We start from the raw sequence: 72,089 nt of genomic DNA, 5'->3' as shown, positions 1-72,089 counted from the left end.
GACGTGAGAGGAATCGGCGTCGGGGAAGAGGTGCGGGGACGCTCGGGTTCGGCGACAAAAACAAACGAAAAGAAATAAAGAAATAAAAAGGAAAAAGATATATATATAAATATAATCTTTTCCTCGCTTAAATCGGGTAGCCTAAACAGGCTTTTCCGGACCCCGTTTTTATCCCCGTTAACTCGTCCCTACGAGCTCCGAAAAATTCTCGAAAAATTTCCAAAAATTTCGGAAAATTCCCTTATTAATATTCGCCTATTTTCCGGTATTTTACAGTAACTGCCTTTTTAATTGAAGATTCATTGGATGATGAAGAAGGTTCGAGATCATAGATCATTCTCGGCAAGCAACGACGTGCTTTTATTCGGAGAAATCTTTTGGAGGGTCACATACGTCTCTTTAATGACTACTTTCCTGATGCATCGATATATCCTCCTAATATATTCAGGAGGAGGTTTCAGATGAATTGTGACATCTTTCTTCGAATTCAACAATGTGGAGAATCATGAACCTACTTCGTTCAAAGAAGAAATACTGCTGGAACTCTTGGACTTTCTTCTTTACAAAAGGTAACTGCCACAATAAGGATCCTTGCTTATGGAGTTGGAGCTAATTTCATGGATAAGTATGTAAGAATTGGAGAAACCACAACAATAAAGAGCATGAAACATTTTGTCAAAGCAGTAATCTCGATCTTTGGATATGAGTACTTGCAGTCTCCAAATAGCAATGACATTGCTAGATTGCTAGCAGTCGGTGAGAAACGGAGATTTCCAGGTATGTTGGGGAGCATTGAATGCATATATGCACCGAAAATGGAAGAATTGTCCGACTACATGGAGAGGTATGTATACTAGTCATGCACATGAGCCAACAATTATTTTAGAAGCAGTGGCGTCTTATGATCTTTGGATATAACATCCATCTTTTGGTTTACCTGGGTCACATAATGATATCAAAGTGGTAGAAATATCTAATATATTTCCAGAACTTGTTGAAGGTCGTGCTCCTAAAGTTAACTATTCAATCAATGGCCACGATTATACTATGGGATACTATCTTGCAGATGGAATCTATCCTTCATGGTCTACATGTAAGATACCGTAAAAATTAAATAATAAATATTATTGGATGAAAAATCTTATTGGATTTTTTGAGAATTTTTAGAAATTTTTCGGGATTTAAACGGAGTCTGTATGATCCGTTTTGAGGAGATGGATTCGGGATACGGTGGAGGGTTGTTTGGGATATCCATTTAAATGAGAGTTGATTAAGGATTAAACTTAGGGTTTAAATAAATTAAACCTAAGCTTTATTTTATTTTATTTCCCTTTTCCCTCTTATTTCCCCCGATTCTTTTTCTTCCCCAAATTGTGCCGAGACCACCTTTCCCCGATCTCCTCTCCCGGCTTTATCGCGCGACTTCCTCTTCCCCGACGCCGACGACCTCTTCGTGCCACCGCCCCCTCCTTCCTCTCCCCCTCGAGGTGTGGATCCCTCCTCCTCTATTGAGCCTTTTAGCGAGTTTTCTGGTTGTCCTCAGCTCTTAGCGTTCTCCACCGCGATCGCAGTCTCGCCGAGTCACCTGAGGAAGAGTTGTCGAATATCGAAGGGTACCGGCCATCTCCGGCTGAGAGGGCGTTCTGGTGGCTGTCTTCTATGAGCGATCGTCTCTTCGGCCGGTTGTTGCGCGCAATCGAAGGGATCCGGTTCTAGGGCACAGCGAGGGCCCTGATTCGCGTCGTCTCCAGCCGGTTGATCTCCTCGTTCATCCTCTTCGATCTGTTTACTGGAGAGTGGTCCGTATCCATCCACCAGTTGGATCGAAGCGGGTGACACCACCTGGAAGAGTTTAATCGAGGTAGGCTTCATTTCGAAACATACAGCTTCAAGATCTTGTTTGATTGATCTTCTTGGTGATGTTCTTTCTGTTCTGGAATAGAGGAAGCATTGGACCAGTATGGGGTGGATCTTCCTTGTTGTCGATCACTGCCAATTCCATTTCTTGGAGTTGTGGAGGTCTTGGCTGAAGAGTTAGGGATATGTTGAGGTGAGTTCGTGCTGTGAATTAGGGTTTTAACAAATCCTTTGCTATATGATTGGATTTATGGATTAATTCTTGGATGAATTGGTTGTGGGTATTCTTTGTAGCTTTTTGGCAGTGAGTTGTAGGGTTACTGAGCTGTTGGAATTGCTGCCATACTTCAAGGTCAGTGCTCTTCTAGTGTGGTACTTTGGGTATTCTATTAGTATGATGCTAAATTAGGTTTTCTAAGGAATCTAGGGTTTTATGCTTGCTTAGATTATAAGTGGTGAGTAGATGTATTGATTTAACTCATATTGATATTAGATTATGGATTTTTGGATTGGATGAGTTATGGGTTGGATAATTGAAACATGTTAACAAGAAGAGTTAACTAATTGAATTGGATTAATTCATGAGGAGTTTTGATTGGATTAATTGATGGTTGTGGATTATGTTTAGTTTGGAAGGAGTTGGATTAAGGATGGATTTAATATCGTATTGGATTTGGATCACTAGGTGGAGTTAAACATGATCATTATTGGTATGTGTTGGATTGATTGAGGATTGTTTGGAGGATTAATTAGAGATCAGATTTAGTTGGAGTGATCCTAGTTGGGTTCGGGATTTTATTTAGCTATTTAATCATATGAATTTAGCTAAATGAAATATATGTATTGATTTATGCAGGACTTTGATATGGGATGTTCATTTCGATATGGGCGGTTCTATTGATACGAGATATATCAAGGCGGGTATTTCTTCCTTTGCCTCTATGTATTTTCTTTGAGCTTAGTGCATGGTTGTTGTTTGACGGATTAGGTTGCTTTACCTTATATTGTGTTCGTTTGTTGTTTTCCCTGCTTGATACTTTGCTTGAGCTTAGAGATGATCTAGTTTTATCATATACAGTCTCAACTTTTGATATCTACTCTGCTGGGATTACGCGTGTAGAGTATGTATAGTAGGGATTGTCGAGTTGTTGGATTTTACCATGCTGATTTATGCATATAATGTGGATTGTATGTAGCTTGGTATGTGTTTTAGGAGTCATCATATTGACCCTACATTTGCATGTTCTATGTACACACGTGTTTGGTTATGTACTTTTGGAGGAGTTGTGTTGATTGTATGTTTGTGGTTTATACACGTGTCTGAGGTGTTTATTATTGGAGGATACATGTTGATTGTACTTACGTTCTGTGCATATGTGTCCAGTGGGATTATTGGGGATTTTTGGTTGATTATACGTGTGTAGTTGTGTATATGTGTTTGGTGGGATGTGCGGATTTACCATGACGATTATATTCATGTTGTGGAGTGCTTATGTGGAGTTAGAGTTTGCATGGATGATGACGGTGTCTGTATCATGATTATATATATATCATGTTCATCATTCATTGCATACTGACGACTATCGTCTCCTTTGTAGTTGAGAGGGTTGTCAGTTTTTATAGCTGTCCACTCTACCACTGATGGAGAGTGGTAGCTGGGAGTGGAGCTATGTCCTGTCGCGCTTACTCAGCTGCTCAGTATTTTTACTCTGTCAGCCTCGATCACTCTGGTGTAGTGAGTCTTGAGGGTACAGTAGTCAGAGGGCTTGAGTTGTGAGTGGTCAGGGACCCTTAGCTATGTAGTTAGATAACTACATAGTGTACTGTCGCCTCAGTCGCTTTATAGCGGTTACGTGCGTGAGGTTTGTACGGTTTGTCACGGACCCAAGCCTCTCGGCCATACAGGGGTCGTGGTGTCTGGAGAGGTGGCGGGGGTGACCATGGAGCATGCATACACATTTGCATATGATGCGCGGTGCATCGGTGGATATATATTTGCATACATGCCTAGTAGATACTAGTTGCATGTGATTGTGATTTGTTGCATTTGATTGAGATATGGTTGTTGCATTTAGTTGCCATGCTGCATACATGTCATTTATTTTACATGTATATGCAGTCGTATCTATATTGCACAGGTGTCACGAGTATATCTGTTGCAGATATGGTGAGTTTACTGACCATTGTACCAGGTGTTGATTCCAGATTGGGTATGTATCTGCCATTATGTCAGTTGTGGTTTGTACAGTTTATGTCAGGTTATTATGTCAGGTATGTTCAGATGCATTGATTATGATAGTATGATCATGTTCTTATTCCCTACTGAGACTGTATACTTTTGATCTCCATGCTTTATTTGTAGACCGTGCACTGTCTTTACTATTACCCGCTGAGTTACCTATACTCACCACCGCATGTATAGATTTATGTTTTCAGGTAGCCTGTAGATGGTTGGTGTCGCTCGGAGTATCCTGTCTGTCGGGTCCTACGTCACATCCGAAGATCGTGATTGTTTTCTTTTGTGTATTCTTTTCTTATTTTTGGCATTGTATTTGTGTATAGCCATGTGGCTATCCTATGGTTTTGGTGTTGTATTTGTGTTTAAGCCGTGCCGGCATGCATTGTATTTATTTGGTTTGTGTGGGCTTTCCTTTGTTTTTCCGGTGTGTTTTAGTACAGCCGTGTGAGCTGTTTTATATATAACTACGTGGTTGTGATTGTTTCATTCCAGCCGAGTGGGCTGTTATTATAACTGCGTGGTTGTGTATATAAATATTCCAGTCGCATGTGGCTGATGTATATTTTGTTTGTAGTGATGCTTCATATTGTCACCGGTATAGGGGAGATGCTGTCGGATTTTTGTGTGGCAAGGACTCCTTTGGGGGCGTGACACTACATTTGTCAAAACCATGCCAACACCACAAGGTCGTAAAAGGCAATTGTTTGCATCAGCTCAAGAATCTATTAGGAAAGATGTCGAGCGAGCATTTGGAGTTCTACAAACACACTTTGCAATTGTTCGTGGACCAGCAAGATATTTTTGTCAATCTGTACTAAAAGATATTATGTTGGTCTCCATAATATTACACAACATGATCGTTGAGGATGAAAGAGATTCTTACCTTAGAGCACATGACTTTGATTATGACCAAAAAGATGATACAAACCTAGAACCAATTTCCCGTTATCCCACTTCTCAATTTATGGATTTTCTTCAATGCCATCTTGCATTAGAAACAAAGAAACTCATTCACAACTATAATTTGACCTTAATGAACATCAATGGATGCTACGAGGTGAAGAGTGAATCAATATCAACCAAAATATGTGTTTTTATGTTACATTATATTTACAATGTTATTGCATTTGAATTTAAGTTGGTTTTGATGTCATGTTGTAGATGAAGTAGCATATTTACAAACCATAATAAAATTTCAATTGTTGTTCCAAAAAACAGAATACAGTAGCATATTTACAACATAATACCAAAAGTATAAAATCTGATATATCAATTCTTCCTATTTTGAAGAATTTGTAATAGTCGTTTCATAATGTACTCTTGTTGCACTTCATCCAATCCACTAATATCCATCAACATATTCTTTTCATTTTTCTTCTTCCTCAGCCATCGTGATCAAATGGTCTTTCTGCTTCACCTTTTCTTTTTCAATTTATATTTTCAGCTTCGTCTTCTCCTTTTCAATTTCTACCAACATATCTATTTTGGCCATCTTTTCATCGAGGAGTTGCTTCTTGTCATTGGTTATTCGCTCAACCACTACTTCAAGTTGTTTTGATTTTTCTTCTTTGTGAAATTTTTTCTTCTCTTGATCTTTTTGAGCCTTCCTGCCTTGTGGTCTCTCCCAATGAGAGGACATTGAAGACAAGTCTTCATCTCCCAAATTTATAGTGTGTGGGGTAGAAGGAGAAGTAGAAGTGACTTTTCTTTTTTTTCCCTTGACTTCTTCTTTCTGCAATATCCATTTTGGTTGATATCTTAATATTTCCTAACAATGCTCAAATGTGAATTCATTGTTTTCATTCTCTTTGTAGCTAGCTTTGGCCAACTTAATATGTAAAGAGTACAAATTTATCATGATCAAAAGTGTTTGCATATCAAAGAAAATAACTTGAACAAAAAAATCTAAAAAGTGCTTGCATATCAAACAAAATAACTTGAACCAAAAAAATGTGTACCTTATCATTCTCACTATGACCACTTTGATGCAAATTTTCAACCTGAGCCAAGCAAGCACAAAACTTATTGACTGAACGTTGGATAGTGCTCCAACGATTTGTTAGTGAGTGAACGGTTCGTTCTTGAAAATTAGGCTTGCATTCATGGTAGTATTGGTGTACCCTACTCCAAAATATAATGGATTTTTTATCGTTCCCAACAATTGTATCTAAGCGTGTACTAAGTCAGCCACTAACTAATATTTTGTCTTCTTCATGAGTGAAATTCTCACCACGTTGAGTTTTTTTACTAGTGCCTTCGGTGGTAGTTTGAGGAGTCGGAATAGCCATCACGAAAGGTTTGGATCTCTAACTTATAAAAGTTGAGTAAAGATTCCATCACCACTTTGAGGATCCATAGTGCTAAAAAATTAAACAATTTGTCATATAATCAACATGTATAGATACCAGTCAGAGAAATAGTGAAAAAATTTATAGTAGATAGTGATCTCGATTCCCTTCTTAAGTTAAACTTTCCATGCAGAAAAATCATTTAGTTCCTTACACTCATTGCATAAGACATTACTGATGAAAATACCATTGTTTCAAAGAATCGGTGCCATGAGCAGCATACTAGATCTCACACACACCTAACTGTTGGTGCAACCTTAGGTCAAGGTTGACCTGACGCGAGTTGACCTGACTCGAGTTGTGTTTTGATGTTTGACGATGTTTGACGAGAAGAGAGTTGTATTCTTGATGTTTGACAAGAATAGGTGTTTGGGAGATTGTAGGTGCAACCTTAGGTCAAGGTTGACCTGGTTGACCTGATTCGGGAAAAGTCCAAGCAGGGAGCTTGGCACGGGAAAAGTCCGAGTATGGAGACTTGGCACGGAAAAGTCCAAGTATGGAGACTTGGCACTGGAAAAGTCCAAGTATGGAGACTTGGCACGGGAAAAGTCCAAACAGGGAGTTTGGCGCAGGGAAAAGTCCTGGTGAGTGAAGCCAGGCAGTCGGGAAATCCTGGTGAGTGAAGCCAGGTGAAAATCCGAGTGAGTGAAGCTAGGTGAAGGTGAAAGTCCTGGTGAGTGAAGCCAGACATTCGGGAAAGTCCTGGTGAGTGAAGCCAGGCATTCGGGAAAGTCCTGGTGAGTGAAGCCAGGCAAGGGAAAGTCCTGGTGAGTGAAGCCAGGTAGATTGGAAATCCTGGTGAGTGAAGCCAGGTGAAAACCCTAGTGAGTGAAGCTAGGTGAAAGTCCTGGTGAGTTAAGCCGGGCAAGGGAAAATCCAGATGGATCAAGGGTGATCGGACATCTGGTGTTGGGAAGTCCAAGTAGATCAAGGGAGTGATCGGATACTTGGCACGAAGAGGAAAGTCCAAGTGGGTCAAAGGGATTGACCGGACACTTGGTGGGGAGTCTTAGCAGGTCAAGGGAGTGACCGGATGCTAAGCATGATGTACCAATAGGTCAAGGTTGACCGGATATTGGTTTGGAAGGTTTGGGACTTGGTTTGGGCAAAACCAAGCTCGATCGGTCACCGGATCGATCCGGATACCTATGTATTTGATCGGTCTGGCGACCGATCGGATAACAAGAAGGCACGCATCGATTACGTGAGCTTCGATCGGTGCGGGGACCGATCGGGAGCTCGATCGGCCCGCAAGACCGATCATGCGATATCGATCGATGCCGCCGACCGATCGTGACGATCTTGAGGAGTGCGAGGAACCGCACTCAATAAGCCCCGATCGGTCGCCATCAGGACAGCCTGATCGGTCCCCACGACCGATCGAGCACGATCGATGGCTAGCGGTTTGGGAGAAAGCGCCGATCGATCGTGACCGATCGGGCACACTCGATCGACGACCGGTTCGAACCGACGGTTCGACGGTTCGAAACCGTCAAGTTCCAGGCAGGTCGACCCTTAACCGCCCAAGACGGTTACGGTTCATGGTTCAGAACCGCGGTTCACGTTCGGTTCACGGTTCGTCACGGTTTGTCACGGTTCAAGATTATTATGTTAAAAAAATTAAAAATTAAACATTACAAATTACAAATTAAAATTTATTGGAAAAAATGATTTGCACTTATTTAAGTTGCCTACGTATCCCCTTAAGGGAATCAAAGCCAACTTCGTTCTTTTACATTTTTATTCTTTTACATTTTCACTCACTTCCATTTTCTATTCCTGTCGTATTCGTTCCTTCAGTATCAAAATATTCAACTTCGTCATCTGAAAGTTGCATTCCTTGGATTCTTTTCTCCGCTCTGGTCCAATCGTCCAGTAATGCTAATATGTTGCCACCGGCACTGAACGTCTGCTCCACAGCAACAGTTGACACTGGACAAGCTAAAATTTCTTTTGCGATCACGGAGAGAACGGGAAAGCTTTGAGCCTTCTGTGACCACCACTTTAAGATATCGAAGTTTTCGCTATCTGCTTCATTAAAATCAAAAGAAGTCGTAAAATAATTCTCAAGTTCTGTGTGGAACTTGAGGAACCCCGTGGACGTTTTGACAGTTCTTTTAATATGAGTTGTGCTTTTGTAAGTTTTAAATTACTACTAGTAGTTTGTTGAATTTCAGAAATATTAATTTGTGTTCCATATTTTGCATAATATTGATTATAAATATCATATAAATAAATTCTAACATTATATATAATATTAACTGGATCAGGGGAAGAAGAATCTTTAATTGGAATTAAAGCGTCATAATATAAAGTTAACATTTCTTGTAAAACTTCTAATTTAAATCTAGGATCTAAAGCAAATGCAATTAAATAAATTTCAGAATTAAATAAAAATATTTTTCCCATTTAGTTTTCATAGCTAAGATGCAAGGAGATAAAGATTCATTATTAATATGTTCATTTAAAACTAATACTATATTAGAAAAATTTTCTAAAACTAATTGAGTAGTGGGATAATAAACACCAGAAAGTTGTTCGGTTGCATCATTAAATACTTTTAAAATTTCACAAATACTACTACAAATATTCCATTGTTGTGAAAATAAATATATATTAGTATTAGTGTTTTGTGCAAAAAATGAACATAATAATTCTTTATATTGAAATGAATCTTGTAATAATTGGTATGTTGAATTCCAACGTGTTGGTACATCACGTGGAAATTTTTTAGGTCTCATTCCATTAATTTTACAAAACCTACCCCATTGTTTCATTATAGATGGATGAGACCATAAATAAGAAATTGCAATTCTAATTGGTTTAATATAACTTTCTAAAATTTTAAACCATCTTGAACACATAAATTTAAAACATGGCATACACAACGAATATGAAAAATAAACCTCCAATAATAGGTTGACAAACAAATTTTAGATCATCTATACAAGCGGTATTAGAACTAGCATTATCTAATGATATTGAAAATATTTTATGAGTTAAACCATATTCTTCTAAAATTAAACATAATAATTGTGCGATATTATGAGCATTATGTGATTCATCAAAAACTCTATAAGCTAATAATCTTTTTTGGAGGTTCCAAGAGTTATCGATCCAATGGCAAGTCACACTCATATACGAATGTGTTTGCCAATGATCACTCCAAATATCGGAACATAAAGAAACTTTATTATCTAATTTACTAAATTCATCAATTAAATTCTTTTTTCCTTGTTTTACTAATTTTTTAATTGTACGAGTAAGTGTAGTCCTAGGAACATGTTTAGCACATGGATTAAGAGATTCTTTACAAAAATCTTCAAATGTGCATTTAGATCCAAAACTAAAAGAAAGATGTTCTACGGAAACAAATTTAGCTAATGATTCTCTTAATTTATTATCCGAATATAAAAATAAACCGGAATCGGTACTACCGCTAGTTGAAGAAAATCTTGATAATTGTGTTTGAGAACGGTCGAGTCCATATTCCGTCGGGTGCTTCGTTTCTACATGTCGTTTCAACGACCCATAGCCGCCGCCCTTGGAATTTGTAGGAAGCATTGCAGTGCTTACATTTTGCACGCATTTCTCCGACGGAAGAGTGACCTTCAAAATGTTTAGTAAAAATAGAAGATTTTAGAGGAGGAAGTTCCCGAACCTTAGAAGTAATTGCATCGTTACTTCCTTGTGTGTCGGGTGTCGGATTCGGAAGATGCTCGATCTCATCATCGGTGGATTGAATGTTGGGGTCCTCCTCCCGCGGATTCATTATTTGCTTTCCCTTCCGAGCTCGAGATGATGCACCTCCGCGGCCTCCTTCCATTGTAATTGAAAGAAACGAAAGATGTAGAGAATACGAAAATGAGATTAAGAGTAGAGAAGATGTGTGTGAAAATGATGAAATAAGCTCTCTATTTATAGAGTTTTGATAGTAACGGACACTAAATCATAGCCATTGATCAAAAAGCGGTCAAATGATCCTAACCGTTGAAAAAATACCTAAAAACCCTCTCACCCTCCCCCAACGTTCCAACTATGAACACCGTTAACCGGTTCAAGCCGTTAAAAAAAAAAAATCTGAACCGCGGTTAACCGGCGGTTCGGCTTTACATCAATGAACCGGGCAAGCGGCAACTTGCGGGCTTCGTGAACCGGGTCAGGGCAACCGTTGACCGATTCTGCCACGGCGGTCGGGCGGACCCGACGGTCGGGTCTACTCTGATCGATGCGTGGACCGATCAGGCCTGCTGCGCAGCGGCTATATTCCTCGTGTTTTCTTCACGGTATAAAAGAAGCTACGAGGCCGTTCTGCAACCGCTTCCTCCTAGAACTTGTTCTTGTGCTCTAGAGCTTCGCTCTTACATGCTATCAGAGCTCCTCGCAGCTGAAGCTTCGCGTGAGCTTCTCATTGGATTCTCATCAGCTGCTGCTGCTTCATCACTCCAGTCAACAAGAAAGGCAAGCAAGTGTTTTCATATTGTCTTTTGCTTTCTTGTATCTGTTGTACTCCTATCTTGCTTATGCAAGAAACATTGTGGCGAGGTTTCTCCACCCAGAAGGAGTATATTGTATTAGCCGGTTCTCCGGGGACTCATCCACCGATGGATTGGTAGGCTTCGTCCACCTTACGGACACGCCGAGGAGTAAGAGTTCATCTCCGAACCTCGTTACATCCATCGAGTTTGAGGTTTGATCTTCTCACCGTTTCCTTTCTACTATTTTATTTCCGCTGCGCTAACACGTTTTGTAGAAAGAAACGACGATTTGGGGTCGGCTATTCACACCCCCTCTCTAGCCTCCGTACGAAGGATCCTAACAAGTGGTATCAGAGCAAGGTTGCTCTTCGTCGGATTAACACCCGGAGGAGCACAAGCTAGAGAATGGATCGACTCGGAGAAGACATCACGTTTCCACCCTTCTACGAGTGCTGCGACTTCGCGTATTGGAAGGTAAGAATGAGGTATTTTCTTATGACTAACCTTGAAAATTGGAGTTGTGTTCAATTAGGTTTCAAGCCTCCGATGGACAAGAAAGGAGAAACCCTAGAGAAGAAGGAGTGGACCAAGGAGCAAATCCACCAATCAACCATCAATGATGAGGTAACGAAATCATTAAATTTTCTTTACCTAATGATATTTTGTGTAAGATAGGAGGATACAATAATGCCAAGGAGTTGTGGAACAACTTGGCCAAACTCCATGAGGAGAGCCCCACTTCAAGCCATGAAGAGGAGCCTAGTGAGCCAAGTAGCTCACATCGTGGAGGTGAGGAATTAGAAGTTGAGGGCTACTCAACATCTAAAGAAGAAGAGGAGGTGAGTTCTTCTTCAAGATCGGAGCACGAAGAAGAAGCTTCTACCTCCGGGAGGGATGAAGAAGAGAGCATCCATCCATCCTCAACCCTAGGTAACTCAAACACTTTAAGTTCAAGTAAATTACATATAATGTGTTTTGAGTGTAGGGAATTTGGACATTACAAGAGTAAATGTCCAAAGAAGACTAAGAAGACTCCACCGGCGCCAAAGATCAAGGAAGTCGGAGTCCCAAAACGCAAGGGCAAGGAGCACGTGGTGTGCTTCCAATGCAAGCAACGGGGACACTATAGGAGTCAATGTCCAAGGGGGAGGCAATCTCACAAGGACAAAAGACCAAGCATGTGTAAAGGGGGAGCAAAGGCAAACCCTAAGGTATCCTCTAAGGTTCATTCTTGCACTTCTAATAAGATACATGCTAGTAGTCTTATTGCAATTGTCAAGAATGATAAGCATGATAATCTTAGGAATCAATATATGTGCTTAGGTGCTAAACATCTTAGCCTAGATAAGAACAATACTAGGAAGGCCAACCCTAGGATTAACTCATCTAAGGCTAAGGAGAACCTAGGTAGAAACCCCAAGACAACTAGACATATGCCTAGGAACACCTCAAGAAAGAATGATAAATTAAAACTTGAGGTTTTAGAGAAAGAAAATCAAGTCTTGAGGTCAAGACTTAACACTCTAGAAAAGGCCCTAAAGAATTTAGAGAAGTCAACTCTAGGGTCTAAGGGTCAAATCTCAAAGCCCAAGGACAAGAAAGGTTTGGGTCACAAACCTAAGTCCCAAATGGTCAAGCCCACCTATCATAATGTTCCATTCGACTATGGAACAAAACCTAGGGCTAGGAAGAACAACACCAAGGTCACAAGGGGAGTCACCCCTAGAGTTGATCTTGATGAGTCCCAAATGATCAAGGCTTTAAAGCCTAAGAGGGTCATTAGGAGGGTTGCTAGGGAAGTCATCCCTAGTGAATATTTAGTGAACCCAATGAGCTCAAATAGGTATTGGGTTCCTAGGAGCGTGATTTCATCACGCTAGATGAGTTAGGGTGTGCCAACCTTACTTGAATAGGTAGTTAACCTAATCATGGCAAAAGGTGGCACTTTAGGAAGTTTCAAGGTGCAATCAAGCCTTGAAAATGAAATTGAAAAATATTCCTAAGGTGATTAGGATGTGCCAATCATATTTGAAGAGTTGTCTAGAGTCAATTTAATTGGCACATAGTGATCTAAACATCCTTGATATATGATCTTAGATCTATTACACTTAGGAATATAGAACCTATGGCAAGATGATCAAAATTATCAAAAATGGCAACTAAGGCTAGTTTTAGGTATTTTCTATACCTTTATGTGCTATTTGCCATATATTGTTTGCCATATACCATGTCATGACATCATATTTATTTTATGATCATTTAAAATGTCATGATAATGCTTAGGTTAGTTTAAATGTCATGCTTTATTTAAGTTTCACACTTTATGCCATGACATCATGACATTGGCACATGTTTTTACTTATGAAATCATTATATGTCATGTCATCATCTTGTGCATTAATGATCAATGAAATTGATTTAAGGACTAAGACACAATTTGATATGGAGATCAAATTGATGTTTAGAAAATGCATGAGAATCTAGCCTAAGATAACCTAAACCCATATCTCACATCAAAATTAACTTAGATGTGTTTGATACACCTTAGATGTGTGTGAGATATTAGGATTATGAGTTAGGATCAAGGTGCATAGTTCTTGTACCTAGATGAGACTAATTCAAGAAGGAGGATCATAGGGAAAGCTTATGTACAAGTCATGTACATTTAGCCCTAAGATTGTGGTCCTAAATTAAAAAGTTAAAAATCATTTCAAAAGTGATATGAAAAACCTTGATGAAGCCATTCTAGTGATAGCATTCATCATTGAACATTGTGATACAAAGTTTACTTAACTTTGAACTATTTCAAAGTCTTTTGAACTTTGTATCAAGATTGAAAAATGGAATTTATTTTCATCTAAAACTATTTTTCCATGATAGTATATGGTATGAGGAATGTATCCTCAAAATTTTACGATTTTTGGAATTTTCTATAATTTTCTGTGAATTTCTGAATTTCTCCCGGGGAGAAAAATTAGAAATCTCTGATTTCAGAGGCTGGATCGGTCACCGGACCGATCCAGAGAAGTCCTGATCGGTCTGGTGACCGATCAGTGACGATCCAGAAAGCGAGGATCGATCGGTTCCTGATCGGTCTGGGGACCGATCAGTGCCTGCCGAATTTCTGATTTTCAGCAGGTGTCTGAAATTTCAGTTTTGGGGAGTTGAGTTTCGGATTTCTAAAGGTTTGAAACTCTCCAAGATAATGTTGGTGCAATGGTCAAGGGGGAGTTGACCTTTAGGGGGAGTCTTACCTAATTGTCAAGGGGGAGTTGACTTTTAGGGGGAGTTTTTACTTCTTAAGACTTTTGAGGATTAGTGATAAGGAATTGTCACTAAGTTGAGTGTTGAGTTTAGTATCAAGGGGGAAATTAAGGGTTTCAATGAAAGGTATGGGACTTTCATTGGGAAGAAACTCTTGACCTTGATTCCCTCTTTTTGATGTGTGTCAAAAAGGGGGAGAGATGTCCCAAGGGGGAGAATGGGAGAATGTTTTGGAAAGCCTACTGTAGGTTATCGGGTTAACTTAACTTGATTTTGGATTTTGTCAAACATCAAAAAGGGGGAGATTGTTGGTGCAACCTTAGGTCAAGGTTGACCTGGTTGACCTGACGCGAGTTGACCTGACTCGAGTTGTGTTTTGATGTTTGACGATGTTTGACGAGAAGAGAGTTGTATTCTTGATGTTTGACAAGAATAGGTGTTTGAGAGATTGTAGGTGCAACCTTAGGTTAAGGTTGACCTGATTCGGGAAAAGTCCAAGCAGGGAGCTTGGCACGGGAAAAGTCCAAGTATGGAGACTTGGCACGGAAAAGTCCAAGTATGGAGACTTGGCACGGAAAAGTCCAAGTATGGAGACTTGGCACTGGAAAAGTCCAAGTATGGAGACTTGGCACGGGAAAAGTCCAAACAGGGAGTTTGGCGCAGGGAAAAGTCCTGGTGAGTGAAGCCAGGCAGTCGGGAAATCCTGGTGAGTGAAGTCAGGTGAAAATCCGAGTGAGTGAAGCTAGGTGAAGGTGAAAGTCCTGGTGAGTGAAGCCAGGCATTCGGGAAAGTCCTGGTGAGTGAAGCCAGGCAAGGGAAAGTCCTGGTGAGTGAAGCCAGGCAGATTGGAAATCCTGGTGAGTGAAGCCAGGTGAAAACCCTAGTGAGTGAAGCTAGGTGAATGTTCTGGTGAGTTAAGCCGGGCAAGGGAAAATCCAGATGGATCAAGGGTGATCGGACATCTGGTGTTGGGAAGTCCAAGTAGATCAAGGGAGTGATCGGATACTTGGCACGAAGAGGAAAGTCCAAGTGGGTCAAAGGGATTGACCGGACACTTGGTGGGGAGTCTTAGCAGGTCAAGGGAGTGACCGGATGCTAAGCATGATGTACCAATAGGTCAAGGTTGACCGGATATTGGTTTGGAAGGTTTGGGACTTGGTTTGGGCAAAAACCAAGCTCTGGATCGGTCACCAGACCGATCTAGTGATACGCTTGTGTATTTGATCGGTCTGCTGACCGATCAGATAACAAACAGAAGGCACGCATCGATTCTGTGAGCTTACTGATCGGTCTGGGGACCGATCAGCATGGAGCCTGATCGGTCTGCAAGACCGATCAGGCGATATCCTGATCGATCTGCCGACCGATCAGGTGACGATCTTGAGGAGTGCGAGGAACCGCACTCAATAAGCCCTGATCGGTCAGCAGACCGATCAGGCCATACCCTGATTGGTCCCCACGACCGATCAGAGCACGATCAGTAGCTAGCGGAGTTCGGGAGAAAGCGCTGATCGATCTGTGGACCGATCAGGCACACTCCTGATCGATCTGTGGACCGATCAGGCACACTCCTGATCGATCTGTGGACCGATCAGGGCACTAGCCGTTGCGACGCAACGACTATATTCCTTCGTGTTTTTCTTCACAGGTATAAAAGAAGCTACAGGGCTTCGTTGCTGCTACTGCTTCCTCTTTAGAACTTCTGTTATTGTGCTCTAGAGCTTCTGCTCTTACCTGCTATCAGAGCTTTGCTGAGCTTCTCGCAGCTGAAGCTTCGCGTGAGCTTCTCGACTGGATTCTCGTCAGCTGCTGCTGGTGTGAAGCTGCTGCTTCATCACTCCAGTCAACAAGAAAGGCAAGCAAGTGTTTTCATATTGTCTTTTGCTTTCTTGTATCTGTTGTACTCCTATCTTGCTTGTGCAAGAAACATTGTGGCGAGGTTTCTCCACCCAGAAGGAGTATATTGTATTAGCCGGTTCTCCGGGGACTCATCCACCGACGGATTGGTAGGCTTCGTCCACCTTACGGACACGCCGAGGAGTAGGAGTTCATCTCCGAACCTCGTTACATCCATCGAGTTTGACGTTTGATCTTCTCACCGTTTCCTTTCTACTATTTTATTTCCGCTGCGCTAACACGTTTTGTAGAAAGAAACGACGATTTGGGGTCGGCTATTCACACCCCCTCTCTAGCCTCCGTACGAAGGATCCTAACACTAACCCTTTGCTTGATTCCCATGATTTATAGTTAAGCCAACTCTCCATTACAAAATTAAACATATAAACATGGGAACAAGCAGATGAAAAAAAGAAGTTAAAATCACTAAAATGAAATGAACATATATAAATGCAGATGCGCAACAAATATTAATCATTGTCATTAAACGACTTCAATTCATTTATAAACCAAGGCAATCAAGTCATCTCACAAAAACCTATTAAAAATCGTAATCAACCAACTTTATAATCACACAACCAAAACTCTCCATAAATACCTCACAACAGTAACATGCACGGCTCTTCTCCAAGAAGAAAATAAAGCATGAAAAAAATGACTGAAAATGGCAAAAGAACCCCTTGAGTCAATAAACTATACAAAAAAAATTTTTAAAAAAAAACCTTCCCAAAATCTTCACATCATACAAAAATAACAATGAAGCAACCAAAAATAAAATTGCAAGATAAATACAAAAAAATAAAATAAGATTGTGAGAAAACTTACAAGTTCCCAATCAATGATCTAGTGATCCCAAACTGAGAGTGTGAAATCTGCCGATAAATGCCCCAAAAATCCTAGGGAGAGAAAATAAAAACTTAGAATGCTCTTCCATGGATGTCTGTCGATCTGTAAAATCTAGATAAATAAAGTGTGAGAGGTTTTAAAAAATGAGGGTTGAGAGAAGAAGAAACAGACGTTGAGAGAAGAGGAAACGACAAACCTTTTAGCAGAGAAGAAGAAATGACAAACCTGAGCGAGAAGAAGAAACAGATGTTGAGAGAAGAAACTACAAATCTTTGAGCAAAGAAGAAACAATGGCAAACCTGAGTGAGAAGAAGAAACTAGCGTTGAGCGAGGAAGAAACGACGAACCTTTAAGCGGAGAAAAAGAAAGGATGAGAATAATATTTTAATGTTTAGGTAGCGTTTTCATTCGCTAAATTTAGGGAGATACTGCTAATAAAATTTATCCCTAAATTTATCCTCAAAGAGTTAGCTTTCTATTTGCAATTGTATGGGTGGTTAGGGGCATTATTTATAGTATCATGATCCCACGTAAAATTGATTAGGGTCGAATTGGATCAATACTTAAAATTGAATCATAGAATTGTACGATCCTATTACAAATTCTTAAAAATTAATTTAGTATTTGATAAGAAAATCAAATTGATCTAGACTAAATAAATTAAATATTTTATTAAAATTCTCTTTAGAATAATTTACATTAAATTAATAATATTAATATTAATGAGAATAATAAGTTATACTATATTAATGATATTAAATCAAATTTTATATGATAATAATAAATTTTAAAGCAAATTAATGATATTTTTATAATTTTTAAAATTTAATATATATATATATATATAATAATAGGATAATTTATTAGGATTTAAGAAAAATAATTTAAATTAGGTTAGAATTGATTGAATTAATTAATTAAGTATTTATTAAAAACTTAATGTTTTTTTTACTCATGGGGAATCGTCACATCAGCGGCTCCCTAGAGTCGGTGGTAAATATAGGTACACAGCTGAAAGTACATAGTCGGAATGCTAACTCCAGATAATGATACTCCGAGGATCGAACCCTGGATCTTTCAATTATGAAAAATTATGTACCCCCAATTATGCTACGCTCTTGAGACTTAATATTTTTTACTCATGTGACATGACCTAATTGATATCCAGATCCTTATTGACACACAGACCTAAGTTTATTCTACAAGAAAGAAAAATTAACCATTCTCGATGGCTCCTGTGCGAATCTAAGGGCATCTCCAATCCATCACCAAAACATCAAATTTGGTGTCAATTTGACACCATATTGCTCCAATCCATACACCAAAACTCATCCCAAATATGGTGATGTGAATAGTGCAACACCATATTTGGTGTTGCACTATTCACATCACCATATTTGGTGATGGAGAGATTTTTTTATTTTTATTTTTATTATATTATTATAAAATCAAATGTAATTAATTAATAACTATTATTTTATTTTTCTTTATTTATAGTATAATTAAATGTAATTATTATTTATTATAAATTTAAATTAAGTGCATTTAATAGAATATTTAAATTTTATTATGTATATTTGTAAATATTTAATTTATTAAAATTATTATTTTAATTTTATTTAATATATTTTAATTATAATTACATTTATAAATTATCACTAATTTCATAAACATAATACAATAAAATATTAAAAAAATTTATATGCATAAATATACAATACATTACTCATTACATTGACATACAAATATTAAGAAGTATTAATTTTAAATATAATAATTATCATATAAAAAAAATTAATAAGAATTATAGAATATTCTAAAGAATATTTCTTTTTGGTGTGATATGATGATGATGGGTTGGAGTTGAAATAGTGTTTGGTGTTGAAATAGCACCATTTTAGTGTGAAAATTGTATCAAATTTGGTGATGTGCATTGGAGATGGTCTAACTGAATACTCTGTTCAACATCAATCATTGGAAAACTCCAAGGGCGATAAGTCTAAAGCTGGGGCCGATGGTTTAGCTGGATGCCATTGAACTCTGTTCAACTCCAAGGAAAATGAGTGTAAAGTCTAGCTGGATACCATTAAGCTCTGTTCAACTTCAACTCTGCAAGGACAATAATTGTAAAGCTGGGGCCATCGATGACATACCATTCAGCTCTGTTCAACTTCAATCATAGGAAAACTCCAAGAGTAAAAATTAATGATCTTGACGTCCATGTTAGAACACAGATCTAACATTTATTCAACAACTGCAAAGACAGATTAACTGGTCTTCTTGGTTCTTCACATCTATCAGGATATCACATCTCTCAGGATAGCATTCCAGCTCTGTTCAGCTTACATCTATCTATCAGGATAGCATTCCAGCTCTGTTCAGCTTCAACTAGGTAATTAAACCATCTTTCTTCTTGATTTATTATTCTATGGCAAAACAGATGTGATATATTACTCTTTGTTGCTTTTTTTTTTTATTTCTATTACAGATTAATTTGCTTCTGAGATCTCTGGTATACTATATGCTTTTGTTTCTATTACATATTTGTTTGTGAGATCCCAGCTACTATGTGCTTTTTAATAGACGAAAGATTATTATGAATACCATTCAGCTCTGTTCAACTTCAATCATAGGAAAACTCCAAGAGTAAAAATTAGTGATCTTGACGTCCATGTTGGAACACAGATCTAGCATTCATTCAACAACTGCAAAGACAGATTAACCGGTCTTCTTGGTTCTTCACATCTATCAGGATATCACGTCTATCAGGATAGCATTCCAGCTCTGTTCAGCTTCAACAAGGTAATTAAACCATCTTTCTTCTTGATTTATTATTCTATGGCAAAACATATGTGATGATATATTCCTCTTTGTTTTTTTTGTTTCTATTACAGATTAATTTGCTTCTAAGATCTCATGTATACTATATGCTTTTGTTGCTATTACAGATTTGTTTGTGAGATCCCAGCTACTATGTGTTTTTTAATAGACAAAAGATGATTATGAATACTGTCATCTAATTTATCTAAAATCGTTGGGCAGTAACAGCAGCTATGGACGTAGTCTCGCCAATACTGGATCGTGCTCGTGCAAAAGTCATCGATAAATTAATTGATAAAGTCAGTACGTATGTGCAAGATCAGTACTACTGGAAAGCTAACTTGCAAGAAGAATTGCAAAATCTCAAACGCTTACTTCCTCAGATCCAAGCAGTTGTTGGCTATGCTGAAGATAAATTAACTATGTATGAATCTCATAATCCAGCATTAATCAAGTGGTTGTGGCAGTTCAGGGATGACATCGACGAGGCTGAGGAAGTGCTGGATGAGTTGGAATATCGTGAACTGGAGAAGAAATCTGATGGTGACAAAAGTAGGCTTTCTACAATTATTGACCCTTATTTTAGAGCTGCAAAAAGATTTCTGAAAAGTGATGATGATGTTCTGGAGAGATTAAGGACATGCGTAGAGAACTTGAAAACATCTGCTTCATATGTTGAGACATTTCGGGCATTGGTGACGCCAACAAGTGGCATCGGCACTGGACAAATGCAGCAGGAGCAGGAGAGTCTAACATTGTCTAATCAGAGTAGGATCACCTCTTCTTTGCCTGGATTATCATTCAAAGGACGTGAGGAGGAAAAAGGGAAAATCATTCAGTATTTGCTGGGAGAAGAATCTGAAATTCAGACCAGTCAAAATGTGCATTGCCTTCCTTTGGTAGCGATGGGTGGTATGGGCAAGACTGCGCTCGCTCAACAAGTCTTTGATCATTTTGAAAAGGAGAAGAAGGGACACTTCAACGTCAAAATCTGGGTATGTGACTCCTTACCTAATCTCAATGCATCAAATCTTATGAAGAAAATTCTGGAGTATTCAACTGGACAATCTGAATCTGGGCCATCTGAACTAATGCCAGTGAAGCTCAAGGATAAGTTACATTCTAAAAGATTTTTACTTGTCCTGGATGATGCTTGGGATGACAAAAATCATACAGAGTGGGAGAAATTATGTATTCCATTGCTACATGGCCAAAAAGGTAGTTGGATACTATTAACAACTAGATTAGAATCAGTCGCAAAGATGGTCTCAAAGATAATCAAAGGGGGCACAATGAAGCCAATGACATTGCAGGGCTTACCAAAGGATGAATGTCGTTCACTGCTCTACGAGCATGCATTTGTCGATCAAGACCCAAATGGATTCCCACTACTTAAAAAAATTGGTGAAGAAATAGTGGAGAAATTGCATGGCGTGCCTCTTCTAGCAAAGTCAATTGGAGGAGCGTTGAACAATAAACTGGAAGCAGATCATTGGACGAGCATTTCGAGAAGTGAATTATGGAAAATGCCACAAGATTTAAACAACTATGAATTCATTCCGGCTCTAACACTTAGTTACAAGATGCTTCCACCGCGCTTGAAGCAGTGCTTTTCCTATTGCAGCATATTTCCTCAAGATTACACATTCAAAAAGCAAAAGTTAGTGTGCATATGGGTGGCAGCAGGCCTAATTTACTCAGATGGATCAGAGGAGGGTTCAGATGAGGACATAGCTAACTATTGCTTTGATATGTTGTGCAACAAATCTTTCTTTGATGTTCATACAAACAATTGGAGTGCATTTCACCAGGACATTGCACCTTATGCTTTAGAAGTCATCTTTTACACCATGCATGATATGTTGAACGGTCTTTCTCGCCATGTCTCGCGCTATGAATGTTGTCGAATTGTGCATGACACTCCCAGTTACATTTGTGATTATAATGCCATCCGACATATATCTATATCTATTACCAGTATAGATGCTCAACTCGGTGATCTAGCTAACATGGTGTGCAAATTCAAAAACTTGCGAACTCTTCGGATAGAACAATATTATGGAGATTCTCAAAAATTGGATGATTTTATTCGAGATGCTTGTAAATCACCGAGGAGAATTCGAGTATTGACTATTAGGCCTTATAAGTATTTTGAAAGCATCAGTGACTTTGTAAAACTACGATTTCTTGAAATTACAGCTCTACCACCATCAGTATCAATCTCTAAGTTCTACTTCTTACAAGTTCTAACTGGATACCGTGGCATTCTGGCAAAAGACACAAGCAAGTTGAGAAACTTAAGACATCTATATGGAGTACCGGAGAATGCACTTTTCTCAGTGGCTGAAGTAGGAAAGTTAACATGCCTCCAAGAATTATGTTTCACTGTGGGCATAGAACCCGGATATAGAATTGATGAGTTGATGAATATGGATAATCTCCGCCAATTATCTATTGCAAAACTTTCTAATGTGCACCGTCTTGAAGAGGCCAATAACGTCGACTTGGTCAGTAAAAGTCATCTCACAAGCTTGGAATTGAATTGGTATAAGCCAGACTTGGATGAAGCAAGTAGTAATCTTGGCCATGATCAGCAGGAGGTTCTGGCGGCTCTACAACCCCCTCCCACAATTAGAAAACTCATCATTAGAGAGTATAAAGGTGGTAGGCCTGCACCGTGGATGAATACTCAATCTCTTTCTCGGCTTGAATCTCTTGAATTATATAATTGTACAAATTTGGAAGAGCTGCCCCCTCTATGGAAGTTGCCCTGCCTTAAGTTTATAAAATTGAGTGACATGAAAGTTATAAGAAGTTTGGGTTGTCACTCCTCAGATATGATGGACAAACAATTTTCGGTTTTAGAGAAACTTGAGTTTCGGGATCTTCCCCTCTTGGAGGAATGGAATGGTGCGGATGACTATCAATGGTTCCCTCGTCTCAAAAGGTTTGAAATTGAAAAGTGTCCCAAACTAAAAAAAATTCCGGACCTTCCGTTGTCTATAGAGAATCTTTGCATGAAAAAATTGGGGTTAGAAGCTCTTCCACGGTTCTACAAGTGTTCTAATGGTTCTAGGACATTTGAAGGATTTCAACAATTGATGTCCCTCGAGTTCCTTGAAATGGATGACTATTCTGAGATTGTAGATATTGGATCAATTGGTGAAGAGGATGGTAATTTCCTTCCGTCGGAACTGAAAAAACTCAAACTTAAAATTCTTAACAAACACGAAGATTTGGCAAGTTATCTACGAGGTCTTACTTTGCTCACTGAATTGTCATTAAGTCGTTTACAGGGCATGACATCACTTCCGTTAACAAATGAGCTGGAACATCTCACTACACTTCGAAGCTTGTATATTTGTGATTGTGAAGACTTGACTTCACCTGGAGGCGTATATATTATAAAATCTCTTAAACATCTATATATGTATAATTGTCCAAAATTCCTCACTGCTGAGGTTGAGTCACAGCAACTTTTAAAAGACAAGACAAGGAAGCATGCGGCATCATCTTCCTCAATTTTTGACCACTCTACGAGTAATAAAGCTGCTAGCACCCTTCCATCCTCACTTGAATCCCTAACATTTTCAACGTCTAAGATTTCACAAGAGTCGTTGGGTTGCTGCCTTCAAGGGCTTACCTCCCTCAAAAGTTTGGATATATCAAAGTGCAATCATTTGGTGTCTCTTCCCAACAGAGATTATCTGCATAATTTGACAGCGTTGCAGACATTGTGGATTGCTAATTGTAAAGAATTATGTAAATTGGAGTCATTGACGGCACTTATCTCCCTCAGAGAATTGTACATTTACAACTGCCCCAAATTACACACTACAACATTGTCCACTGTACAAAATCCTGCAGCAACAACAGAACAAAGTGCAACAAAGATAAAGAAGGGAACATTACTTTCACTTGAAAAAATTCAGATTGACAACATCTTCTATCTACCCATTTTGCCGATCCCAGAAAAGCTAAAGACCCTTTATATCAAAAAGGAAATCACTTGTTTTCCTTCTGAGATAGAGGAGTGGTTGTTGCAATGTCAGGAGTCTCTAGAAAATTTATGCTTGGAAAAGATGCCTCATCTGCAATCTTTACCCGTAATTTTAGAGAGTTTTTCATCACTCAAGTTTCTTAGTATATCTTCTGCTCCAGAACTCAAGTCACTACCCAGGATGCCTGCCTCACTGGAGCAACTGACGATTCATGGATGCAGTGCAAAACTTGAGAAGCGTTGCCAAAAGAACATCGGTCCGGACTGGCCTAACATCGAGCACATCCCTCACATTAAGATTACAGCGGTCAAAGAGGACAAGGCCAAGGTGCGTTAATGCTAACAAGGAATATCACCACTTTGTTCATACTGCATTTTGTGTTTGCTTATTGAATCACCTCATTAACACTTACCATGCCATGGACTAATTTTTCTCAAATTGCTCGTCTCCATTTTATTCTCTGAGCTATTTAATAATCTTTATTTATGTTGCTTATTTTGTGTTCTACACGTTTCACCTCAAGCTCGAGTCAATTGCAACTGTGTCGGTAGTAAGCTTTGGAGTTCCACATGATGATAAAAAGACCAATCTCTGTGTTTTAAGTTTTTATTTTCATTCATTTTGAAAATAAACTCACCTTGGGTGTTGTATTTTCGACACTTTTAAAACACAATTGATTTACTTGATGTATTCATTAGAAGGGCCACACTTCTTCTAAAACCCATCTGAGTTCCAAAGAGATTGATGCTTCTGTTAAAGTTGCAAAAGAATTACTGAAATTTGATGGTGTTCTTGGGAAATTAAGGGCATGTGTGAACAATTTGAATACCACTGCTTCAGATGTTATTAAATTTTAAGAAATAAGATCATTCCGAGCATATTTATCTATTTCAGCTTTATATTATTTGTTTTCATGGCAAATTAATCTTCTTGTCCATTTTCGAACTCTTGAAGTTTTTGCAGGATGTCTTATTCTCTTGAAAAGAACAACACCATATGCACCATCATTCCTAGAGGTAATATATATCTTCTCATGCTGATTAAGCAAAAACATTTCAATTGCTAATCTTTCTTGACTCTCTCTATCAGATCCACATTCAATAGTGAGCAAATATGGCTACCAAGAACTAGCCGACGATCGAACTTTTCTTCCACTCGTGTCACCGAGCCTACAAGCATTGTAGCTTGTGATGAAATATATGAACAAAGACTGTATCTTAAGCGCATCAACAGCTTCCTCAAGCTTTCTCCCCACTCCTCAAGTTGAGAAACTTAATAACTCCAATTTGTTTGTCTAAGTAGTAATTGGAGTTGATCTATAAGAATTTCCAATATTTGACCATAGGAGCTGTTATATTTTTTGTTGAACAATTGTGTGGTTGAACATTCATCTTGTGTGGTTGAACATTTTTCTATTTCGAACTTTATATTATTTGTTTTCATGGTAAATTAATTTTCTTGTGCATATTCTGGAACTCTTGAAATCTTTGCAGAGTGACATATAGTCCTGAAAATACCATCAATCCCAGAAGTAATATACATCTTTTCATGCTGATTAAGCCAAATCATTCAATTACTAATCTTTCTTGATCGCCTCTATCAGATTCTTATTCAATAGTGAGCAGATTTTGCTGCTAAGAATTAGGATCAAACTTTCTTCCATTCTTATCTGTGAACCTACAAGCTAATAATGTTAGCTTCTGGTTAAATATATGAACAGAGACTATATATGAAGTGCATCTGCATCTTCTTCAATTTCTCTCCTCCTCTCCTCGTGTTGATAAACTTAATCACTTCGGTTGATTTATCTTATTACTAATTCGAACAAATCTATAAGGATTTCCAACAATGTATTTGCTCTTACAAACTTTTAAATTAACATTCAACTTGTGATGATCATTGAAATGATACATGTATATGCTTTTATTTGATTACTTGTACTTTATCCACATTCACGAGCTATTCAACTGCACTAACAATTTCTATCGATTTTTAGCATTTTTTATGTCTTTTATCATGCTCAAGTTAGGATTTAATGTTAAGTTTTTCAATAGCATTTTAACATCTCAGTCGAAATAAGGAATGGAGAGCATCGTTGGATCTTTGAAACTTCAGAAATCCACAGGACCTCAAATGAATTTCGATCGAAATTCACTGATGGACCTAAACTGGTCTAATTGGACTCATTTTAGGTCATGTGATTTTTGAGGTTGCAAGGAATCCAACGATTTTCTCCATTGCTTATTTAGGATTCTCCGGATGTGTTAAAATACTATTGAAAAATCAGCATTAAATCTCAACTTGGATATGATATGATTCCATATCAAACTCACGTTAGACCTGATATGAAATTAAATCGGAGTGTTGATGTGATTTGCTCTCCCCCAGCGTCTCCTTCAACCCGTCCCTAGATCAACACGGAGAAAATAAATCATGGGCGGCTACTAGCCATTAGTACAGGTGGCTAAGATATGGGAAAAGACATGCTCGGATGCTTCGAGTTTTGACCCCAAGACTTTATATGTCAACACTTATGTCTCAATCATCGCATCACCCTGAGGGGACAGTACCACAATAATTATGTATGCATGCATGCATAAAAGAGAGAGGAAAAAGAAAAAAAAAAGAGGAAATAGAAGAGAATAGAGTAAAGAGAAGAGAAAGAGAATGAGAAAGGGTAGAGAAAAGAGAATGAAATAGTCAGATTTGATAGAAGAATTACCAAAGTATAGTATACGTTTTGTTCAATTTGAAAACATGCATGTATTCTTTGATAAATTGCCGTATTTTTATTGAGTAGTATAAATAGTCGTTGTCATACTTACCCCGCTGGGCACAACGCACACTTCAAAGGATGAACCAACTTAATAGAGTGCAAAGTAAGGTGTATGAAGCTACTCTATTTAGACTTGAAAATATACTTCTACATCTACTGGTGCCGAGAAAACAAATGTTGCTATGCTTTCCATTTCACGGTAACTTGGCTTAAATATGAAGGATGGGATCTTAGACAGCAGCAAGTTCAAGATTGTTTATGTTGCCCTGGTGAAAGTTTTGGTTGCCAACGGCCCAATTAAAATTATTGACCCTATTGAATATTGTCTTTCTACAAATTTTATTCACGTCCAAATATATTTATCGCATTAACATTTCCAACCAGCTGTATTCGGAGGTAGTTGGGCTAGCGCCAAGTCTTCGGGGCTAAGGGTAAGGTATTATAGTAGAATATTCAGATTGTTACATAGGTATTCATAGTTCGATCCTCAGCTATAGTGTATTTATAAAAAAAATTTCTCTAAATAGGGAGCGCAACCAAAAGATGCTGAACTTCTAGACTGTCTGATGCGTGTGCTTTCCGATTTACCCTGGTGGTTGGTAGAAAACTTCTGTGAGACTAGGCCGATCACCCCAAAACTAGTCAATGAGACTAATTAGATTTATTATTTTTTTTTAGTTGAGCTAGCATCAAGCCCCTAGGATATAGCCAAACAATCACCATAAAGTAGATTTATAGAATTAAATAAGGATCGATTCTTAACTAAATCCACATAAAGATTTTTTTTTTATGTGATGGCTTGTTTCGATTTTCTGATTTATTTCCTCGTATCATGATATGAGATATGGAAAAGAATTGAGATCTTTTACTAAATAGTTACACTAACGCTGACCCTAGATGACGATTATTGCATTTTCCTTCTACAAATTATATTTGCATCTAAATGCAATATCAATTATTTTGAATAATTTGGTTCGGCTTTAATTTTTAAATTGTAATTTAGTTAAATTGAATAAATCGATTTTATGCCAACAGGCTACATGACCGTGTCATGTTGAGACAATGTCCGACCGTGTCACGTTGAAACAAGGTCGTATCACATGGAGACAAGGTTGGGTCGCATGATTAGCCATATAAAATTCAGCTAATTCGGTTAGTAATGGAAACAAGAGTCACTCTAAGAGTACATTCAACTCGTAGGGTCGATCCAAATTGCAAGGTCATACGATCCTACTATCCATATCATGATTTTACACATCATGATGACACCGTATAAAATCTTTTAATGTTGTCATGAAGGAATTTAGTGGAGATCAAAAACCTTGCACACTAGCAGACATCATGGATAAAGATAAAACTTTGGAGGAAAGTAGAGCTGATCTGGTAAGTGAATTATAAAATGCTGATCTGGTAAGTGAATTACAAAATGCTTTAGTATCAATGGATTACCCTTTTTATGTTCAACATTTGTTTGCTAATTGTGCTGCTCTTCCTTCTTATTCTATTTAAAACCAAATAAATGTTGAAAATTTTATGTGTATTCATGCTCAATTATCACATCTTGAGGTTTGTTTTATTATCGACATTACTGTTGGAATTAGCATGATCAGTTTGTTTAGTGTGATAAAAGAATATGTGACACAAGCGTAAACACATTAAAACTAATCAATTGAATTTGTAAAAGGATATGTGAATGATTATGTGATACTTTTAACATGACAAAAGTGCAAATAACAAACCAGATTTTTATCTGAAAATACCAAAACATCTCTTGCTTCAACCAGAAGTCCCCTGTGACAACATAAGTACATAGGCACTTTTCATCATCCTGTTTCAAAACTCAGTCCATCGTCGTCATCGGCTCCGACGTGCAACACATGAATCGCGCCTTCCGGACAGTACTCACTATCTCTGTCTCCACGACCTCCAGCATCTCGACTACCTCGGTGAAGGAAGGGCGCACGTCGGGGTTTGCATCCCAGCAGCGTGTCATTATTGCCCCGAGAGCGGGAAGGCAATCGTGTGGTACGACTGGACGAACACCCTTGTTCACGACGGCGAAAGCAGCTTGTACTGCCGTCATGTTATGGAAAGGGAGCATACCGGTTATGAGCTCCCATAATACAATGCCAAAGCTATAAACATCGACTTTATGATCGTATGGTCTGTGCTGGATCATTTCTCTGCAAGCCAAAAGGAAGATATTAGAAGCTACAACAGCAGACAAGAATCCAGTATGGTCTGTGCTGGATCATTTCTCTGCAAGCCAAAAGGAAGATATTAGAAGCTACAACAGCAGACAAGAATCCAAAAAGGTCAGACGGAATAGCGCCATTTCATAGTTCATGGATCAGTATCACCTCTCGATATAGTTCATAGTTCAAAGAAATGGAATTCCATTTCTCGTCTCTTTAGTATATAATACTTTCAAACCAAAGATTGCAACGAAAACAAAACACAAACTCTTTTTCAAAGGAATACATATCCATTCCATTTTGTGAAAATAGTTATTATATTTCTTGCCAAATCTACTCTACGAACTAAATGCACTATCATGTAAGAAAAACTACATCATGTTTTTATGTTTCAGTTCTTTGTATGTGGTGCAATAGCAAGTACTATTTGAATCTCTAATAGCTAAGAAGAAATCTTAAGATCCTCTTAACATCGTACACTCAAAAGAAGGGGCAATGATTTTCCGATGCCCAAACAGGAGAAAATGTTCACAGTTCATCTTAGGCAATGCATATATGCATTCCTAAAACATTGCTATGTGTAGAGGATATATGACTAAATATGAACCTTTCTTTAACAATCAACGAGCCATCTCCTTGCAATGGATGCCAGTAATCTAAAATATTTGAAATCTGCTGCAGAGGAATACAACTCTAAACCCTAAAAGTATACTTTACACAATAACAGAGATCAAAGTTCTTACTATGGTCTTTTCTAATAGAAATGCTTCTCCAAGTAGGTTCAGACAAGATTGACATGAGCAGATTGTGTATTCTTGGATTTGAATTTTTCAATTGCCATATGATGGTCAAAGGTAATGAAACACTATTTCTTCAAAGATAGACAAGAAACAACACGTTTGCTTCAACCAATTGTGCGTAGCAAAACTCGATAGATCAACCGCAAATTAGAGATTAACATCATTCCACCTGAGGCTGTCTAGGGTTTGCAGAATAATTGATAAATAAAAACTATTGCAATTGCAATCATTGGCTAACATTTATTGAAAATATACATAGTGCAAAGTTTTCCCATAAGAAGCATCTTGATCATAAGAACTTGCTCTTGCAAACATATTACCCATATGGTATATACTAAAATGGCATGTTGAGCGTTTTATTAATAACAACAGCTAGGTATCCAGTCTATCAGTCAAGAAATAAAGTTATAACCAGAATGATCAGAAGTTACGAAATTATTCTAGTCGATTTCGGGCAACTAGACAATAAGAAATATTTGACCAACTTCAGAGATGAAACAAGTAGATGCCATACTAGAGTTTGGCAGGATATCTCGTAAAATGTATGAGGAAAGAGAACAATTACTAGATTTAATATGAAGAATTTTACTTTAGCTCAAACCACAAACAAAAAAAATAAAAACTAAAATCACAATCGAATAAAAAAAATGTAAACCTCACCGCACAATTGATAGGTCAGATATTGTTTTGCTAAATAAATTTTCTACTTGATGAAAACCCATTGATATCTCATAAGCTCTAGCACTTTTTGCTCTATGTTAAGAGCAATCCAAATTAAGTACATGGTGGTAAAAGATGATTACGCTCGCCCCTAACGCCCCCGCCAACCCGTTCCAGGATCAACACGGAGGAGGTGAATCACGGGCGACTACTAGCCTTTGGAATAATGACTAACATATAAGGGAGACATTTACCTCAGTTTTGTCGAGATCTGAACCCCAGATCTCATGATGACAACAACTCATGCGCTAACCACTAGACCGTCTCGAAGGGACACCCAAATTAAATACATGAACATGGAAAAGTGTGCTTGTAGTGGGTGATGATTTAGGTCAATTAATCGATATGTTTCATATTTTTTTGTCTAGTAAAAAACTCATTAACGGCTAGACCTACAAAGTAACTTCAAATCTCCTAAATGTTGGCCTCAAGAAAATCAAACAATTTTCAAGAAAGAGAAACCAATTTACAAGATAATACCAATTTTATTTTTTATCTAAAAACTATATCATGTAGCAATAAAAATTCCAAAAAGAAATGAAAAATAAGATTCCAAGATAGGTAAAGTTATTGGCTTACGGAGCCATCCAACGGTACATTCTAGTCTCCGGCCACTACAAAAAATAAAGGATTTCGGGATAAAATTGGGGACGAATTTTGAAAAAAAATTCGTTGCAAAAATTTTTGCGACAAAATTTGGGACGAAAATTTTTTCGTCCCAAAATGGTTGATGCCAACTTTTGGAACGAATTATGGATTGTTGCAAATTTGGGGACGAATTTGGCGACGAAAAAAATTTTCGTCCCCAAATTCGTTGCAAAAAAGTATAGAAATTTGCAACGAAAACTGTTTTTGTTGCAAACCTAGGAACAAATTTAGGGACGAATTTACATAAATTATCCGCCAAAATTGTCTTGATTTTTGCAACAAATTTGGGGACGAATTCGGTGACAAATTATATTTTGTTGCCAAGTTTGTCCCTAATATTGCAACGAATTTGGGGACAAATTCGGTGACAAAATTATTTTTGTTGCCATCTTTGTTCCTAATTTTGCAACGAATAATAAATTTGTTACAAAACTGGCGACGAATTTCGCAACAAAAACTTGCCAAGTTCATTGCACACCAGATAAATTTTCGTCCCAGAATTCGTCCCAAATTCTGGGATGAAATTTGGGACGAAATTTGTGGATTCGTCCCAGATTCTGGGACGAAATTTGGGACGAATCCACAATTCGTCCCAGATTCTGGGACGAAATTTGGGACGAATTTTGTGGATTCGTCCCAAAATTCGTCCCAAAATCTGGAACGAATTCTGGGACGAAAATAATTTTGTCCCAAATTACGATAGAATTGGGACAAATAATTTTCGTTGCCAAATTCGTCCCTATTTCAAATAATTTTTTCCAGCTTCAATCTCTTTCTGCAATACAATCCAAATACATACAAACCAAATTCAAATAACAAATAATATGCATTCAACACATCCTAATTTAACATTCAACACATACAAATTTAACATTCAACACATCGATCAACTCATAATTCAAGAAGTATAAAGTTTGCAACAAAGTTTACAATATCCATCTTGTTCAAGCTACTAGAAAATATGATACAAAGTTCAACAACCCAATGTTTTATAAATCCATCATCCAACCAACAACACTAAGAATACATATAGTCATCTTCATGAGCCACAAAATCTTTGATCCCCATCAAATCTCTTTTGCCTACATAACAACAAACAAATAAACTAGATCATGTCTAACAAGAAAGATTGTAAATATTATACGATATGACCATGTAAAAAGAATAATTGGAAACAAAACATAAATATGAAATTCCTTAAACATTCTAATAAAAGCCCTAAATATAATAAAAGTCATATTTACCAACGATATGAATCATCTATGTCATAACAACGGTAAAGAAAATTATAAGAATTATTTTGAAGCTAAGTACATGTATCGTAACTACGATACAACCTAATATAATTGACACATCATATAGAGAAAAAGAGAGAGATATTGTGAAGTATGATATTAGGGTTTAAATTTTCTCACTTAGTTAACTTTATTTTTCATTTTAATTTGCTGAATTTATAGGTTTGTCTTTGGTTGATATTTAATGTAAACTAAAGGATGTTTAAAATAATTGTTCATTTCATTGTGTTAACTAGTTGACAATTTCATATGAATAACTTTAGCACATTTTTAACAACTCTTTACAAAATATTAAGGTAGGAGGATGCATCGTTATCTAGTAAAGAATTTTAGAATAGTGTAATGTAATTCTAGATGAAATATAAAACTTTTATGTATCTATATAGTTTTGAAACTATACATAGATCAAATTCAGAACTTTTATGCATCATTATCATTGAAGACAAAACAAGAAAGAGTAACTTATCAAAAAGAATGAACACAATTAAACAACTATTTAAAGTTAATTTTAACATAATTATTTAAAGTTAACTTTATATAATTAAACAACTATAACATAATTATTTAAAGCTAACTTTATATATAGATCAGTCAATGCATATTAAAGAACTTAGGAATACCGAAAAGAGGTGAACAAATACAATTTTCTTCAACTACACTGAGATCGGACCAACTTGAGACCTGCACAAACAACATTATCAAATCAGGAAAAAAATAAAGTCAGAGTATTAGAGACTTCATTCATATTGCCTAATTATGCTTTAATTTTGTTACTGGTACACAACTAAGAATCATATAGATTAGTCTACGTCAAAGATAAGTCATCTCATACATTGACAGTGGAACAGTGCAAGAAGACAACAGACTTAACCTACAAATGGCAGAGTTGAAAAGTTAAAAAACCATTGATTAATGTGTAAAGCAGTAAACATAAGAAAAAAAAATCATCATACATTATTAAAATTATCAAAAATCATCACCGCCATCATCGTTATCATCGTAGGCATCATCATCGTCATCATTGGGAGGATTCTGACATTGAGCGGAGCTCAACTGAAGGTGTTGCATAATAAATTCTTGTTGTCGGCGCATTTCTCTAATATCTTTCTCCAAATTAGCCCGTTCTAGGTCTCTTTGCACCCTTTCTTGGTCTCTTTGCAAATTATTTCCTTGATGACTAACCTCATCAGTCAAGGTATTTACTTGGGTCGTAAGTGCTGATGTGGAGGAAGAAGTTCCAACTAATCTTTGGGTTCTACTCAAGGAACCCATCCCCAATATCCTTCCCCCTTTTGGTCCTCCACTGGCCTCTAACCATAAACTCAAATTATTGCCAACGGACTCCTCTATCGATGCCAGCTTGTGAGCATGTTTGAGCTAGCTCGAGTTGATCATATTTTTCCTGTTTTGTAAAACACATACGATATTGATTAGATATAATAGAAACACATATAATATTAAGACAATAATGGTAGGTAAATAATTAAATTTAAACCATATATTAAGGTAAAATAAAAATTAATTCCAACCTTGACTGCTTTTGCTCTCGCCCCACTCAATGTGTTATCTTTTTTTTAAAAGTGCGAGTGAAAGCATCAATGAAAGAAGGCTCCTTCCCTGTCTCCTTAGTCTAAAAAAACATTATTTCAAATAACGAAATAATTTGATATATATTAAAAATTTGTGAAAGAGTGAAACTATTACCATTCTCCGTCTATGCTCATCTATGTTAATGGAGCCTCCCGCATATATAGCACTTGAGTCACCAGAATTGTGAGATTGATTCATTCTATTCAGGTCACTCCTTTGTTTACTTTCCTCCGTTGCCCAAAATAGAGTGATCCTCTCCCAATTTTCTTCAGTGATGAAGTTTGGTTTTTTCCGCCGACTCTTTGCGTGACTTAATACATGTCTAATGTGATCGCCACATTTCTTTTTAAATATTCTTCGTATCTCCATTTCGTCATTCGGGTCCCAATTATTTAAGCGCTGAAATAGAAATTTATTTTATTATATAATCACTGTAAAATTGAAGTAAAGTTAAGAAAATTTACTTTGAACTCGCTCCACCAAAGTTGTTTTGTGGCTGGTGGAGTGCTTGAATATGTCAAAGAATCCCCTCCCCAATGGTTGTTCACGATCCTATTTATTTCTCGAACAACTTGTACCGGATTTTCAAAGCTGCATTAAATTACAAAATAATGATATTATATAATTAAGATAGATCTAACAAATAAAATATTTTATAGTACTTACGAATCACCGATGGGGACTAAAGGGGCTCTATCATTCCTAAACTCAGCAAATGAATTTCTTGCTGAGTCAGGAGGATCTGAGTGGACAGGTAACTGTTCTGGGTAAGGTACTTGTGGCGGCGAATATGAAACCGGTGCAGAAGGTACATGAGAAGGGCCCGGCTGATGAAGGGGTGGCATAGGTACACTGGCAGGAGAATATGATGCCGGTGGAGAAGACACATGGGATGGGCCTGCTTGAGTAGGGGGTGGATTAGGTTCACTGGCAGGTGATGGATGTGTCTGGTCCTGTGGTCGCCGTCTACGTCCATCACGTCGAAATATATGCTGGAAATTTCAACAATTTAATAAAGTTAATTACAGATCTAATACATAACAAAGGATAATTAAAAACTTACCATTTTTATGTAAAGATTATGGAAAAGGATGGAGGGGAAATTTATGAAATGTGACCTCTGATGACCTGTAGGAATAAATACAATGTGTTAACAGATAAAGTAAATCAAATTATAAAAGAGACAGTATATACAATAAAATATGGGAAATTTCTTTAAATAAGCTAACAAAACTTACCCATCATCAAAAATCAAAGTCATCATTGTCATTATCATCCTCATCCTCCTCTTCCTCTTCCTCCTCCTCTTCCTCTTCCTCTTCCTCCTCCTCCTCCTCCTCCTCCTCATCATCATCATCATCATCATCAATTTCACTTCTATCTACGTTGATTACTACACCGTTGGGATCTCGTAAAGTTGAAATAATATATTCCTCAGTCTGAAAGGTGTTTGAAACTTCCTCTTGTTGATATGCAATGTTTTCCCAACGTGCCTCAATTTTTTTTCGTGCTTTAGTTTTACAAACAGCCCACCAATCAATCTTATCGCGTTTCAAACTCGGATATGAAGAATAGAATACTTGAATTGCTTGTTGTACCAACACAAATGGTTCATATCTCTTATAAAATCTCTTATGATTTATTTCAACTAAATTATAATGTGGATGCACTTTCATCCCTCTAACAGGGTCAAACCAGCGACACATAAATAATATAACTTGCATTTGTGGTCCTGGGTATTCTACTTCTATAATTTCATCCAACAAACCATAAAAATCATTACTTGGACCTCCTTCATTGGATGACGATACGCACACCCCACTATTCATGGTATTCTTGCCCATTCCATAGTCTTGAGTATGAAAATTATATCCATTTATGAAATATGCTGGCCAAGTGCGTATGAATTTGGACCCCATGATAGATGGATTAGCCATTCTTGTTCAAGGTGAGATTGATTAGCTTGAACCTAAGGTCAAAACACAAATTGTTAAAAGTATGCATATGTATCACACAAATATAGATTTTTACTTACATATGATTTGAACCATGCAGCAAATTCTTCTTCACAAAATCGATCGAACTCTTGTGCCGATAATTCAGAATATAAGTTGGTAAATATCCTACTCAAAAAAACATATTGTTACACAAATAATTGAAAAAATAAAGAAATAAAAATAAAAATATATACTTACTCGTAATATGATGATACTTCTGGACAATTTAGTAAAATATATGTTTGGGCTGCTCGCCATTCTTTACCAGTTAAGTATCTTTGTTTACATGGTCCACTTGGTCGACCAAGGTAGTTAAAAATTGAAAATGAGGTAACATTTGGATCAATAGGACCCTCATCATTTCTGCCCGCTCTTCGCCTTTTGCATTGAACATGAGGTTCAAAATAATATGATGCAAAAGTGGTGACTTCCTCCACAATGTATGCATTAACAATAGAGGCTTCAACTCGTGCTTTATTTTTCACCTTTTTCTTCAAATGATATAAGAATCTGTTGAAGATATATAAAATTATATTAAATATATATATATATATATATAAATAATCCAGGAGTAGAAATATTTTTTTTTCATTCAAACATTCGAATTATACAAATAACACACTCTACCTTTCAAATGGATACATCCACCGAAAATGAACGGGTCCTCCAACTTTGGCCTCATATGGCAAGTGAACCAAAAGATGCTCCATGGAGTCAAAAAAAGAGGGTGGAAATATTCTTTCCAAATTGCACAAAATGATTGGAATATCTCTCTCTAACTTCTCCATGTGTGAACGTTTCAAAACTGTTGAGCAAATATCATGTAGGAAAATACTTAACTCCGTAATCGCTCCCCATACAAATTGTGGTAAGAGTTCCTTAAAAGCAATAGGAATCAGTCTTTGCATTATGATATGACAATCATGACTTTTCATACCAATTAACTTCCATTCTTTCATATCAACACATCTTCCAAGATTAGAGACATACCCATCTGGAAATTTCAAAGATTTCAACCATTCACATAGGACACGTCTTTGATCCTTATTTAATGTATAAATTGCCTTTGGCTTTGGTCCTCTACTATTTTCATCGACATCAAGAGTGGGTCTTTTACATATGAGTCGCATATCTTTTCTTGCATTGAGATTGTCTTTTGTTTTTCCGGTGATATCCATCACAGTATTTATCAGATTATCAAAAACATTCTTCTCAATATGCATTACATCGAGATTATGATGTATCAAATGACTAAACCAATACGGTAAATCCCAAAATATACTTCGTTTAGTCCATTTATGTGTACTCCCATATTCATAATTTGTACCATATGGTTGTTCAATAACAGAGGAAAAGTGATGCACTCTGTACCAAATATCTTAACCAGTCAATCTCAATGGCGGAAGTGTTCTTTCGATCCTATTTTTAGTGAATTCATCTTTATTCTTTCTGAACTTATGATTTGTTGGTAAGAATTGCCTATGACAATCAAAATAACTTGGTTTCTTTCCGTGTTTCAATCTGAATGACTTTGATCTCTCCATACATATTGGGCATCCCAAGATCCCAGCAGTACTCCAACCTGATAGCATACCATAAGCTGGAAAGTCATTTATGGTCCAAAGAAGAGCAGCCTTCAGTATAAACATCTGGTTAGAATGAACATCGTATGTAGGAACACCTTCATCCCATAGTTGTTTAAGTTCTGCTATCAGAGGTTGCATATAAATATCTATTAACTTTTTTGGATTTTGCGGACCTGGTACAACCAATGTTAAAAACATATAAGGTGTTTTCATGCACATCCCAGGCGGAAGATTATACGGCGTTAAAATAACTGGCCAACAAGAATAATTTCTTCCTGATTTACCAAACGGAGCAAATCCATCAGCACATAGACATAATCTAATATTTCTAGTCTCCTTTGCAAAATCTGGATATGTTCTATCAAAATTTTTCCAAGCATCTGCATCTGATGGATGGCACATTAAACCCTCTTCTGTTTGATGAGTTGCATGCCAAGTCATGTGTTCCGCAGTTGCCTTTGATGCATACAATCTTTGTAACCTAGGAGTTAAAGGTAAATAAAACAATTGGCTGTGTGCTTTACGTCGTTGTTGACTCCTGGTTGTCTTATACCTATCTTGATTACAGAATTTACAAACCTCTACTTCTGCATCATCTCCCCAATATAGCATACAACCATCTCTGCAAACATCAATTCTTTCAACTGGAAGACCTAAATCTTTCACCAGTTTTTTCATACTGTAAAAATCAAGAGGCAAACTGTGATCACGTGGCAATGTATCGTCAAACGCTTGAACAACATCATTAAAACAATCTTGCGACATATTATGATCTGCCTTTATATTTAATAATCTGGATGTGAGAGATAATTTAGTCTGACTGTCACAACCGGAATATAATGGTTCATTTGCAGCACTCAATACTTCTTGAAATTTGTAATATATTTCATCCAGACCTGGTACATCAGGCTCCTCCAACGGCAATGTATTAGTGGCAAACATTTGTTCACTTGTTGGAGGAAAACTAGAACTTGCACCAAGCGTCTCGGGAATATAATTCTGACAACTTGCATCAATTACCATCCTCTGATATGGATTGAATTGTTCATAATAACTCTGATCCCCACTAGCAGAGGCTTGAAAATTCCGTCCATAATCCTCATCAGATATGAACGGTTCGCCATGACTTGTCCAATTATAATAATTGAGAGTAAAACCAAATCTACAAAGATGTTCTTCAACTTTATCGGTGGGTAAAAATTTCCCATTGTGACATTTTCTACACGCGCACCTTATCTTCTTGCCATCCATATACATAACTTGAGTAGATGCAAAATTTAAAAATTGCCTCAGTCCAGTGATAAACTCAGGAGTTAACCCCTGACGATTAGGCAAATTTTTGTTATACATCCAACTTCGCTCATTCTGCATTTTACCTGAATTCAACTGTTTAGTTAAACATTATTAAAAGTTACTATACATAAATCTTATCATTGAAGACAAAACAAAAAACAACAGCTAATTAAAAAGACGGAACGCAATTAATCAACTATAATAAAATTATTTAAAGCTAACTTTATATACAAAGTAAATGCATAATAACGAACTTAAGAATACCGAAAAGAAGTCAACAAATACAGGTCTTCAACTACACTGAGATCACGCCAAAATGAGACCTGCACAAAAGAACATTATCAATTCAGACAGTAATTTTTGAATATTAACTTAAACAACTGATAAAATGGTGCACGGCGACAGGCATAAACAGTCCAGCCAACTGCCAAAATGGTGCACAGCGGCAGCCATACGCCGTCCAGCCATCGCCTAGCAGCGGGCAGCCACACGCCGGCCAGCCCGCGCCTGCCCGCGGCCAGGCAGCTCCTTGCGGCGGCAGGCAGCGCCTGCCCGCGGCCAGCCCGCGCCGGCAGGGAGTCCCGCGACGGCGAGAGAGAGAGATCCGAGAGCGTTTTGCTTACCAAACGAAAACCTTCCACCGCCGATCGTCGTAGATCACGCCGTCGTCGGTCGGAGATGTGGCCGAAACCTGGAAATCGCAGATGGGAAGAAGGGGGAACGGGGGAGAGAGAGGAAAGAAAAGAGAGAAGGGAAAAAGAATCGGGTTGGGAATTAGATCTAGGGTTTTTAGGAACAAATATTTTTTGTTCCCAATTTCGTCCCTATATTTGGGACAAATTTCTGGATTCGTCCCAAATTTTGGGACGAATCCAAGATTCGTCCCAAACTTTGGGACGAATCCAGGATTCGTCCCAAAACTTAAATTAATTTAAAATAAATTAAATCAAAGACCGAAAGCTTATATCTTGACCTAGAGACATCAGAATTTGATGAAACAAATTTCTATGCGTTCGTATCATTGCCCTGATCATAAATATGTCACCATCCATAATTTTTAATTAATAATTTAATTTATTCAAATTTTTAATACCAAATTAGGTCAAATTGGAATTAAAAAATTCCAAAAATAAATATATTTGGTAAAAAATATTTTTATGGATATATTTACGATCAGGACAACGATACGAACGCATAGAAATTTATTTCATCAAATTCCGATGTCTCTAGGTCCGTATATGAGGCGTCCCATTTTATTTTATTTTTTTTAAGATAATTAAATTTTTGGGACGAATCTCTGGATTCGTCCCAAATTTTGGGATGAATCCAGATATTCGTCCCAAACTTTGGGACGAATTCCTGGATTCGTCCCAAATTTTGGGACGAATCCAGGATTCGTCCCAAAACTTAAATTAATTTAAAATAAATTAAATCAAAGACCGAAAGCTTATATCTTGACCTAGAGACATCGGAATTTGATGAAACAAGTTTCTATGCGTTCATATCATTGCCTTGATCGTAAATATGTCACCATCCATATTTTTTAAATATTATTTTAAGTGATTCAAATTTTTAATACCAAATTACGTCAAATTGGAATTAAAACATTCCAAAACTAAATATATTTGGTAAAAAATATTTTTATGGATATATTTACGATCAGGACAACGATACGAACGCATAGAAATTTATTTCATCAAATTCTGATGTCTCTAGGTCCGTATATGACGCGTCCCATTTTGTTTTTTTTAAGATAATTAATTTTGGGACGAATCTGGATTCGTCCCAAAATTTGGGACGAATCCAGATATTCGTCTCAAACTTTGGGACGAATCCTGGATTCGTCCCAAATTTTGGGACGAATCCAGGATTCGTCCCAAAACTTAAATTAATTTAAAATAAATTAAATCAAAGACCGAAAGCTTATATCTTGACCTAGAGACATCGGAATTTGATGAAACAAGTTTCTATGCGTTCGTATCGTTGCCCTGATCGTAAATATGTCACCATCCATATTTTTTAATTAATAATTTAATTTATTTAAATTTTTCATACCAAATTAGGTCAAATTGGAATAAAAAATTCCAAAAATAAATATATTTGTGAAAAAAAAATTTTATGTATATATTTACGATCAGGACAACGATACAAACGCATAGAAATTTGTTTCATCAAATTCCGATGTCTCTAGGTAGATATTTTTTAATACATATATAGGTTGCTATTAACTAAAAAGGTGTTGTGCAGTGAACGGTTGTAAATTAGTGTCTGAAAACTTAAATATGGACCTAGAGACATCGGAATTTGATGAAAAAAGTTTCTATGCGTTCGTATCGTTGCCTTGATCGTAAATATGTCACCATCCATATTTTTTAAATATTATTTTAAGTGATTCAAATTTTTAATACCAAATTAGGTCAAATTGGAATTAAAAAATTCCAAAAATAAATATATTTGGTAAAAAATATTTTTATGGATATATTTACGATCAGGACAACGATACGAACGCATAGAAATTTATTTCATCAAATTCTGATGTCTCTAGGTCCGTATATGACGCGTCCCATTTTGTTTTTTTTTTTAAGATAATTAAATTTTTGGGACGAATCTCTGGATTCGTCCCAAAATTTAAATTAATTTAAAATAAATTAAATCAAAGACCGAAAGCTTATATCTTGACCTAGAGACATCGGAATTTGATGAAACAAGTTTCTATGCATTCGTATCATTGCCCTGATCGTAAATATGTCACCATCCATATTTTTTAATTAATAATTTAATTTATTTAAATTTTTCATACCAAATTAGGTCAAATTGGAATAAAAAATTCCAAAAATAAATATATTTGTGAAAAAATATTTTATGTATATATTTACGATCAGGACAACGATACAAACGCATAGAAATTTGTTTCATCAAATTCCGATGTCTCTAGGTAGATATTTTTTAATACATATATAGGTTGCTATTAACTAAAAAGGTATTGTGCAGTGAACGGTTGTAAATTAGTGTCTGAAAACTTAAATATGGACCTAGAGACATCGGAATTTGATGAAAAAAGTTTCTATGCGTTCGTATCGTTGCCTTGATCGTAAATATGTCACCATCCATATTTTTTAAATATTATTTTAAGTGATTCAAATTTTTAATACCAAATTAGGTCAAATTGGAATTAAAAAATTCCAAAAATAAATATATTTGGTAAAAAATATTTTTATGGATATATTTATGATCAGGACAACGATACGAACGCATAGAAATTTATTTCATCAAATTCTGATGTCTCTAGGTCCGTATATGACGCATCCCATTTTGTTTTTTTTTTTAAGATAATTAAATTTTTGGGACGAATCTCTGGATTCGTCCCAAAATTTGGGACGAATGCAGATATTCGTCCCAAACTTTGGGACGAATCCAGGATTCGTCCCAAAACTTAAATTAATTAAAAATAAATTAAATCAAAGACCGAAAGCTTATATCTTGACCTAGAGACATCGGAATTTGATGAAACAAGTTTCTATGCGTTCGTATCGTTGCCCTGATCGTAAATATGTCACCATCCATATTTTTTAATTAATAATTTAATTTATTTAAATTTTTCATACCAAATTAGGTCAAATTGGAATAAAAAATTCCAAAAATAAATATATTTGTGAAAAAAAAATTTTATGTATATATTTACGATCAGGACAATGATACAAACGCATAGAAATTTGTTTCATCAAATTCCGATGTCTCTAGGTAGATATTTTTTAATACATATATAGGTTGCTATTAACTAAAAAGGTGTTGTGCAGTGAATGGTTGTAAATTAGTGTCTGAAAACTTAAATATGGACCTAGATACATCGGAATTTTATGAAAAAAGTTTCTATGCGTTCGTATCGTTGCCTTGATCGTAAATATGTCACCATCCATATTTTTTAAATATTATTTTAAGTGATTCAAATTTTTAATACCAAATTAGGTCAAATTGGAATTAAAAAATTCCAAAAATAAATATATTTGGTAAAAAATATTTTTATGGATATATTTACGATCAGGACAACGATACGAACGCATAGAAATTTATTTCATCAAATTCTGATGTCTCTAGGTCCGTATATGACGCGTCCCTTTTGGTTTTTTTTTTAAGATAATTAAATTTTTGGGACGAATCCAGGATTCGTCCCAAAACTTAAATTAATTTAAAATAAATTAAATCAAAGACCGCAGTGAACGGTTGTAAATTAATGTCTGAAAACTTAAATATGGACCTAGAGACATCGGAATTTGATGAAACAAGTTTCTATGCATTCGTATCATTGCCCTGATCGTAAATATGTCACCATCCATATTTTTTAATTATTAATTTAATTTCTTTAAATTTTTGATATTAAATCAGGTCAAATTAGAATTAAAAATTCCAAAAATAAATATATTTGTTAAAAAATATTTTTATGTATATATTTACGATCAGGACTATGATACGAATGCATAGAAATTTATTTCATCAAATTCATGCCTCTAGGTCCGTATATGAGGCGTCCCATTTTGTTTTTTTTTTAAGATAATTAAATTTTTGGGACGAATCTCTGGATTCGTCCCAAAACTTAAATTAATTTAAAATAAATTAAATCAAAGACCGAAAGCTTATATCTTGACCTAGAGACATCAGAATTTGATGAAACAAATTTCTATGTGTTCGTATCATTGCCCTGATCATAAATATGTCACCATCCATAATTTTTAATTAATAATTTAATTTATTTAAATTTTGTATACCAAATTAGGTAAAATTAGAATTAAAAATTCCAAAAATAAATATATTTGTTAAAAAATATTTTTATGTATATATTTACGATCAGGACAATGATACGAACGCATAGAAATTTATTTCATTAAATTCCGATGTCTCTAGGTCCGTATATGAGGCGTCCCATTTTGTTTTTTTTTTTAAGATAATTAAATTTTTGGGACGAATCCTGGATTCGTCCCAAATTTTGGGACGAATCCAGGATTCGTCCCAAAACTAAATTTAATTTAAATTACATTAAATCAAAGACCGAAAGCTTATATCTTGACCTAGAGACATCGGAATTTGATGAAATAAATTTCTATGCGTTCGTATCATTGTCCTGATCGTAAATATATCCATAAAAATATTTATTACCAAATATATTTATTTTTGGCATTTTTTAATTCCAATTTGACCTAATTTGGTATTATAAATTTGAATCACTTAAAATATTATTTAAAAAATATGGATGGTGACATATTTACGATCAAATTAATGATACGAATGCATAGAAACTTGTTTTATCAAATTTCGATGTCTCTAGGTCAAGATATAAGCCTTCGATATTTGATTGTCTTTTTTTAAAAATAATGTCATTTTTGGAACAAATCCTGGATTCGTCCCAGATTTTGGGACGAATCCTGGATTCGTCCCAGAATTTGGGACGAATTCTGAATTCGTCCCAGAATTTGGGACGAATCTAGTATTTGTCCCAAAATCTGGGACGAATTCTGAATTCGTTCCAGATTTGGCGACGAATTTAGCAACGAAATGTTCTATTGTTGCAAATTTGAAACAAAACTTTTTTGTTGCAATTTTCGTTGGTTATTTGGGTCGAAATTTTTTTTCGACCCAAAATTTGTCGCAATTTTGGGACGAATAATTTTCGTTCCAAATATTTGTCCCCAAATATATGTTTTTTTGTAGTGGGCGTCATCCCTTTTGTTTTCACCTCGATACGAGCCACTCCAAAATCAGCAATGTATATGGATTTGTCTGTGAATATCAGAAGGTTATCCGACTTGAGATCCCTGTGTATAAATCCATGTTGGATATATGTGAATGGAAAATAGATAGAAAGAAAAGAAGTTTCATTGTGAATGAGACTTTAGTCCCACATTGGGAGTTTCAAGGTATATTAGTTGGTTTATATTAATTCACATGCATTGATGATGTGAACAAATGCAAGGGGAGAGACTCTCTTTCACGCGTGGGTGCGTAGGAGATACAAATCCAGGATTTGGATTGCATTGAATCAAGTTGACTCGTGTGTGAGCACGACCTGCATGCGCCGAAAAGGTTACATATACAGAAAAGTTGAAGCTCTCCACTTACGTTCTCCCTCCTCCTCTACCCGTGATAGCAGCCGGGTACCTCTCAGTTCGTCATGACCACCAATGCTTGGTGGGAATCACGGTTAGCCGTTGTATCCTAGGAAACAAAAGGCTAGAGAAAGCCTCATAGCACAAACATCATGAATTCTTGCACAAATTATGGTTCCATCAACTGTGCTCTCTCCGGGTTGTTCTCCGACTTCTCAAGCAGCTTAATTGCGACATCTTCTCCATTGTAGGTTCCTTTGTAAAGCTTCCCGAAGGCACCCTGGACAAATGGCATGCCCATGTTAAGCTTATTGAGATCAAGAGTCCGATCCTCATAACCCTATAGAGTGTCAATCGGGTGTAGTGGATCCATCAACTGTTGGAATCGAAACGTAGCGGAATACATATACTAAATTATGGATTTCTTCGTGGTACATATACTTTTATACAAAATAACATAAAATATAATTCAAGTTCTCGATAGGCGTGAATGATATCACAGACAGATAAGAGCTCTACGTGTGACTCCTTTAGCGGTATCCACGCGCATGAGCCGTCAGGTGTTAGCCTTTTGGATAGATAAAGCCTTAGAAGCACTGCCGATCTCTTTCAATGGAAGAAAGCGAAGAAGAAGTAGAGGGAGAAATGGAGAGAAAATTTTCATCTTGAATCTTTTCAAGGATGACTACTTATAGTCTCCAAGGAATACGAAGAGTTAAGGTCTCTATTAATTTTTCATTTATGATCTCCATTAATTAGGAAGATGAAGAGTTATGACCTCCATAAATTCTTCATTTATGACCTTCATTAATTAGGAAGATGAAAAGTTATGACTCTTCAAATTTTTAAAGAACACAATGATTGTGTCTATCCAAATTCTCTACTTCCTATTCTTTGAATCAAATAAAACCATATCTGATCTTGATCCATATTAGCTTCCAATATTTTAGAATTAATTAATAATTCAATTAATTTTTATTCTAAATTAATCAATTGATTAATTTTAGTATCCACTAAAATAATCAATTATATATACATAATGTTCATGTCTACATGTTATATGTGCGACCCTTTAGGTTTTATATATGAAGGCAATGTAAATTCATACACAAACTAAAGTAACCATCTAGCAATTTTTAGTCACTCAACGTGATAAAATTAATATCAATCATAACTATAAAACACCATGAACCTATTACTCTATAATTCAATTTTTCATCTAAGCCTACATCCCAATTAATTCGGTACATTTTGCATCATTACCAAATTAATTATTTTATTTAATTTACAAGATATAATAGATTTATCTTGAATGATAAATCATTCCTCCCATAGCCATGAGTTTCGAGTCACTAATATCTCTATCAAGCTACCATGATGTTATCTCCTAATTCAAGAGAGTGATGAATCCTCTATTGACTCAACATTATTCTCTTTACGCTTTGCTAAACACCCAACTACCTTATTAATCATAATCTGATTAAAGACTACTTTTAATGACATCAAAGTACATAACTCCGCACATAAAATAAATGAAGGTCTCAAGTGAAAAAAATCAGTTACACTCGTTCATAAGAGGAAAGACCAATAATGTTTAATATGTGATCTCCTCTTAATCGGGTCGTGTCCAATGTACCTCTAAGTTCAAGGCACCCCCAAGTATAACTTGAATATCCATCCCTTAGTCTATCTCGATGTAACGCCCCGCCTTCTACTAACTAAGCTATAAGATCGGGGGTTACGGTTGCTAAACTATTCTGTGGCTACCACTGATGTATGATGTGCGAAAAGCTGAACTAAATTAAAAACTCTGCTAATTGCTATTAAAACTGGAATTTATGTTCAAAATACACTTTCATTGTTGTATATATGCTAAAGGAGGGAATCTAAACTTTCCATGCTATATCATACAATAGAACACCATTCTAAGCTACCATTCTAAGCTATTTAATATATGTTTCTATCAAATTTAGCATGCTTGGGCAATTACTAAGCATATGAGTGGAACCATGAGTTTTGTATCAATACTCATACTAAAACTAAGCATTTATACAAACTAAACATGCCGCTAGCAGAACCAAAACATCCCATTTGATCAAGGAGCTAAAATCAGACGTTTCCAGCTGAAATCAGATTTCCTAATCGATTGAAGCTGAGACTTGATCGATTGAAAGGGCTTCAATCGATCCACTGATCGATCCAACGTGCTTCTGTGCACGGAAATTTTTTTTGAATCGATCAGCTGATCGATCCAGCCTGGGCCAATCGATCAGCTGATCGATTCAGCAGCTCTCTGTTCATGGAAATTACTTTCCGATCGATCGGCTAATCGATCCATGGCCAATCGATCCGCTGATTGATTCATCAACTCTCTGTACGCGGGAATCACTTCTCAATCGATCGGCTGATCGATTGAGGGCCCTCTAATCGATCGGCTGATTGATTGGAGTTCTGATTTCTGCTGCATTTCACCACTAATCCATATACAATGCACATGTATCAACTTAAAAACATCATAAGATTCCTAGGCATGTCATTATTGTCATTGTTCATTGTTTATTAACTAACATCAAAATAACTAGTAGTCTATGCATAACATGGTGCATACTTTCACAATTCGTGACATTTAACATTCTAAAGGTGCGGAATAATAAGTAAATAAGAAATTCTAATTCTTTAAACTTGCTAGTCTCCAAGAGTCTCTATTCCAAGTTCTTTCTCACATACATCTTGACACATTGCCCTCCAGCCTCCGCTAATCCATCTTCCCTTTACCTTTATCTGCATTATAAGGAAAAGGGAACTATAAGCTTGGGAGCTTAGTAAGAACCATCTACCTCACAAAACATGTATTAGATGAAATCATGTTTTTAAAAGATACTATTGGAAATGCATGCTGATAGTTATACTGAAAATGCTAAAACATGGCATACTGATATATGAGTCATGACAATCAAATACTGATCATAGAACTATCTTATTGTATCAATAAGAAAATTGAATGGATACATAAACTAAGCTAAACTAATGCTAGGCTAATGCTAAATCTGAATTGTATTCACATAACTGAATTGTGAAGTTTTGAAAACTATTTTTCATAATAGATAAAAATAATAATCATGCTACTGATGGACCCGACAACTGTACTTGCTATGCGTGCATCCCTAACTAGACCCGAGGTAACTAGTCCCGAATCTAGTAGGGTTTACTAGGTTATCTAAACCTAGGGGCGACTATGGGAGCCCAACCCAAAGACAACTAAGAGTCCATCACAGTGCCACTGATAAAAGTAAAATACTGATTCATAAGCTGATTTATCTTATCTTGCTCTTACTAGGTTATCTGAACATAGAGCTAGATTATCTGAACCTAGAGGCAACTATGAGAGCCCACCCGTTGGACCGTAGTCCCATATAAACTGAAGCAAGACTAAGCATACTATTTAAAATGCTTCTTTGGCATTTAACTGAGCTAATAAAATGCCTACTGTAGCTTTTAAATGTACTAGTCATTTTATCGAACACTTGGTGTGCTCTATCTCTCCTCTCTATTAGGGGACCACCTCTAGGCACCCGACACCGTCTAAAACTCAAAAACTGGAGAGGGAAAACATGTCTGGCACATCTAGAGGTGCTCAAATAAACCCTAATTTGGGAAGGAGGGTCAAATACACCATACGTGCCGAAAAATCTGCATATGGCTGAACTAAAAACATAAAAACATACGATTAACTACTTATACTGCAGGTGAGGGGTTACTTACTTCATGCGCTAGGTTTCTTACAGTTCTGACCACTAGGTTTTCTAAGAAGAAGATCTCCTCGACGATCTTCTTATGTCTACGCGTTCTTCTCGCGGAGATGAGTGCCCTCGTACTAGAGTCGTCGCCGGAAAGTGCTCCTACGACCCTAGGGATGGAACCCTAGGTCCCTTGGGGCTTGGTGTGCCGAGAGGGTGAGGAAGAGGGAGAGGGCGTCGATTGAGGGTGAGGGTGAGGAAGAGTTGCCGATCCAAAAATAATAAACCCTCGCTTAAATTTCCTATTTATATTAAGTGATTAATACGACCCAACTAAATCATAAATATAATTTCTCTCCTCTTCTTTCAGCACACCCCTGCTGGGGCCACCTGGTTACTAAAGTCATGCTATACGTTGTAGGGTCTAATAGTTCGCGGGTTCAATTCCCGCTTAGGCTATTTTACGTTTTTATTTAATTTTGCTACTTCTGCTACTCCAAAAATTCCATAAAAATATTCTAAAATTTCAGAAAAATAATAGAATATATCTAAAATTTATTTGAGAATTTTTGGGCGTTACAATCCCCCATACCATATAAAAAGTTCGTCCTCGAACTTAAAATAACTCTGGGTACCTCTGTCTCATACTAGCTTCTGTCTCCCAAGTTGCCTCTTCTGCGGTGTGATTTTGCCAAATGACTTTTACCAATGGTACCTCCTTGTTCCGTAATTTCTTAACTGCTCGGTCTATTATCTGAATAGGCCAATTGTCATAGCTGAGGTCTTCGCGGACTTGTACCGACTGGGGCTCAATCACCTGGGTGGCATCTGGGTTATGCTTCTTCAGCATAGAGACATGAAATACGTTATGGATAGCTGACATCTCCTGGGGTAGCTCTAACTCATATACTACCTTGCCAACTCTTCTGGTGATTAGGTATGGCCCCACATATCTGGGACTTAATTTGCTCTTCTTCCCAAAACGCATTACTCCCCTCATGGGAGTCACTCGGAAGAATACTGTATCCCCCACTGAAAACTCTAAGGGTCGACGCCGTGTATCAGTATAGCTTTTCTGGCGGCTCTGAGCTATCTCTATCCTCTAGCGAATCTGCTGTATAGCTGCTGTGGTATCTGCTACTAGATCTGTCTGAAGTTCTAATTCTTTCTGTTCACCACTTTCATACTAGCAGATTGGAGATCTACACCTCCGCCCGTAGAGAGCCTCATAGGGTGCCATGCCGATAGTGGCCTGATAGCTATTGTTGTATGCAAATTTTGCTAAACACAGATATTTACACCAACTTCCCTTGAAGTCTAGGGCACACGCTCGGAGCATATCTTCGAGTACCTGATTTACTCGCTCCGTCTGACCATCTGTCTGAGGATGGAAAGCTGTGCTAAACTTTATCCTGGTGCCCAATGCTGACTGTACATACTCCCAGAAGTGTGACGTGAATCTACTGTCTCTGTCTGAAATGATGGTCCGTGGAACTCCATGCAGTCTGACAATCTCCTTGAGATACAACTGAGCTAGCTGCTCCATGGAGTAGGATATCCAGATAGCTAAGAAGGGGGCTGATTTAGTCAATCTGTCGACTATTACCCAGATGGAATCAAAACCATTCGTGGTTCTGGGTAGTCCCACTATGAAATCCATGAAAATATCCTCCCACTTCCATTCTGGAATCTGAATAGGCTGTAGAACTCCTCCTGGTCTCTGGTGTTCTGCCTTGACCCTCTGACAGGACAGACAGGTACTGATATATCTAGCGATGTCTCTTTTCATCTTAGGCCACCAAAAATGTCTCTTTAGGTCTTGGTACATCTTGGTGGAACCAGGATGCATCGCATAAGGAGTCCTGTGAGCCTCGTCTAGGATCTTCCTCCGTAGTTTATCCTGATCTGGAATGCATAGTCTGTGACTAAAATATAATACCCCACTATCAGATACTCTGAACTCTTCACTTTCTGATTCTGCTATCCCTTGCTTGATTTTTTGAATCTCTGGGTCCTGATCCTGAGCTGTCTGGATGTCACCAAGCAGGGTAGATGCTAATGTTATAGTAGAGAGCTGCCCAACTATAAGTTTGAGATCGAAATCTGTAATTTCCTTTTGTAGGGGCGGTGACATGGCTGCTAGGGATAGTAAGGTGGCACTGGACTTCCTGCTAAGTACGTCTGTCACCTTATTGACTTTTCTTGGGTGGTAGAGGATGTCTATGTCATAGTCTTTGACCAGCTCGAGCCATCTGCGCTGTCGCATATTCAGATCCTTTTGGGGTGAAGAAGTACTTTAGACTTTGATGATCTATATACACTCTGCACTAAGCTCCATACACTCTGATGATCTGTATACACTTTGCACTGATGATCTATGCCATAGTCTTTGACCAGCTCGAGCCATCTGCGCTGTCGCATATTCAGATCCTTCTGGGTGAAGAAGTACTTTAGACTTTGATGATCTGTATACACTCTGCACTGAGCTCCATACAAGTAATGTCTCCAAATTTTGAGGGCGAAGACAACTGCTGCAAGCTCAAGGTCATGAGTAGGGTAGTTCCTATCATAGTCCTTGAGTTGTCTAGAGACATAGGCGATCACCCTGCCATTTTGCATCAGTACTGCTCCTAGTCCCAATTTAGAGGCATCACTGTAAATATCAAAGTTGTCTGTGTTTTCTGGCAGAGTCAGAATGGGAGCACTGGTCAATCTTCTTTTTAGCTCGATGAAGCTGTTCTCACAGTCCTCTGTCCACTGAAATTTTCTGTTCTTCCTAGTGAGAGCTGTCAGTGGGGAGGCTATCCTGGAGAAATCTTCTACAAATTTTCTGTAATAGCCTGCTAGTCCCAGAAAGCTTCTGATTTCACTGACGTTCTTAGGTCTTTTCCAGTTACTCACAGCCTCTATCTTACCGGGGTCTACTATGATACCATCCTTGGAGATGATGTGACCCAGGAAGGATATCTGATCGAGCCAGAATTCACATTTCGTGAACTTGGTGTATAGCTGGTTCTGCTGAAGGGTCTGCAGTACTATCTTCAAGTGCTCTGCGTGTTCTTCCTGAGTTCCAGAATAGATAAGAATGTCGTCGATGAACACGATAACAAACTTATCTAAGTATTCTCTGAATACTCTGTTCAAGAGGTCCATGAAAGTAGCTGGAGCATTCGTCATGCCAAAGGGCATGACTACGAACTCATAATGTTCGTATCTGGTCCTGAAAGCTGTATTGGGTATATCACCTTCTTTAACTCTCACTTGGTGATATCCCGATCTGAGGTCTATTTTTGAGAACACTGCTGCTCCCTTTAGCTGATCAAACAGGTCATCTATCCTGGGAAGAGGATACCTGTTCTTAATCGTGACTTGGTTTAGTGCCCGGTAGTCTATACACAGGCGCATGCTCCCGTCCTTCTTCTTCACGAACAATACAGGAGCTCCCCATGGTGAGTGACTAGGGCGTATGAAACCCTTGTCGAGCAGCTCCTGTAGTTGCTCCTGAAGTTCCTTCAGTTCTGCTGGAGTCATGCGGTAGGGTGCTTTGGAGATGAGATTTATATCGGGGACGAGTTTTATCTCAAATTCAATCTCTCTGTCTGGTGCTAGGCCCGGTAACTCCTCAGGGAAGACTGCTGGGTAGTCACATACAACTCGGACCTCTTCTAGCTTTTGGTTCTTGTCCTGACTGGTACTGACTACATGTGCTAGGAATCCCGTCCATCCTGAATCCAGTAGTTTCTGTGCTTTCAGAGCTGAGAGAAACTTCTTGGCCTTTCTCTTTGGTTCTCCGATGTACCCAAACTGCACTCCTGCTTCAGGTTGGAATACAACTTTCTATTTACGACACTTTATGGTGGCACCGTACTTGATCAGGAAGTCCATTCCCAAGATGACATCATAGTCAGCCATATCGAGCACTATAAGATCACCAAAGAGTTCTCTGTCCGCTATAATGACTGGCACTGCTCGGAGCTAGTGCGCGGATGCCATGATTTCTCCCGAAGGTAGTGTTGTCAAAAACTGACCACTGAGTACATCTGGAGACATTGCTAAATTTTCGGCAAATGTCCTGGATATATAAGAATGAGTTGCCCCAGTATCGAATAAGATAGTTGCACTTTGCTGTAAAATACTGATATGACCTGTAACAACTATCGATGCATTCACTACGTCCTCTCTGGTTAGTGAGTAGATTCTTGCGTTCGTCGTGGCTGAGGGGGCTTCTAGTCTGCCCTGGCTGATGTGTGGACCATCTAAAGCATCCTGCATATGGTGAAACTGTGCTAACTAGCCTCCGTACTGAATCGGCTGTGGTGGGGGAAAACTGGTCTTGTTCGGGCATTGTTTAGCCATATGCCCTTCCTGGCCACATTTGAAGCATCCTCATGTGCCCTTGCGACAAACTCTTGGGTGAAATTTCCCACAAGTGGAACACTTGGGATAGCTAAGCTGTTTACTAGATGGTCCTCCTTTTAGGTAACTCCCTGGTTTACGTTTGTTACTGGAGTTCCCTTTCCAGTTAGAGCTGTGGCCACAGTATTTCTGAGTACCTGAGCCTCCTTGGCCTTTGGACTCTGAGAATGCTTGCTTCTGCTGCTTGATGCTGATCTGGTAATGCTCGGTGATCAGAGCACTACTTACCAGTTCTTTAGTGGTTTGCGGCCTATGGACGCCGCTGGCCACGTTCAGTGCTATTTCCGGCCTTAGCATTATGAGCATCAGCCGGACTCGTTCTCTTTCGATGCTGACGAGTTCGGGGCACAGACGAGCCAACCTGTTGAATTTCTTCACGGCCTCCTCAACTGAAAGGTTGCCCTGACGAAATTCAGTGAACTCGTCGTAATGGCGGTTTGTGACCCGCATGTGAAAGAACTCCTCAAAGAATTCCCTTTCAAAGTCGGCCCAAATCATCTGGTTCACTGGGCGCTTTGCTTTAATCCTCTCCCACCACATACGTGCGTCTCCTGCCAGGCAGAAGGAGGCGCATTTCACCTTTTCATGCTCTGGCCAGTCCAGAAGCTCCATTGTACTCTCCAGTGTTTTGAACCAGACTTGGGCATCCCATGGTTCATTGGTGCCTGAGAAGTTCTCTGGCTTGATTTTCTGCCACTGGATCAGATAGGCTTCTCTCCTTACCCCCGCTGCTGGGGCTACTGGTGCTGTAGGTTGGGCTAGTGGAATCCCTGTAACTACTGGGTTGCTATGTTAGGTTCCGGGGTGGCAGTGAGAGTGTTCTGCTGATTATCCCTTAGGGTGGCTATCTCTTGTTGCTGTTCAGCTAGTTGCTTCTGTAACTGAGCCACTACCTCTGTAAGGTCTGGGGGAGGCACTAAGCTGTCCGCCTCATGCTGGGGCTCAGTAGCTGGTGCCCTTCTAGCTGGGCGTCCTCGTACCATTTCCTAGAGAAGTAGAGGACATACATAACTACTACTATCATGTTCACATAACTACTACTATCATGTTAGATGCTATCATATATAAACATGCTTTAGTTATCTATAAACATGAAAGCAAGAAACATAAATAAGTTGAGGTATTCTTACTTGGAAGCTGCAGGTTCAATGTTGATGTGTGTGTGGAGGAAGTATGGAACTTGCTCTGATACCACTCTGTAACGCCCCGCCTTCTACTAACTAAGCTATAAGATCGGGGGTTACGGTTGCTAAACTATTCTGTGGCTACCACTGATGTATGATGTGCGAAAAGGCTGAACTAAATTAAAAACTCTGCTAATTGCTATTAAAACTGGAATTTATGTTCAAAATACACTTTCATAGTTGTGCATATGCTAAAGGAGGGAATCTAAACTTTCCATGCTGTATCATACAATAGAACACCATTCTAAGCTACCATTCTAAGCTATTTAATATATGTTTCTATCAAATTTAGCATGCTTGGGCAATTACTAAGCATATGAGTGGAACCATGAGTTTTGTATCAAAACTCATACTAAAACTAAGCATTTATACAAACTAAACATGCCGCTAGCAGAACCAAACATCCCATTTGATTAAGGAGCTGAAATCAGACGTTTCCAGCTGAAATCAGACTTCCCAATCGATTGAAGCTGAGACTTGATCAATTGAAAGAGCTTCAATCGATCCACTGATCGATCCAACGTGCTTCTGTGCACGAAAATTTTTTTTGAATCGATCAGCTGATCGATCCAGCCTGGGCCAATCGATCAGCTGATCGATTCAGCAACTCTCTGTTCGCGGAAATTACTTTCTGATCGATCGGCTAATCGATCCATGGCCAATCGATCCGCTGATTGATTCATCAACTCTCTGTACGCGGAAAATCACTTCCCAATCGATCGGCTGATCGATTGGAGTTCTGATTTCTGCTGCATTTCACCACTAATCCATATACAATGCACATGTATCAACTTAAAAACATCATAAGATTCCTAGGCATGTCGTTATTGTCATTGTTCATAGTTTATTAACTAACATCAAAATAACTAGTAGTCTATGCATAACATGGTGCATACTTTCACAATTCGTGACATTTAACATTCTAAAGGTGCGGAATAATAAGTAAATCAGAAATTCTAATTCTTTAAACTTGCTAGTCTCCAAGAGTCTCTATTCCAAGTTCCTTCTCACATACATCTTGACACATTGCCCTCCAGCCTCCGCTAATCCATCTTCCCTTTACCTTTATCTGCAGTATAAGGAAAAGGGAACTATAAGCTTGGGAGCTTAGTAAGAACCATCTACCTCACAAAACATGTATTAGATGAAATCATGTTTTTAAAAGATACTATTGGAAATGCATGCTGATAGTTATACTGAAAATGCTAAAACATGGCATACTGATATATGAGTCATGACAATCAAATACTGATCATAGAACTATCTTATTGTATCAATAAGAAAATTGAATGGATACATAAACTAAGCTAAACTAATGCTAGGCTAATGCTAAATCTGAATTGTATTCACATAACTGAATTGTGAAGTTTTGAAAACTATTTTTCATAATAGATAAAAATAATAATCATGCTACTGATGGACCCGACAACTGTACTTGCTATGCGTGCATCCCTAACTAGACCCGAGGTAACTAGTCCCGAATCTAGTAGGGTTTACTAGGTTATCTAAACCTAGGGGCGACTATGGGAGCCCAACCCAAAGACAACTAAGAGTCCAGCACAGTGCCACTGATAAAAGTAAAATACTGATTCATAAGCTGATTTATCTTATCTTTCTCTTACTAGGTTATCTGAACATAGAGCTAGATTATCTGAACCTAGAGGCGACTATGAGAGCCCACCCGTTGGACCATAGTCCCATATAAACTGAAGCAAGACTAAGCATGCTATTTAAAATGCTTCTATGGCATTTAACTGAGCTAATAAAATGCCTACTGTAGCTTTTAACTGTACTAGTCATTTTATCGAACACTTGGTGTGCTCTATCTCTCCTCTCTATTAGGGGACCACCTCTAGGCACCCGATAACGTCTAAAACCCTAAAACTGGAGAGGGAAAACATGTCTGGCCCATCTAGAGGTGCTCAAATAAACCCTAATTTGGGAAGGAGGATCAAATACACCCTACGTGCCGACAAATCTACATATGGCTGAACTAAAAATATAAAAACATACGGTTAACTACTTATACTGCAGGTGAGGGGTTACTTACTTCATGCGCTAGGTTTCTTACAGTTCTGACCGCTAGGTTTTCTAAGAAGAAGATCTCCTCGACGATCTTCTTATGTCTACGCGTTCTTCTCGCGGAGATGTGCATCCTCGTACTAGAGTCATCGCCGAAAAGTGCTCCTATGACCCTAGGGATGGAACCCTAGGTCCCTTGGGGCTTAGTGTGCAGAGATGGTGAGGAAGAGGGAGAGGGCGTCGATTGAGGGTGAGGGTGAGGAAGAGTTGCCGATCCAAAAATAATAAACCCTCTTTTAAATTCCCTATTTATATTAAGTGATTAATACGACCCAACTAAATCATAAATATAATTTCTCTCCTCTTCTTTCAGCACACCCCTACTGGGGCCATCTGGTTACTAAAGTCATGCTATAAGTTGTAGGGTCTAATAGTTCGCGGGTTCAATTCCCGCTTAGGCTATTTTACGTTTTTATTTCATTTTGCTACTTCTGCTACTCCAAAAATTCCATAAAAATTTTCTAAAATTTTAAAAAAATAATAGAATATTTATAAAATTTATTTGAGAATTTTCGAGCGTTACACTCGACCTAGTCATACTCAGCGTTGATTTAGATATCCATGTCCCCTCTAGATATCTATCCGATCAGGACTGTTTCAGATCAATATACCTATTAATCTATGTGACTTTATTATTAATTATATACGTATAGAAAACTAAATAATTAATGATAAATACTTACCTTTATCAAATAATTATCCACAAAATACACAAAGAGTGTCTTGGCACATAAATGCACACTCTAACAATCTCCCACTTGCATTTGCCAAACACTATAGACTCTCAGTCCTAGGCTCTTCACATGGGTCTCATGTTTCTGTAGATGTAAGGCCTTTATGAGTGGGTCTACGATGTTCTTACTAGTATTTACTCTGCTAATCAACACATCACCCCTCTAAACAATCTCTCTGAGGAGGTGATAGTTCCTCAATATATGCTTGGATCGTTGGTGAGACCTTGGCTCCTTTGCTTGCGTTATGACCGCATTATTGTCATAGTATAGCACAACTGGATCAACAATGCTAGGAACCACTTCAAGCTCAGCTATGAAATTTTTGATCCACACAACTTCCTTTGCTATCTTCGAAGCTGCTATGTACTCGGACTCAGTTGTTGAATCTGCAACTGTCTCCTACTTGGAACTCCTCTAGAAAACAACTACACCATTCAAACAAAACACATATCCTTGCTGCTATTTCAGATCATCCCGATCTATTTGAAAACTTGCATCATTATATCCTCTAACGACTAATTCCTCGTCTCCTCCGAAAACTAAGAACATGTTCTTTGCTCTTCTAAGATACTTGAGGATAGTTTTCACTACAATCCAATGACCCCTTTCTAAGATCTGACTGATATCTACTCGTCATACTTAAAGCATACAAGACATCTATTCAAATGCATATCATAGCATACATTATGGCCCCTATAGCCGAAGCATAAGGTATCTTGTTCATTCTACTTCTCTTTTCTTGTGTTTCTGAACATATAGTCTTGGAAAGATGTACAACATGTGACACTAGTAAATATTCTCTCTTAGAGTCTTGTATACCAAAACTATTCAGCATTTTGTCAATGTATGTACCTTGACTCAACCCTAGTAACCTGCTTTGTCTATCTCGGTATATTATAATACCTAAGACATAGGTTGCACCCCCAAGATCTTTCATTGAGAAACACTCTCTCAACTAAGTCTTGGTAGATTCTAGACTAGGGATGTCATTGTCTATAAGAAGTATATCATCAACATATAACACTAGGAATGTAATCTTGCTCCCACTAACCTTCTTGTAAACGTAAGGTTCTTCTGGATTCTTGACAAAATAAAAATCTTTAATGGCTCCATCAAATCGCAGATTCTAACTCTTATATGCTTGCTTTAGTCCATAAATGGATCACTTGAGCATACATAATTTATTGGCGTTCTTGGATTTTATAAAACTGGTAGGTTGTACCACATATACTTCCTCCTGTAACCTTCCATTTAGGAAAGCAGTTTTAACATTCATTTGCCAAATCTCATAATCCTTGTAAGTTGCTATAGTTATCAAAATTCTAATGGACTTAAGCATTGCAACGGGCAAAAATATTTCATCATAGTTAATTCCTTGACGTTGATTGAAACCCTTTGCCACAAGCCTAGCTTTATCGGTACTTATGTTCCCATTCATGTCAATCTTTTTCTTGAAGATCCATTTGTAACCTATGGGGTTTACCCCAATTGGCACATCAACCAACTCCCAAACTTGATTGGTGTACATGGAGTCCATTTCAAATTTCATAGCTTCTAGCCATTTCCTAGAATCATTTAAAGCAATTACTTCCTCGTAAGTCGATGATTCATCATCTTCGATGAGTATCACTTCCTCATCTTGGGTTACCAACCAACCATGTTGGTTGACTCTCGGTGTATTCTTGTAGACTGACATTGATCTCGCGTTTCTTTAGTAGTCTCTAACGAAGGAGACACTTGTACTTGTGGCACTGTCTCATTGTCCAACTGTTCATCTTCCAACCTGTTTATAGAGCCTATAATTTCTTCAAGACTTACATTACTCCCACTACTTTCTTTAGAAATAAACTTCTTTCCAAGAAAGTAGCATATCGAGCAACAATAACTTTGTGCTCACTTGGGCGATAAAAATAATATCCCATTGCAGCTTTGGGATAACCTATAAACATATATTTTATGGATTTTACTGCAATCTCATTAGCATTTTCATTCGTCACGTGAGCATCACAACCCTATATCTTTAGGTAAGATAAATTTAGTTTCTTTTCAAACCATAATTCATAAAGAGTCTTATCTATTGCCTTAGTTGGAACACAGTTAAGTGTATATGTTGCTGTTTCTAAGGCATATCCCCAAAATAACATTAGAAGACTTGCATGACTTATCATTGATCTAACCTTATCCATGAGTATGCAATTTCTCCTTTTTGAAACATCGTTCCACTCTATTGTTCTAGGAGGTGTAAATTGGGAAATTACCCCACTCTTTTAGATAATCAATGAACTCTTGGCTTAGATACTTGCCACCTCGATCACTCTGAAGGGCCTTAATCTTGTTGCCATGTTAATTTTCTATCTCATTCTTAAATTCCTTAAACTTGTCTAGAGTTTCAAATTTATGTCTCATTAAGTAGATATATCCATATCTACTTAAATCGTCAGTAAAAGTCACGAAGTAGGTATATGCTCATCTAGCCTAAACTTGCAATGACTCACAAACATCACTATGTATGAGTTATAGTGGTTCCTTTGCCCGTTCACCTATCTTTGTGAAAGGATTCTTAGTCATTTTTCCTTGTAAATATGCTTCGCATGTATCTATGTGCTCTAATTCAAAAAAGTCCAAATACTCATTATTGAGTAATCTAGCGATGTGTTTCTTGGTTATATAACCAAGTCTACAATGCTAGAGATATGTTAAGTTTGAGTCATGCAATTTATGTTTCTTACTTTTAGTACAATAAATTGGTTCATCTAAGTTAAGAACATAAAGATCATTACTCAATGAATCATTCCCATAGAATATATTGTTCAAATAAAAGGAACATAATTTGTCCTTGAATTGAAATACAAATCCCTTGGTGTCCAAATTTCACACCGAAATGATATTCTTTGAGGAACTAAGAATAAAATAACAAGTTTTTAAATTCAAATAAAGTTCACAAAGAAAATTTATTGAATAGATTCCTACAAATAACGCAGCAATTCTCACTCCATTAGCTACTCATAAGTCTATTTCACCCTTAGACAGCCGTTTACAATCACTTAGACCCCTGCATATTCACATAATTGTGAGAACTACTTCCAGAATCTATGACCCATGATGAAAAAATACTAAGATTGCACTCTATCATAAAGATTCCTGAAGCATCCACTCTACTAGCATTCTTCTTCATTAAGAATATAGCAATTTTTCTTTCAGTGACCTTTCTTGCCTCAATGGAAGCACATGACCTCCTTCTCATTAGATTGGGGTACCTGCATTCCTTTCTTAAGCTTCTTTGAGCTTGATATATGGGATTCTTCACTGCATTAGCCTTGGGATGAAATTTTCCGGTGCTAGGGGCGCTTGTGAGTGTTTTTGACCATCATTCCACGCAGTGAAGGATTTACCTTTATATCCTTCTTAGCAGTTTTCAGCATTACCATCAGATCAGTCAAACTCTTATCCATGCTATTCATGTTGAAGTTCAACACGAATTGAGAAAATGATGGAGGTAGTGATGACAAGACTAGGTCAACAGTCAAGTCCTGATCCAACTTGGAACCTAATGTAACGACCACCCTTCTTACTACTCTCTAAGGATGACCGTTACTTAACTACTTACTCTACTTAACCGGTGTGATTAAAATCACATGGAAACCCTACCGAAAAATTCCGGTAGAGTCTCCCCTGTACCGGTGACCATAATCATTAATACATGACATAATATACACAGCCACAAGCGGCTGGAACACATATCAATCAACCACGCAGTTAAATAAGTGTCAAACACACAATTATCTACTTACTAAACTGAACTCATCCTACATGCAATCTAAACAGAATAAATCTCAAATGACATGAACTTAAAATACAACTCAAATGTTTACAATAACTAAAATGCGGAAACTAAAATTAAAACTTCTTTCCTAGTCCCAAGGCTTCCATAGTCCTGGCATCACACATCCATCCGCACCTCCTTGTCGCCTTCCTTTCTATATCTTTTCCTTTCCTGTATCTGCAGTAAGAGGAAGTGTAGTCTATAAGCAAAATTTGCTTAGTAAGCGCTATCTAACTCACAAAATCTCGATATGCATGTATATAAGTAAAAACATGCTAAAAACTGAATACTCAAAAGGAAATCTACTCATGCTCATCTACTAGTGAAAGAAACATACTGAAAGGCTAAACATGTAAAGTAAATCTATACAATCATGCTAGCATAAAGAACTAAACTTACTGAATTCTAAACACCTTCTGAATCTTATTTCACTTGCTTAAAGACTTATTCTTTAATACTTTATACTTATGTAAAACTTGCTTTACTTGTTCAAAAACTTATACTTATAATAATTCAAAATAATAATCAACTTCTTCTTGGGCCCAGGCATAGTACCATCTTATGCGCGTTCCCTAATAGGTTGGGGTAGCGAGCCACCAATCCTAAAAGAGCAGACCTCGGTCTACCAGGGCCAAGACCTCGGAATTGGACACCTGGATTTGTTTAACGACAAGCTCTTGGATGTCGGGTACTAGCCTCTTCTTAAAAGTAAAATACTTATAATCTTAATTACTTCTTCTTTAAATGCCTCGGCATTTTAATAGGCACCTTGTGTGCCAAAAATCCCGAAAGTCTCGACTTTGGGATCTACTTAAGGCCTCGGCCTTTTCTTTTCTTTATCTTTCTTATACTTTTCTTTATCTTTCTTATACTTTTCTTAAATTCAAAATACTATAAAACCTAACAAAATCTGCATATTTCACTTAACAAAAATCTGCACTGAAATGCTTAATAAAACTACGCTGAGATGTTAAATAAAACTGCATGCTTATAAATAACACCGTTCATGCATATTGAGGTGGCAAGAAAACTTAAATCTGAATACTTGAAATAAATAACATGTATAGCTGCTCATGCTTGTTAAAATAGCAAATAAGGACTAAAGATAAATCTAAATTCTACATACATAGCTAATACAAAATAAACCAGAAACTGATTGCTTTAAAGGAATGCCACTCATGCACATTTAATTACATAAGGAACTAGAACTCTAAATCTACTCATGTTCAACTAATAACATAAGGAACTAAAAATCTAAATCTACTCATGCTCAAACCTTTAGCAACGAAATAGAAAATGAAATCTAATCATGCATATTCAATAGCAAATGGAAAAGTCCAAACAGCATGCTAGAATAAACCAAAAAAAATCTGAAATGCTAATCTACAATGCTAACCATTCAAAATCTGCTATGCTAGACAATCAAAAATCTGCAATGCAAGCTCCAAAGCTAGGATAGGTTTAATGGGCTGTTCTTGTTCAACTTATAGCACAAAAGGAATGGGCCGTTCTTCACAATTTCATAAAGATAGGACTGCAATTCATGTAATGCGGGGTTAACTTAGTGCTTCTAAGCTTATCCTCAGTGATTACTTGTCCTAGTGAAGCATCTATTTATGTACTACTAGTCAAAGTTCACATCTGTAGCTTACAATTCCAAAGAGAAAGATCAAAACTACAATCCTAAATCCGTTCACAGAATATCATAAACACTCACAAACGAAATCTGAACATCACTTGGAGTTAACACATCAAAACAGAATACAAAAATTCGTCTCTGCTTCAATGGAACTCGAATCTAACCCTAGCTTATGAACCATCTCAACAGGAACTCGGAACTTTGCTTACCCATTACTATTCGAAAGCCAAACCAATCGAAAACCAATTGAAAATCCGAAACCAAGAAGAGGAACACGGAATAAACCTCGGAGCTATCCTACTGCAGGTGAGGAAGCACTTACTTAAAGCTTCTTGCACTTACTACCGAGAAGAAGGAAAGGGAAAACTTTTTAGGGTTCGGGCGGATCCTCTCGGCAACTCCTTTGTGTTCCCGAGCTTCTCTTCTTCGAGACAACCACCGTGGATGAAGACTAGCCGGAGGGAAGCTTCGCCGGCGCCGGGATCTCAAGACCTAGCTGCCTCTAGGTTTTCCGCCGAGGTAGACGGCGCTGTCGCGAGGGAGAAGGGGAGAAACAACTTCGGGAGAAATTGTTTTTGGGTTTTGGAAAATCAAAAACCTAATTCCCTTTATAACCTAGGGTATTCTGTTATGGCTTAAGATTATTTCGCTCCTTACCTTTTCACTAAATACACGCGGAAGAGTTGGTTGGCTGCAGTTTTGGCCAAGTCAAGGGTTGCGGTTTCGAATCCTCCGCTGCGCACTTTTTCCCTCTTTTAATTATTTTCTGTTACCAACTATTCTTTAATTCTTTAAATACCATTTGTTCCATATATTAAACAAAACTTGCTTAGCTCAGTTGGTTGGCTGACTTCGGTTAAGACTCGGGTCAAGCCCGAGGTCTTGGGTTCAAAACCCAACTTCAACATTTTTCTTTCTTCTTTTTTTTTTTTAACTTCTCCTTCTTGATAAAAATATCAAACGAACTCCAAAAATTGCATAAAAATACTCTATAAATTCCTAAAAATCTCTAGAATTTTTCTATAGCATTTCTAGATTTTAATAAGGTCTTTTAGGACTCCAAATCGTGAAATTTGGGGTGTTACACCTAAGCTCTCAAGCCTCTCTATGTACCCGATCATCTTGAGTACATGAGACCCAACTTGGTTACCTTCCTCCAACATGGTACAGAATAGTGCTCGAGAGATTTCATACCTCTCTACCCTCACACTTTTTTGGAAGAACTCACGCAAGTGCTGATCAATCTCCCTCGAACTCATGTTCGCATGCTGTCTCTGCAACTTGGGAGATATAGAAGATAGCATGATGCATTGCACATCTAGTGCATCTTTCATATATTGAGAATAATATGACTGATCTTCGTTTGAAGCATCAGGCACGAGCTCCTTCATTGGTTCATCTTTGAGCATGTAAAATTTTCTTTTGTGTCTCAGGATGATTTTTAGTTTCCTATACCAATCTAGGTAGTTGGAACTGAAGAGGATATTCTCTTTCTCGAGAATGCTTCGTAGTGATAAGGTACTTGTGTTTGTCATCTAAAATTTAAAGCAGAGTTTTAAAATTTATGGAATATATTTAATAAAATTTTTTTATAACTCCTATTATTTTATTTAAGTCCAACAACACCCACTTTTAGAATCGGGAATTGGTTGGTAACAATTCATAATATGATCGAAATCTTGAATCATATAGAATGCACACAGCTGAGTTGTAGCTACATGCTACATTAATCAAGTATACCTTAACTTGCTAATCACAAATCTATGTGACTTTCAGTATATTCTTATCGAGCCTCATATTCTCAACACTTGCCCCTCAAATCAATTAACCTTAGCTGAGCTAAACAAGTCAAGGAATTTGAGTTACGTCGATCCACTAATAATTATGATAAATTATTGATGTTTTGACACAAGCCCATGGCTGAGCTGTACCGACTTATGTAAAAATACTAACTATCATCATAGTTATTAGTGGAGGGCATTTAACAAATCGTGAGTTTAATATATTTAAGGGATTTATTATTATTAACACGTCTCACCATAATTAACTTCTTGTGTATTTGCACAATCTCAATACAAGATTTATCTCTATTAATCCTTATAGTATTTTAAGACAAGTAGGGTCTCAGAGATTTTAACATGTTAATCCACTTATGTCATAAGAAATTTATATCTAAATTACAACATGTATTTCTTTACAAGTTTTTAGACAAAATTTATTTCTATCATGAAATGTTAAGATATATAACTTGAAATAAAAAATTAAGATTTCTTTGAAATCTTTCGAAACACTAATTCCTCAAATAAATTTTGAAGAAGAGGCTTCGTACTATATGATCCAATCATGAATTGGCTTTGATACCACTGTTAGAATCGGAGCGCAGCCGAATACATATACTAAATCATGGATCACTTCATGGTACATATAGTTTTATATAAAATAACATAAAACATATCTCAAGTCCTCAATAGACGTGAATATTATCATAGACAGATAAGAGCCCACGTGTGACTCCTCTAGCGGTATCCACGTGAACTAGATCATGAACTTGACACGATCCATTAGGTTCTAGGCTCTGGGATTGACAAAGCCTTGGAAGCACTACCGATCTCTTCCGATGGAAGAAAGCAAAGAAGAAGTCTAGGGAGAAATTGAGAGAAAACTTTCATCTTGAATGTTTCCAAGGATGGCTACTTATTGCCTCCAAAAAATACGAAGAGTTAAGATCTCCATTAATTCTTCATTTAGGATCTCCATTAATTAGGAAGATGAAGAGTTATGACCACCATAAATTCTTCATTTATGTCCTTGATTAATTAGGAAGATGAAGAGTTATGCCTCTTCAAATTTCCAAGGATCACAATGATTGTATCTATCCAAATTCTCTACTCTCTATTTTTTGAATCAAATAAAATCATATCTGATCTTGACCCATATTAGCTTCTAATATTTCAGAATTAATTAATAATCCAATTAATTCTTATTCTAAAATAATCAAGTGATTAATTTTAGTATCCACTAAAATAATCAATTATAAATAATGTTCATGTCTACGTGTTATGCGTGCAAGCCTCTAGGTTTTATACACGAAGAAGTGTAAATCCATACACAGACTAAGGTAACTATCTAGCAACAATTTTTAGCCACCCAACATGATAAAATTAATATCAGTCATAAACTATAAACTACTATGAATTGATTACTGTGTAATTCAATCTCTTCATCTAAACTTACATCCTAATTAATTTGGTACATTATGTATCATTACCAAATTAATTATTTTACTTGATTTCTAAGATATAATAGACTCTTTTTGAATGATAAATCATTTCTCCCATGGTTATAGATTTTGAGTCACTAATATCTCTATCAAGCGGCCAGGATGTTAACACACAATTCAAGAGAGCGATGAATCCTCTATTGACTCAACATTATTCTCTTTGCGCTTTGATATACACCCGACTACCATATTAACCATAATCTGATTAAAGACTACTTTTAATGATATCAAAGTACATAACTCCGTGCATAGAATAAATGAAAGTCTCAAGTTAAATGATCAGTGATCTTGTCTGAAAGCTAGAAAGATAGCGTGCTAGCTTCGATGAGTCATTTTTTGATTGGTAGAAGACTTCTTCGATCGGCAGAGAAACTCCTCAATGATCCTGCGCACACTCAAATGATCTGACAAAGCATTAATGACCAAAGCCCAGGGTGGGGATCCCTAGCAAGGCCCTCCGACGCTCAAGTCAATATAATTTCGATAAGGTGGATGAAGAACAGTAGAGAAAGTGCTTGCGCAAAAGTAGGGTTCAAATGCAGATGTTGCGTACCTTATCAACGGAGATGATCCCCTTTTTATACCACCTCACATAACCTCTGTGATCGTGAGGTAGTCCCTGGTATGCCAGAGTTTGTTAGGTGATATGCAATAATTGTCTGAGGAATCTTTTATCTATTCAATTGTGTACCTCTTTTGTCGTTTATATCTTATGCCCTTACTGAGGCAGTTAGAGGAATATGTTATCATCATTATTTGGCTTATGAGACACATGATGACCTCCGAAGGAATATTCCCCGAAAAATTACAATGAGTTATTATAATGTCGTCAGGTGTTGTCGGTTGAGTGTGTCTCGATTGGTTTTTAGCTAACCGTATTCATGTGTAGAACATATTTTGACCGGTCTCAACAGCCAACCTTATCCATGCTTGTCTTACATTGAATTGTTTCATTATACTTTGGATGCTATAAGAAGTCTTTCAGAGAATGATATGCTACATAGAACATGTTAGAAATCCACTTCAAAGTCATCTGATAACTTGTATACACTACAAATCCACTTAAGAATAAGTATGAAACCCAGTATCTTAATTTCGGCCAATTCTTTATCTAACTTAACAAATACTAGCAACTTTATGAGGCTAAAAGCATTGAGTTCGATCGGTCTTTATAAGGTCGATTATATATTAAGGACTTTGTGAGATTAAGTGTCTTTGGGCCCGGCGAGGTGTACACAGAGAGCCTTATGCTCGACCGACCTTTATCCGACCGATTGCATATTAAGGACTTTATGAGGTTAAGTGTCTTTGCGCCGGTCGGTCTTTGCCCGATCGGGCATACACAGAGAGTTTTATGCTCGACCAGCCTTTATCTGGTCAATTGTATATTAAGGACTTTGTGCCCAACCGATCTTTGCCCGACCAGACGTACAAAAAGAGCCATATATTCGACCTGCCTTTAACCAGTCGATCGTATATTAAGGGCTTTGTGAGGCTAAGTGTCTTTGCACTAGGTCGGTCTTTGGCCGGGCATACATATAGAGCCTTATGCTTGATCGACCTTTATCCAACCAATCGTATATTAAAGGCTTTATGAGGCTAAGTGTATTTGCGCCCGGCCGGTCTTTGCCTCACAGAGAGCCTTATGCTCGATCGGTCTTCATCCAGCTGATCGTATATTAAGGACTTTGTGAGGCTAAGTGTCCTTGGGCCTGTTGGTCTTTACCCAGCCGGGCGTACACAAGGAGTCTTATATTCGGCTGGCCTTCATCCGATCGATCGTATGTCGAGAGTCTAATAAGGCTAAGTGTCTTTAAGCCCGCCCAGGCTTTACCCGACTGGGCGCATATATAGAAGGCCTTACTTTCGACCGACCTTTATCTGGCCGATCGAATATGGAAAGAAGGTTTTTCAAGGTTAAGTGCCTTGGAGCCCGACCGTCCCTTTACTCAGCCAAGCTCATATGGAAAGACTTAGGAGATTTATGTTTAGGCAACTTTTAATCTGGATGACCTCTATTGAACCCGGCCAACTGTCAACTGCTTATCCCATAATCCTTATTTTTTACCGGGCTTAATGTAGATCGACCTTATCCCAAATGCCCTGCTTTATAGTCGATCAGGTTGGACTCTAAAACCTTGGTTCCACGAGAGCCACAAAATCTGGTGAGGAGTACACTCTTACCTTGACTTTGACTATCCCGTCACCTTGACTTGGACCGCCATGTCATCTTCTAGGTCAATTCATTATAATATGTATTAATTAGTTACACTCGTTCATAAGAGGAAAGACCAATGATGCTTAATATATGGTCTCCTCTTAATCGAGTCGTGTCCAGTGTACCTCTTATAGGATCGAAAAGAATTTAGATATCTCTACAATGGTATGATATTGTCCACTTTGGGCCTAAGCCCTCATGATTTTGTTCTTGAGCTCTTCCGAAAAGGCCTCATGCCAATGGAGATATCTTTTCTCTTATAAACCCATGATCTTTCCCATGTATTTTCAATGTGGGATTATGTTTGCAACCTTGCAACCCAAACAATCCCCCCCCTCCCCTCAAACAAAGGACCATAGGCTTCCCACGTCTGATCCTTAACCCACCAGGTCTTCTTGCCCCTCGGTCCACCCGACCTACTAGGACTCCTTACCTAGTCACAACTATGACTTCCTTTCTGGTATCTGGTCCTCTTGATATGAACATAGGAACCCCCACTTTTTTTGTTCGAGGTCAATATTGCACCCACATGGTTCAATCAGACCATAGCTCTTGCGTATAGTCGGAGGTTAAACCTTCTGGAAGTCCGGGCTCTGATATCAATTGTAGGATCGAAAATAATTTAGATATCTCCATAATAGTATGATATTGTTCACTTTGGGCCTAAGCCCTCATGGTTTTGTTCTTGGGCTCTCCCCAAAAGGTCTTATGCCAATAGAGATATCTTTTCTCTTATAAACCCATGATCTTTCCCATGTGTTTTCAATGTGAGACTATGTTTGCAACATTGCAACTCCAACACCTCTATGTTCAAGGCACCTCCAAGTATAACTTAGATATCCATCCCTCGGTCTATCTTGACCTAGTCATACTCTGAGTTGATCTAGATATCTATCCGATTAATGACTAATTTCATATTAATATACCCATTAATCTGTGGGACTTTATCATTAATCATATACGTATAGAAAAGAAAATAATTAATGATAAATAAATGCCTTTATAAAATAATTATCCACAAAATACATAAGGAGTGTCTTGGCACATAAATGCACACATTAACATCTGCACCAATGCATCATTACTGAGCCCAGGATTTACCTTGCCAGGGCGTAGGACGCTGCGCTTGACTGAGTAGTTCGGAGTGGTGATTTGGTGGAACCCAGGGTGGTTGAGCATGCCTGTGTGGGAGTCACTAGAGCTGACACTATTGGCATCTCTCGACATGGCCACGAACCCACCATTAACGCTAGTCTGCAAGCTATTCATGTTGTCGACAGACATATCGGAGCCTACCCGAGCTTTCGGTAGTACGCTGTGTGGTAGAAGCTACTGTCGATGTCAATCCCACCGCCGCCCCCATGATTCCATGAAATCTGGAACCTTCCAACATGTCTACTCCACAAACACCTCTCAGGCATAGAAAGCCCTAAACCTTAGGCAAGTCGAAGAGAAACAAACACCGAAGAACCCTAAAATCTATTGGATCGAGATGCACATGAGAGGGGGGGGGGGGGTTAAATCACATGAGTTTCTAAAAATTATTCTTTTCATTTTTGAAATCAAAGTGCGTAGCGGAAAATAAGTAAGAAATCAAAAATTCTAGAACACAAGAAAACACAGTTGGTTTTACTTGGTTCAGAGTTTTCGACAACTCCTACTCCAAGACTCAGGTCCCGTGGACCTATCGATGGGTAATCCACTAAATAGTCTCTTCCAGAATTGTCGAAAGAGGAGATTGACTACACGAAGATCGAAAAAGTGTTACAGACTATATTTAAGTACAATAAAATTAAACTTTGTTACTGATACATAGGGTTTGAAATGAGAGCGCTCCTGTATCGGTGTCGTCTGCGGGCCGCGATTGGAAGTCCTCGGAGCAGTCGTCAGGCGCAGCAGCTTCACAATAGAGTCACTGCAAGAAGTCAGAGTAGTCGGAACCTCAAATAGATGCATAGTATCTTGTATATAAGTTGTTTAATGAAGCTTGGCCGAGACTGCCTTATATAGGGCATGGAAGGCGCCTTCCATTGGAATTGAAGACGCCTCCAATGCGTCAAATCTGATCCCAAAATTTGCTGAAGCTTATTGCTGAAGTAGTCAACTGTTATCTTACAGAAGGCGACTTCAATACCATTGAAGACACCTTCCATGAACAGTGAGAAGACACCTTCCAATGCCTGAAGGCGCCTTCGGGTACTGTTCATTCGAAGGCTTTTTGCTTCTTTTGCCCTGTAAAATGTGTTAGTACAATAACTACAACATCTACCCTATAAAACAAGATTAACACAGTATATTATAAGTAGTAGTAATTAGTTCTTATCCTCCCAGGACTAGGAACTAGTCAACGTCTCAGTTTAGGGATGCAAAATTGACCTAAACTGGACTAACGCCTACTATCCCTTCGAACGGGGTTACGTCTTCACTTAGTCACTCTGCTTTAGTTACTTACCTCAACTTACCAAGTGTAGAGTTACTTTTCAAAATCAGACATCCAGACTTCCGGAATCAAACATCCTGAACTACCGGAATCGTACATATGGTCTTCTCCAATTGAGAATCACACATCACGATTTTCCATAATTGCACATAAGGTCTTCTCTAGTCGGGAATCACACATCCCGACTTGTCGGAATCGTACATCCGGTCTCCAGCCATCGGGAATCGAACATCCCGATTGTCAATCGAGAATCGAACATCCCGATTAGACTTTCTTCTAATCGGGAATCAAACATCCCGACTGTTAATCGGGGATTGAACATCTCGAGACCTGCACACTCAGTAAATGCATTAGATCACAATAATACCTAACTTAATTCATTTATCATTTATCAAAACTTGAGTTAGACCGTTAATGCAAACTACACCAATAATCTCCCTTTTTGATGTAATGACAATCTGGGTTAAGTTAGGAAAAATATATGCAAAAAAGCACAAAAGAAATGATTTTAAGAGAGGCAAAAACATTGACAATTAGGTAGTTAGCTTTATCCTCTTGATCATTTTTAGGGTTAAATTATTCTGATTTGCTTTTATTTTCTAACTTAAAACTAACCCTTCCCCTTTGACATTCATCAAAAATACATGAGTAAATAGATGAAAAAGAAATATGTGCTAAGTAAAGCAATCAGTGGAAATAATAAAATTTTGGCAATAAAAATTTCAGAAAGGTGTTTGTAGAAACTGTCAATTTTTATAAAAAATTTTTTTACAAGAATTTATTACTCGTTTCAAAATACTTTAAACGAGAGTTTTGAACTTAGAAATTTTTGGAATAGATTTTAAACAAAATAGAATTTGTGATAGATGAAACTAGTATTCAAATATCCTCCCCTTGGACCAGTCATTATTTAAAAATAGCAGACTTCTATAAATTGTCCTTAAATATCTAACCAGTAGTTACTAACTAACTATCAGAAGATAGTAGTGTTCACTTAGTCAAGTTAAGTAATAACATCCAGTTAGTATTTGACTAAAATTGGATTACTTTAACTTGATAACTGTAGTTTGGTATTTCTCACTCAAACTTGTGTTGATGCACAGATATAAACATCTTAAGTCCAAGCAATGGGCCTATGCATCTCACGCTATTCTAATTTTATAAATTTACAATCAACGTAGGTCTAGTGTGTTTATGAGATGCTCAAGTTCTAGATCTATAGAAACATATTTTCTATGGATCAGACCTAGACTAAAGCTAAAATCAATTTTGAAAGTCTAAGAAAATGAGAATTTTAAGAAAAACATAAGTAAGAAATTTTCCCTAGAATTTGTAAAATATTTGAAAAGTATTTTGAAAATAGCAGTCCTAGTCAATCGTACACATTCTTAATTTTCGTCGAAGATTGCTAAATTTGAGTTCTGATAATGGTTTAGTAAAAATGTCAACCAAATTTGATTTTGACTCAATATAATTGAGTTTGATATCGCCTTTGGCTACATGATCTCTTACAAAATGGTGTTTAACTTTGATATGTTGGTTCTTGAATGATGTACTAAATTTTTAATTAAGTTTATTGAACTAATGTTATTAATAAAGATTTTCGTATGTTTATAATTTAAGTTAAAGTCTTGTAATATATTCATCATCCATAATAATTGTGCTACACACTCACCCATAGCTATATATTCTGCTTCAGTTGTAGATAAAGCAACACAATATTGTTTTCTACTAAACCAGCTTACAAGTGATGGTCCAAGTAATTGACATCCACCACTAGTACTTTTCT

At 37.4% G+C, this 72,089-nt stretch overlaps 1 protein-coding gene and 1 pseudogene across 6 annotated transcripts; one reads left to right on the top strand and one right to left on the bottom strand.

Annotated features, from left to right (window-relative positions):
• Nucleotides 1–19,068: 19,068 nt before the first annotated feature.
• LOC122034284 (putative disease resistance protein RGA4) lies at nucleotides 19,069–25,198 on the top strand. Of its 6 annotated transcripts, XM_042593465.1 has the most exons (6): nucleotides 19,070–19,320; nucleotides 19,417–19,440; nucleotides 19,562–19,730; nucleotides 19,971–24,076; nucleotides 24,704–24,765; nucleotides 24,839–25,198. In XM_042593465.1, exons 4-5 carry the CDS (start codon nucleotides 19,982–19,984, stop codon nucleotides 24,728–24,730), a joined length of 4,122 nt encoding a protein of 1,373 aa, XP_042449399.1. In that variant the 5' UTR covers nucleotides 19,070–19,320; nucleotides 19,417–19,440; nucleotides 19,562–19,730; nucleotides 19,971–19,981; the 3' UTR covers nucleotides 24,731–24,765; nucleotides 24,839–25,198. The 6 variants fall into 6 exon arrangements, with proteins under 6 accessions (XP_042449400.1, XP_042449399.1, XP_042449398.1 ...); XM_042593464.1 differs by lacking the exon at nucleotides 19,417–19,440 and having other exon boundaries at nucleotides 19,614–19,730; XM_042593467.1 differs by lacking the exon at nucleotides 19,417–19,440 and having other exon boundaries at nucleotides 24,713–24,765.
• Nucleotides 25,199–28,365: 3,167 nt separating this feature from the next.
• LOC122035345 lies at nucleotides 28,366–69,253 on the bottom strand (annotated as a pseudogene).
• Nucleotides 69,254–72,089: the final 2,836 nt, after the last annotated feature.

This window comes from Zingiber officinale, chromosome 11B (genome assembly GCF_018446385.1).
Source record: "Zingiber officinale cultivar Zhangliang chromosome 11B, Zo_v1.1, whole genome shotgun sequence".
Taxonomy (NCBI): Eukaryota; Viridiplantae; Streptophyta; class Magnoliopsida; order Zingiberales; family Zingiberaceae; genus Zingiber; species Zingiber officinale.
This window is presented reverse-complemented; position numbering and strand designations above follow the sequence as displayed.

Coding starts and splice junctions, on each gene's coding strand:
- LOC122034284 (XM_042593466.1), top strand. CDS start 19,982: ATGGACGTAGTCTCGCCAATACTGGATCGTGCTCGTGCAAAAGTCATC. Junction 24,077..24,703: donor TCAAAGAGGACAAGGCCAAG/GTGCGTTAATGC, acceptor GAACTCTTGAAG/TTTTTGCAGGATGTCTTATT.